Genomic DNA, 72,089 nt, shown 5'->3' on the forward strand with positions numbered 1-72,089 from the left:
TACAAATCAGGGACTTGCTGTAAATATTCACACTTAAAATGTTGTCCTTAAGCCCCACATATAGTACATCAGCAAATCTTGTTGACTCAGTCTTAAAATTTTTTTTTTCAATGTTTATTTATTTTTGGGACAGAGAGAGACAGAGCATGAACGGGCAAGGGGCAGAGAGAGAGGGAGACACAGAATCGGAAACAGGCTCCAGGCTCCGAGCCATAAGCCCAGAGCCCGACACGGGGCTCGAACTCCCGGACCGCGAGATCGTGACCTGGCTGAAGTCGGACGCTTAACCGACTGCACCACCCAGGCGCCCCATCAGTCTTTAAAATGTATTCAGAATGTATCCACCACATTTGACCACTTTTCCTCTTATCAGCAGTGGTGATAATGAACCATTATGTCTTGATTTTTTATTACAACAACCTTGTAACTAATTTCTCTGTTTTCATCTTCTCAGACTATTTACATCAAAGCAACCAGAATGGTTTTGTTTAAACTGGAGCCCGACCACATTATTCTCCTGTTTATAACCCTCCAATGGCTCCCATTTCACTCGGAATAATAGCCAAAGTCCTAGAAATGGCCAGCAAGGCTCTACAAAGATCCATCTTCCTAGGCCCTTGACTCACTGGCCTTGTCTCTACTGTCTGCATCAATCACTGCTGCCACATAGTCCTCGTCCTTTTCCCTCAACCTTTGCAGATAAGTTACAGCCTTATGAAATGTTTACTTTTTGGTGCTCTTCCCTGCCTGGAAAGCAGTTCAACTACCCATTCACAAGTCCTTCTTTTTCTCTTAGGGCGCCATTGTGTTCATAAGTCATCTCTGACCTTTTAAATTGTCACTCCTTCCCAACATGTTATTTTCCCTTCTTTGCTTTCTTCTTCTTCAAAACACTTATAATTTTTATAATGTGAAAATATTCTGTATTTACACAACAAAACATATTGTTATGTTAATTGCATTTTGTTATATTATGATTTCCTTTTTCTCCTATGAGAATGAAAAGGCCATAGCACACAGCTTTTCCTCAACCTATATTTGATGAATACATGAATAAAAGAATGAAAAAATGGGTCCTTATGGGTGATTTCTCACATGATGTTATGAGCTCTGATAATTCTGATTGCCTATTGTGAAGGTGCTCTAAGATGTATCTTATAAAATAGTGCAATCCATGTGGGATTCTCCAGCTGTGGTCAGAGATATCACACAATATGCTGAAAAAATCAACTACCAAATCTTGTTATTCATTTATGCAGCCTAAGATTGTATCTAGGTGATTTTTTTTTGATACTATACATTTTTAGATCACAGTGAGGTTGCTGTTGACTCCCAAAGTTATTTGTTTGTGCATATAGTATTTTTTAATTAAATATTTATAGGTGGAGGAGTGAAATGAAAGGCTGAGGTAATTTATTCTGTAGAGGAAAGCTGGACTGACTAGGGATGGTTAAAGCATAAGTGTACTTAGGTGACTCTCTGAGTCAGGCTGTACAGTTGTACTGGAAAATTTGCTAGGATTCTAGCATTAGTTCTCTGTAAAATCTCTAGAAACTAAAACAATCACTTCAGATTTCCTTTGATTTGTGCGATACACAATCACATGCATGCCTGTGTGTGAGTGCACATGTATACTTGCAAAATAAGATAACATAAGCACTAAACACTTTTGGAATATTCAGGTAAGGATTCACTCTGTTTCCAAAGGAAACTGTGCTAATACTAACCAAACAAATATGTTGCAATTGTTACTATTTCACTAGGTTAGCAGAAACTAGCACAGAATGGAGGGGTAATACTTTATCAGAAGTAATATAGTATAAGAAGCCGAGAAGGAAACTGGCCAGGAATAGCAGGAGTTCCAAAGGGAAACCATGACAGACACCAATTTAACTTGATACCTAAGAGGTATAGACATCAAGGGAACTGTTCCATGATCATAAAGGCATGAGCTACATTTATCTTCTCAATAAGGGGCTCACTAATCATATATGTGCCTTAAAGTTAAATTAGTCCCTAGATTTAAAAGAAAGTGACAAGATGTAGGAACTTCTACCTTATTTAGAACAGATGAAGATACCTTCAATAAAATGAAATACTTAGAAAATATTTTGCAAATGCAATTATACATTCAGGACACCTTTTGGTTGCCATAGGAGAGAAAAAAAGCAGAAGAAATATACACTACTGAAACCAAATAATGTACACATTTTAAGAAATGGTAAATTCAGCTCTTTGAGAAATAATACCTCAAGTCAAAAGAACAACACAGAAAATTCACAGATTCTGAACTGTGGGGAAAAAAATGCTAATCTGACCAGGTAGACAGGATTGTCTCTGCTTATTGTCTCTGCTAAGAATAAGAAGGCAGGGATATCTGGAAGGCATGCTATGTTTCTGGAGGGATATATCAAGTCATGATTAAGAATCTAAAGATATAAACATCCCAATGACTACTGTATATTACTGATCCATGATGGAATGAAGAATTCTACTTCATGAAACCTGTAATATAATCTCATTCTTTTTGATTTCCTGATTACATAACTGAGGACACTTAAGAAGTTACATACATATATATACATGTATATATATTTCCTAATTGAAGTTTTTATTTAAAAGGCAAAGTCACACTGAGCAAATTAAAAGTTAACTGTATGGGAGCTGTTTAAAAGTGGTTTGATTTTCTGGACCTATATTATAAAACCAGAATTAGATTCTGAGAGATATGCTGGGGAAAAGATTGCACATATGACTGGCATCTGCCCAAATCTGTCTGAGGATAAAAACAATGGTGTCATATTAACAGTAGCAATAATTCTTTCTCTATCTTGTAACCAGTAGATAATTTTTTTCAGAAAACTTTTAGCTAGTTATTTCCGGGAGATTCTAGAGACCATCTCATACATACAGGCTACTTAGATACAATGTGATATCTATTGTTTTCTTTCTGTTTCATTCCATCTCTTTGCTTTTTATGTCTAATTCAGAAGCTTCAGATACGTATAAAGTCAGATATGTGCCATGTTATGCAATTGTCTATAATTTTGTCACCTGCTGATGCTACCAAAAGTTCATTGTGTTGACCTTCCAGGAATGCTACTACTTTGTGGGCAGCCTTCTGAACTCTGCCACTAAAACCACTCATGCAGCTATTAAGTTGACATCCTACCTAGGTCATACTATATTTTTTTGCATACAAGTGCAGATGTATTTTTCTCTTACTTCTGTTTATATCTTTGACTTTCAAGGATATTTGAGAGTCGTACAGAATTGTTGGTGAACTAGTTCTTTCTAATTTATTTACAGTTCCCAGGACTCAAATAAGAGGTGACTAGGGATGAGTCTGAAGTCAGTGTGAATTGTGCCATCATGCACTCAAAACGGTCCCTGCCTTAGTTGGGGCATTGTTATGACATCAACCTCCTGATCTTTTCTCCTTCTTCTCTTAGCATAATGTTTACCCAAGTAGCAGCTTAGTTTATGATACAAATAGTTTCCAAATAGACACGCACAACCAGTCCTTCAGACATACCCAGGAATGTTGGGGTCCTGGGAAAAGCTCTGGTTAAGCTTACACTTGAACTCTACATTGTAAGTTTCAGTATCTGGTTGTAATCTGTCCAAGAAGAATTTCATCAGACAGTGCTAAATAGGGATGAAAAACTTTATTAAAGACCATTGTAAAAGGGGAGAGAGATTCAACTCAAGTCTGCAGAAACAAAAGGTAGGGTGACATAGTGTAAAAGGAGTGGAGATTATTAGAAGGGAGGTTGTTGAATATGATTAAGTCATACCTGTTTTCTAATTGTTCCTTATTGGTTAGGTTTCTACATTCCCTCAGATCCTGGAAGATATGGATAGTATCTTTCTTGATAATTACATTTTAAAGAGATGGCTCCTGGGTCCTTGAGAAAGACATTCCTGAGCTATAAAACTTATAAGATGCTGAGAAAAGAATTTACTTCTCAAAGGGGAAGAAAAAGAATTTATAATTGCAAATTTCTAAAGCAAAAACTCTAAGAAAAGGTAGTTTGAGACCCCAAATCAGAAGGAAATGTGTTTAAAGTTTAGTCATGCTGAAGGGAACATTAAGGCTGTCTCCATCATAGGTAGGATAGTAAATGTCCAAATTCCATCATGCCATAGCAACCCAAGGAAAGGTCCTGAAGAAATAGTAAAAGAAAAATGATAGGGTGCCTAGGTGATTCAGTAGATTAAGCATCTGACTCTTGATTTTGGCTCAGGTCATGATCTTGCTGTTCATGAGTCTGAAAGCCCTGTGTTGGGTTCTGCACTGACAGTGTAGAGCCTGCTTGGGATTCTCTCTCTCCTTCTCTCTCTGCCCCTCCTGAGTGCTCTCTCTCTCTCTCTCTCTCTCTCTCAATAAATAAACTTTAAAAGAATGATGATGATGGTGATGATGATGATGATAGAAAAGCTGCTTTATTGATTTATTTCTATGTATCAAGTACTGTGTTAAGCTTTTTACATGGATACTTTATTTAAAATAAACTACTGAGGTAGTGACTTTAATTTCCATTTTTCAATAAAGATACTGAGTTTTAAAAAGTTACCCAAGTTCACACAAACAGTAGCTAGTAGAGTCAAAATTCAAACCCAGGTATTTTGGTAGATGAACTAAAGGAACATGTATTACTAGCTGAATGCTGGCCATCCATACTTAGTCCTGGTAAACTAGGCTGGGTCAAATGGAACTGCAAGGATTAAATTAGAGTTTACTTAATCTAAGTCATTGTGTCCTAACTTCATAATTTTTGTCAACTTTGTAGTTTATAGTGTATTTTTTGCACTTTATACTATATTATTATTAACTTATTTTTCTCTCTCCTTCTTCTCTTCCTCCCTTCTCTATTGTAACCTCACCCTAAGCAGTAATACAAAAAAAAAATCATCTCTAATATGATATAAAAGCATGCCAAGGGTAGGGGGGTAGTTCTGATTTATTTCCTGTTTATACTATTAATATAATTGGCATACAAATAAGACTATGATTAATACAAATTTAATGGAAGAATAAAGCAATCAGTGACCCACCAGTGGGAAATGTATGAGACTTGGAGAAACAGGGTCTAAGATATGTCTGTAGGAATGAAAGTGGATCTAATAGCTTCTTTTGTCAATATTCCCAAACTCACATCCTAATATTATATCTCTAGATCTCAATACTTTGATGCTGAGAAAATTTGAAAATACAGAAGAATACATGAGTGAAAAAAAAGTGTAGTCTGTAGGAATGAACAGCAACAGTTTTATTAGACCATTAGCTAAATATAAGTGATTTACTATCAGAAAGCTACTGTTTTCTTAGGTTGTATAAAATGTGTTTAGAATAAATAAAATAAATGCAGATTTGAGAGATGGGAATGAGAGGCAGGGCACAACTCTCTATTTTTAAATATTTGAATATTTCTCATGTGAAAAGCAAGTACATTTATGCTATGGGACTAAAATATCAGAAGCAAGATTAATTAAATATATAAGATAAAGAATATCTGATTCCCACTAGAAACAAAGACTTCAAAAATAGCTTCATGGCTTGAAATAGAAATCATTGCCTTTGGAGTCAAAAATTTCTCCATTATTGGAAATGTTCATGAGAGATTTTGACTAGAGTATTATAGGATAGAATGAAAAACAGAATGATGAGGGATATACATATGTGGTTTTAGATTTGTGATTTGTTGTTTCTGTGATTCTGTATGGTCTCACTTTAGTATGCAAGATACCTCTGCTGTATTTTGTTCTCTCCTAGAAGATATGAACCAACTGAACAATTCCATAGTGCTGCAACCAGAGTAACACTAGGCCTAGGAATTGGGGAAAAGTAAAAACTATCGTAGGTACTAGAAGCAATTATATTGAGTTAGAAGGGATTAGAGCATGAAATCCATTATCAGAGCAAAAAAGAGGCTGCTCCTGGAAAGGGAATAAGACCTAATTAAACATACAGAATAACTAAAAGGGAGTTTTAAATTCAACTTTTAAAAGGAAGTTTTATAATAAGTTCTGCTTTGTTTTTTTACCTTTTAAAAAATGAGATTACATGTGGAATGCCAAATTACTCATCCTTGAAAGATTTTAAAGAAAGGATGAGCTAGAACCTTTCAAAATTTTGTGACAGAATTCTGTGATTTGGAAGAATACTGAATGGCATAACTTCTAAGTTTTTGCTCTAATATTAGGATTTGGATTTTGTGGTCTTTTACATTATAGAAATAGATATGTTTCAGACATTCTTTTTACAGATAAGAGACTTCCCATGTGTAATGCTTTTTCAAAACACCATCTGCCTTTAGGTTCTATTACTGTGTATTCAATGATATATTGATGTGGAAATTAGTATGCCACCTGGCTTATACAGTTTTGAATGAACTCTCCAGTACTTTGTTACGAGGCAAATACAATGGACCCATTGTGCTAGACAGCCCCAGTTCTTTATGTTAGTAACTATCATATGGCTCTTACCTCCTGCTTTTATTTAACAGAAGAAAACAAAATAAAAGTGATTCTGATTAGTTCACTGGATCAATAAAGTGAAAAGACCACTTGTAGACTCCAGTACTATTATCCTAATATTTGTTTTCTCCTTTCGAGTTTTAAATCATACAAGGTATTATGTGAAATGGATCTAATGTTCCTTTCAGGTCTGTCCAGTTTGATAAGTTAATAATTATAATTTAATGTCCTACTATTAAGTTTACTAATCATAATTTATCGAAATATTCTGTCCATATTATCAAAACAAAATTTTAAATTGTTTTAAGTAGTTTAAATTTGTAATATGAGTAGGATGGTAGTAATGTACTGTATAACAATAAATTGTAATAAGAAATCATATTATAATGCTAATAGAGAATTTATATACATATATATTTATATGTCTATGCATATTCTTCACTTTTCTTGGGATTACACAGTCATATGTCATTTCATGATGACAGAAAAAATGTAAGTAAACATATTGTAAATGTGAATGCACTTTGGCTTGAAATGTTATATTTTAATGAAAATGCAATATTTGTCACATTTTCAACTTATGCTTTTGACACTTTGTCACTATGGAGCAGATGTGGAAATATAAAAAACTTGAGAACATTTTAAGTAGGGTGCTAACAGTGACAAAATTGCCCTTTTTGAGAAGATAAACTATTTGAAAGTTACAATCACCATAATAGGTATATGGATTTTATCTCTACCAGCATTACAATAGGAATGGAGTAGTCACAAGAATCATAGCTAGTTTTTATTGAGTGGTTATTATGTGACAGTCCGTATACACAGCACGTTACATATATTATTACGTTATCAGAGCAAATTCAGAAATAAAAATTTCCTCCATCTCATACTTCTTCCTTTGTCCCCAATTTATGGATAAGAATATTAAGCTTAAGTCGAGTAAACAGAAGACTTTGGATATTAGGCATGCAGTAAACTTGATTGTGAATAACTGCAGCATAAAGTGAAAGGGGTTTCTATATGGAAGGATGGCAATTAACATAAAATAAACAAGATGGAGAGAGGTAGGACAGGATAATGAGGGGCTTATATACTATGGTAAAAATTTCAGACATCACTTTGTACATGATTAAGAGCTACTTTAGTACTGTGAAAATGGAAATGCAAGATTAGATTTTAATAAGCAAGACAGACCAGTCCTGATATTCCAAAGTGATAAGTGCTATAAAGAAAATAAAGCAGATAATAGGACAGAGAGTGACAAATGGTGACGACATTGTGGGTTAAGAAGGTTACATTTGAACAGAGATCTTGATAATGAGAGACATTTGAACTGAGATCCAAATGTTGAGAACAAATAAGTCATCTGAAAATCTTGTGGAGTAATAGTCAGGGGAAGATCAAATATCCTAAGATGGGGAAAAGTTTGGCATATCTTCTTTTTTTTTTTTTTTTTTTTTTTTTACGTCTGATCTTATTTATTTGTTCCTCTTACAACAATCTCATTTTTGACTGGACTCAGACTTTGAAGTAGAAGCTCTCAGAGAAGACAGCCTCCGTCTCTTGGCAATCTGTTCCTGGCGCTTTTCTTTGGCCTCCTTCATTCTCTTGGCCAAAAGCTTAGCGTATTCTGCAGGCTCTTCCTTGTTTTTCTTAGTGCGCTGCTTCTTCAAAGCAATGCGCCGACGTTTGTGTTGGAGGACAGGTGGAGTAACAAGAAGCTGTATCTTGGGTGCTTTGGTTCCAGGTTTCTTACCTTCTTTATTTAGGGGCTTTCTCACAACATACTGGCGGACATCATCTTCCTTTGAGAGATTGAAAAGCTTGCGGATTCTGCTAGCTCTCTTGGGCCCCAGGCGACGAGGCACAGTAGTATCAGTGAGTCCAGGAATATCCTTCTCCCCTTTTTTCACAATGACCAAGTTGAGAACACTGAGATTGGCATCCACAATGCAACCCCGAACAGATTTGCGCTTTTTTTCTCCAGTCCTCCGTGGTCGGTAGCAGGAATGCCCCTTACTCAGCAGTAGGCGGACACGGCCATGGGTCAAGACACCCTGCTTCATGGGGAAGCCTTGTTTGTCATTGCCACCACTGATTCGTACCACATAACCCTTCCATTCTTCCCCTAAAGCATCAGCAGCAACTTCTGTGGCCATTCGCTTCTCAAAAAAGGTATGAAGTTTGCGTTCATCGTCCACTTCAATGAGTTTCTGGCAGCCAGTAGCTGGGAAAGAGATGTTCAGCTTCCTGGTGAGGCTGCCTACCGCCTCTGAGGCGCCGGCATATCTTCTTAAGGATAAGCAGATTCCCATGTACATAAAACACAGTAAAAGAGGGGGAATGTGATAGGAGATCATGTCTGAGATGAAGGGTCAAGTCATGTGTGTGTCTTTGTGACACCATAGTAAGTCATTTGAATTTTATTCTAATAGCAATGAGAGTGGACAACCGTTGGGATGATGTTTACCCAATGACTCCCCTAACCTGAGCCATTAAGTACATAACAGACTCATTAATCAGAAAAAGTAACACAGGAAGCATAGCAGGTATGAACATAAGTAAGAAAGTAACAGAGAAAATGAGTTTAACTCTGAATATATTTAGTTTTAAGTACACTGGAGCAATTAACTGGAGATCTCCTAAGGAAAAATCATGCACTCTGTGGGCCTGTAACACAAGGAATGAAGGGTGAAACCTTGGAAGCAGATGAGGCCAAATCAGCCAACTAATACAAATGGAATGAGAAGAAAGATGAAACTCTCAAGGATTCAATTTTAAGAAGTGTCAGGAGAAATGGAGAGTTAGTAGTAAAAAAGACGGGAAGGGAAATTGGAGTGTATAGGGTGGAGGAAGGCAGTGGAGAAGTAGATTTCAAGGAGAGAACATAAATAGTATCAAAACTAAAGAAATTTCAAATCAGATAAAATCTAACATTTTTGATCATTTTTGGCAATGGAGGGACAGGATGAGCTTTGGCATCTTAAGAGAGTACTGGAATTAATAATGCTTATAAAATATGATTTATTCAGAAAAATTTTAGAACAGTTTAAAGCTTATAGGAGGATGCAGAGAATTTCTGACTCTTATCTGGGGCAGTGGTATGGAACAGGAATACCCAGAGTTGCTCTCTAGCCTTGGAAATGTTGCAAGCCTGCTCAAGTATTGTGCCATAGAGATTATAAAACTAAACAGATGTCAGTTTATGTTTTCAGTGTCCTTAATCACTCTTCTACCTCTGCCTTTTTGCTTAAACGACTAATCTCAATGTCTCTCCCCACTTCTTTCCCTCTTCCCTTCTCTCTTTTGTTTCTGTAATTCTCTAGTCTCATATTTTGTTGTCAGTATAATTACTTGCTGTGGGCCGAATCGTGTTCCCTCAAAATTCATATGTTGAAGCCTTCACCCCATATCTCAGAATGTGATTGTATGGAAAGAGGGCCTATAAAGAGATAATTAAGTTAATATGATTGCCATGAGGGTGAGTCCTAATCCAAAATTACTGCTATTCCTCCAAGAAGAAGAGACTTGGACACACCAGAGATGCACAAACATGAAGGAAAGAGTATGTGAAGAGGCAGCAACAGGGTGGCCATCTGCAAGCTGAGGAGAAAGGCTTTACAGGGAATGAACCCTGCTGGCACCTTGATCTTGAAATTGCAGCCTCCAAACTGTGAGAAAATAAATTTCCGTTCTTTAAGCCACCCAGCCTGTAGTCTTTGTTATGCAGCCCTAGCAAATAATACAGTGCCCTTCCTTACTCTTGTGGTTCTTCACTACCATCATAGGCCTCAGCCCATACTTTTCTCCACTTGCCTCCATCTTTTAAGTTTTCTATTCTGCATGTGCTCTTACTTCTGATAGTCCTAAACAATGCATTCATATTTTAAACAATGTACATAGATTTTAAGTCTCCAATGTAATCCTAGAGTAATCATCCATAAATATTTTAGACATTGATTTGGATGAAACTAATAATGCTGTGATGATAAAATCTGCCAATTGATGTAATTAGATGCAGTAGTATGGTGAATATGGTGCATGACTGAAGGAGTATCCAAGAAAAGGTCTAAAAAGAAGCCAAATCCAATGAAGCGAAACTACAGATCAACGTAAATCTTGAATATGTCTAAAAACTAAATTTATAAATATAGAGATTATATAGTCAAAAAAAAACAACAAAAAAATCTTAGCTATATTAATTGATTGTTACGGATATATTTATCAGTGCAGTTAAGTTTGTAATAAATGCCGATGTAAACTTAGATGTAAGGGAGCAACTCTGTCAATTTTTTCCAGGCTGTTCATACTGTACTTATGCAATTCCAGCTGCCATGATTTAAGAGGGGGTATTAACCAACCTGATTAGGGCCAGAAGAGAGGATATTGAGTAGACTTAGTACCGTTGACTAAAAGGAGAGACCTGGGAGGATTTTATAGTAAAGAATTAAAAAAAAAGTTTTCATAATAGGTATCCTAAAATATTTAAGGGCTGTTATGTGAAGAAGAAATTCATTTTTTCCAAAGTGATCACAAAACAAATACAACCAATGAGAAAAGTTATAGAATGGCACATTTAAGAATCTATAAAAATTATTTTGCTTAAAAAGTAAAATGGTCTAATAAGTTAAGAAATTCTGCCATTGACAGGGCTCAGATTTTGGGTGAGCAAACATATGTTGCTAGTGTTTTATGGAATAGTAAAGCATTTACTGGGGATTTCAAAATTAGGCTCCATGACACTTGGGTGATTTTCTGAAGTTGCTTAATGAATCACATATCATAGCAGGGGCAGAAAGAAAGGGGCTAAGTAGTTGATATTCTTCAACTCTGTCTTATTTCAAGTGTAAGAGGCTTGTTTTATAGCATTGTATACTGCCCTTCTCAATGACTATTTCAGACCTTCTTTTCCTCAGACTTCATCACTGTGGCAACTGTCAGGATTCAGGTAATAAAACAGAAGCTACCACTCTATATACTTAAAGCATCAAGAGATATTGTAGAGGAGGACACCTGGGTGGCTCAGTCAGTTGGGCGTCTGGCTTCGGCTCAGGTCATAATCTCCTGGTTTGTGGGTTCAAGCCCCTATAGGGCTCTCTGTTGACAGCTCAGAGCCTGGAGCCTGCTTTGGATTCTGTGTCTTCCTCTCTCTCTGCCCCTTCTCCGCTCATGCTCTATCTCTCTCTGTCTCTCAAAAATAAACGTTAAAAAAAAAAATAGAGATTGTAGAGGGAAATAGGCTGCAAAATTGTTGGAAGGACTGAAATGTTTAAAAAGGGAAGGCTGCGTTACCTGGAAGTCAATAACTTTAGGAAATGACTATCCCCCTGAAGAAACAGGCACTACTCTGGCCCAGTAGCTACAGAAACCCAACCTTATATTTTGCCCTTTCAAAAACCCTGTTGCTTCCTGCTCTTCTTACCAGCACTGGGGGCTTCCCATTGATAACACATCCCCAAACTTTGATGGTGAGGATGTCTGGGAAATGTGATTTCTGGTGTTATAGCACTTCTGATATGGGAAATAGCATTACAGGGAGGAAGATTGTGCTGAAATGCTAGAAAATATCAACTGATGATGCAACCTCATCTATTATGAGGAAAACAGAAGTAATCAGACAAGAGCTACTTCATATGCCTCCCAGAAATGCATCAATCTGTGAAAATCCTTATTCATATCTTTATCTTCTTTCCTTTTACAATGGAAGAACTGTCCTAACTATAGTTTTAGGCCATCTCCTCCTCTGCTGCTATAGAGACAAGTCTCCCTCTTCAGAATGTCTCTTGCTCAATTGTCTCCATTATCAATATTTTGATATCTCGCTGAATTATTCATATAGGAATACAACGTACTTTAGAATTTTCTATATTAACAATATCCCTTGACTCAATATCCTCTACCTATCATCTTACCCTTTTGTTCCCTTGTATTAAAAAAAAGTTCTTGAAAAATTTGACCAAAGAAACTATGACCTCATTTCACCTCACCTTCTATCCTCCATCTACCCTAATCTGTCTTCTATCCCCTCAGCTCTATCAAAATCAAAGAGTTCTATTTTTCCAAATTCAAACCTCAATTCTGTTTCTATTCTTTCTCTATCATATGCATCAAAAACAGTGATTCTTTTCTTTTTAAGTCATTATTCTTTTGATTTCCTTTACATAAAATTCATCATTTTGTCTGCCATCCCACTTGCACTCCTACCCCATCTTTTGTGCCGGATCCTCTCTCTTGACTCAAATGTTGTATTTTCCATTCTGGGTCTCCTGTTTTCTATCTTACCATAATTTTGAGCTTAGCCTATCTAGTTTCACATGTTCCAATACAACACCAATCTCTTTGAAACTGTGGATAAATATCAGATTAATTATGCAACTTCTCCATTAGGACATAAAATAGTCTAACTTGGCATTTTTAAAAGGGAACACTTGATTTCTTTCCACACTTATATCTTCTCCAGTTTTTAATAATGTGCTAAATGGGGTTATATATCTATATCTACTAAATGGCTCATTCAAAACCAAGAGAGTTATTATTTGTTCATTTATATTTTTCATCCCTACTTCATTCCATCACCAAATGCCATTACCTCTATTACTTAAAAAAATCTAGACAGTTCAATTTTATCCATCTCTCCTACCATCCACCTAAATCCACACCACTTCAACACTGACCTTGGAAATTGCAAGAGCTTTCTAACTTGTCTCCTTATTTCTAGTCTTTTGCTTACAATCCATACTTCACCTATCCCCCTACAACTCTGCATAGCAGCCAGTGACTACTTCAAACTAAATCAGACCACTTTACTTACTTTGAATAATTCAGGGGCTTTCTGTTTTTAACTGAAGTAAAATTCAGTCTGCTCTCCCGATTTACAAAGTGTTACATGAACTGACTTTTATCTATCTGACTAAACTATTCTAAAGCTACTCTCTTGTTTGTCTGATAATTCCAGGGAACAGAATTTGCTTCCTATTTCTTGAATATGTCAAGCTTGTTTTAGCTTTAGGGTCTTGTCTTTAGTTAGTCCCTCTGTCTGGAATGGGCTCTAGCCTACTGGGATCTCTTTTTTATGCTGAGGAAGCCTCTCTGAAACCCATCTAAAGTAACTAATGCCTCTTCTCACCAATTTTTTACTTCCTATGTAGTATTTAATACTAATTATTTATTGTACTTGCCGAATTTTCCTTTCTACTAAAACGTAAGCTTGTTAAGTATATAGATCTCCACCATTTTTTGACTACTAAATATTCAGTATCTAGAAAATAGCCTGATACCTTGATTGGGCTTAAAAGATATTTATTGAATAAATGAGTTGCAAGTTTGTCTGAAGAATTAATTATACATCTAAAAGTTTTTATTCTGAATCTAATCTGTTACTCTGTAAGTATTCTGTTATAATTAAGATTAGGTATCAGCAAATATATTTCCAAATAGCAAATATTTTTGGTTTTGAGGGCCATATGATTTTTGTTGCAACTTTTAAACTCCAGCATAGTAGGACAAAAGCAGCCATAGACAATTGCAAATAGATGGCCATAAATGTGTTTCAATAAAATTTTATTTACAAATATAGTTGACAGTTCATTTTGTCCCATGAGCTTCAGTTTGCCAATCCCCAAATGAGACTTAAGACTTATAATTAAATAATATGCAAAATTATGTCAGATGGACTAATTCTGGGGGAGAGCTCATGATATTCTGCCTTTTTATCTTATTTATATTTTCAAATATGTTTTCCATTCTTTTCATCTTATTTATCCCTTACAGCTACTATTCCAGTTTTTACATCATCATTTCTTTCTTCCTTTGAGTATTTTCACTTTCATCCATTCTGACATACTTATTTGTATTTCTCACCCTACCAAGGTACATAATACCACTTGTTTTTTTTGAAAGGAGGTTTCTTACTTTTGTTAGAGAGATACTTCCTTTCTCATGTGAAAAAGCAACATTTTTATTCTTTCTTGGCAAAGCTCTAACCATAGATAGATTCAGCCATTCACTTTTGCAATCTATGGTCCAAGAAACTGAATAAAATTGGAAAAAAATAATCCCTTCTCTGAATATTTGGGTCCATAATATAAATGGTGATTAATATTTATTGGGCCTTCATTATTTCCAATCAATTTTAATCTGTTTCTCTTGCCAGCATCTTCTTCCATTCTCCTGAGTAACAATACCCAAAATTTTCAACCTTCTTTTATGTCTCATCTCCCTTATTTCCACTCACTCTTGTCAGATGATTTTTTTTTTTGTTTTTTCATCATAGACAAAATAGAAGTCATCAAATTGGGATTTCTAAGCCTTCTTGAACCAACTTTAAAGTAATTTCCATTTGCAATCATCCTTCTATTCTGACAGAATAAAGTTTAGATGGTTTATCTGCTGTTTTGATTCTATTCCTTCCCACCTCCTAAACTTTGTAACGTTGATTATTGTCTCTATCTTCAACATTTTCCTCTCCACTGGAGCTTTTCATTTCCACATGTTCTAGTTAGTAGTATCAATCAATAAATAATAAATTAATAATGTATTGATGATAATAAATGAAAACATTATAATATATGATAAATAATTACATAAAATATAAGTCACTCATTTGTACACATTCTATATACAAACACAGCTCTAACTATTCCTTTCTCACATTTAATTTAGAGTTAACTTTCTCAAAAGAGTTTTCCAAACTCCTAATAAAACTTTCTCTTGGGGCGCCTGGGTGGCGCAGTCGGTTAAGCGTCCGACTTCAGCCAGGTCACGATCTCGCGGTCTGTGAGTTCGAGCCCCGCGTCAGGCTCTGGGCTGATGGCTCAGAGCCTGGAGCCTGTTTCCGATTCTGTGTCTCCCTCTCTCTCTGACCCTCCCCCATTCATGCTCTGTCTCTCTCTGTCCCAAAAATAAATAAACGTTGAAAAAAAACAAAACAAAACAAAAAAAACCTTTCTCTTATTACTTTATTTCCCCATATATTCCATCTGGCTGTTTCTGTTAAAGTTACCAATGACATCTAAGTGATATACTGAACTAATATACTCAGATGAAAAACTATTTCCCTGAAACCACTTGAGTCTTCCTATTCTTATAACATTTTTCCAGGCCCCATTTACCCCAGTTGGAAAATTCCACACCACCCCATATTAAAGTAGTAACTAGAAATAACAACCTGTATAGTTCTCCAGGAACCTGCAGGGATCCTTCTGTTCTTACCCACCCCAATCGGTGTCTTACTTTGCTGAAAGCTTGTATGTCAAAATGCTTAAAGACTTGCAGTTTATTTTTCCAGAATCACTCCTACTTGTCCTTAGCATGGCTTCATCTGCAAAAGCTTTATAAATCCCCTTTTCTGTTTAATCTCTTTAAAGCAGTTTCTTTGGAGGCTGTCATTCCTGCTGTGCATCAGCTTATAAAATGAAAACTTTGTTCTTTCAGATCTCTTTGTTTATTTTATTGAAATCTTAATTATTTATTTTATCAAAGCCTTAATTATTTATTTTATTTGTTCAGTCTCTTCACATCATTAGATACTACTAGACATTCTTTCCTTAAAGCATTTCCTTATGGAAGAAACACTATCTGACTTTTCTGGTTTCCATCTTGCTTCTAGCTGCTCTTTTCGTTTCTACCTCTAGTTTTTATCACTTTTATCTAATTTCTATATTTTGAGTTCCTTCCAGTTTGGCTTTAATTTCATTATCATTAATCATTCTTCCTAATATACCCTATCCTATTTTCCTAACTTCAAGTATAAAATATATCTCTGTGAATCAAAAAGTATATCCTGACATAGTCATTGACAATGACTACCAGAATCACGTATCTGTTTTTCTCTCTGCCCCCTCTGTCAGTTTCACTTCTGTCCATTTATTTTCACTGCCACTTCTCTAGCCCCCGCCACCACCACGTCTATGGAAAAAATGCTTTTACCTGGCCTCCTCATAGTCTCTCTGGTTCTTCTCCCACCAATCTACATAGATCATCCTCTCTTAAAATCCTAATGGTGTTTCCACGTCTGCCTTGCTTATGCTGAATTACCCACATTGAAAGCAGGACTTGGTATATAGTAGGCACTCAATGAATTGTTAAAATAATTATTAAAATAATTAATGAATGACTGAATGGATTTATGAATTCTTGACAGTGTAGAGAAAATTTTAACATCTGGATGATAATGAGAGATGCAACCATTCAACCAGTGGGTAAAGTTCCTAGTGATCAAAATCTGCACTCTTTATAAGAAACACTTCTGTGTTCATTTAGGAAAGAAAATCTCTGAGAGTAGAAAACTGTATCTATGATTTAAAAAAAAAACAACACACTTCTGTTATAGATGTCATCCATTACCTGCATGAATACAGTATTCCAAAAACCACTGAAAATCATAATAAAACTTGTTAAAGACTTTAGATTCCATCCCTAAATGTTCTACTTAACTAGAAGCAAAACACAAAAGAAGATGAATTCTTATGTGTTCACATTTAATATCAATTATTTATATGTAAAAAAATTCTAACAGTTCTGCCATCTTTACTCCATCGAATTTCAAGATTTATGTGCAGGATAATAGTGCATTATATGCTCATGCCATTAGATTCATATTTAAAACTTTTGCAAACCATTAAGTAAAAACAAAGGAAGAGGTTTTTTTGTTTGTTTGTTTTGTTATTTGGGTTTTTTTTTGCATATATAGCTGATTAAGTGCATTGTGGTTGCATGTTCAAGCCATCTGTTTCTCACTGAATTAAACCCCCTTTTCTTTGGCCAAGAAAGGTATTGCAGACTCATGATAAGTGAGTAGCAGAAGTAGTAGTGCCCTGAATTTAATGCTGATCAAAATATATTTGCCATTTTCAAAACTATACATTTCTTCAGCAGCTCCTGTTAAAAGCCAAACTGTCTCTAAGCAGACAAGGGGCTCAAAACTCTTTTAATTCAGATCAGACTGAATAAAACCTTATCCCGCCACAAGGGAGCGCTTTGCTTTTCTATGGATGACATTGTATCACTTATTCTCTGCATTATCCATTAATGAATTCCCTGTACTATAAGTGAGATTATGCATTATTTGAATACCAAGTTGTTGTCATGCATAAAACTAGGATACGGGGAGGAGGGAAAACAGTTTTTACTGTGAATGTACTGAGCTACTTAAGTGGCTGTCAAGTGTCCCTCAGTTCAACAAGATCTTTTCTCAGTGTCCCCTGGGAAGTTCAGAACATTCCTTTGGAAATGAAAATGTTTTCTTCCCACTCCTACTGCATTTCTTTGAAGCCCACATACAAGCCATTATTCAAAGAATGAATAATCCTGAAAATTCTCCCGGGAGTATCATCCTGATGCATACTGAATATAATGCGAGACAGAAGACAGAATGAGGTATCTTTTTGTAAATAGCTGGTGTAGTTAAAAAAAAAAGTTAAATAAAAAAAGTTTTGCCTCAAATTATGTGTGTGTGTTTATTTCACCATAAGACTGCCAATTTCTTAAAGACATCTGAGGCTGCTAGATTAATCTTTAACTATCTTTTATAAACATCATAATCTGTACCATATTTCATCTTCACATTTTCACTATCCTATGCCATTAAGCTGTTTTATGAGGCTTCATAAAGTATATAGAATATACTTGAAATTGACTGGACGGGAAGGGACTGGGACTGTTCAGAGGAAGGAAAAGAATGTTGTCAAACCAAATCTAAACTATGCAATATTAAAAAAAAAAAACTGACTCTTAACAATCCAAACTCATTTGAATTATAAAAAAACAGGGGAGATATACCAACACTCAATCATTAACTTGACTAATATAGATTTTACTAAATTTAACTGTGCTTTTTACAGTAAAAGATGAGAAAAATTTCTCTAACATATTTGGAAATAAATAAAGGTTGCATTCCACAGTAGTGATAACAACTAACATTGAATTTATTTTTTTTATTAAAAAAATTGAAAATCTCACAAAGTTCTTTCACAAATAACTCTTCCAGGTTTTTGCTTATGTCATTTAAAACTGGCCTTACACCCCATTCCCAGGCCCTTTGTATCCCCCTTTCCTGCTTTATTTTTTATCACAACAATTATCTTAATGTGACATACTATATTTCCTTTAGATTTTTTGATTATCTTTTGGCTATATCTTTAGGCACTTAAAGAATGTCCAGGTTTTGATCCATTGAAAGATAATGGAATAATTACAAGGAATATGTTGATGTGTTGGGACTTAAATGGGGCTTCCAAGGCAGGTTAGGCTTTGGAAACACAATGAATTAATTTATAGTGAGTTTTTGATGTCTCTTTTTATGGCAATTGTATGATTTACTTGGTAGCCTTTTGTAGTTCCAACACAACATTTACAGAATTGTGAGGCAGTGTGGCTAATGGAAATGTCTAGGATTTTAGACACACATAGGATATTAATTACTTTTACTAGTTTAGGCAAACTATTCTATTACCATATCTCTAGAATAAAGGATTTCAACTGGTAATCTTTAATATATCCCTAGCTTTCTTTGATTCTGGACTTCTATTTATTTGTTTATCCATTTTCTTCTTCAGCAAACATTTCGAAAAAGCATGCTATTTGTCAAGGACCTAGGAATAGAGTAGTGAATAAGACAGACAAAATTCTGATCTATATTCAAGTAGAAGAATAGTTAACAATGTAAATAAATACATAAGATAGGGATAAAGAAAATAAAGCAGAATAGGAGGATAGGGTGTGTGGAGATTACCTTAGTGTGGATGATATCAAAAGACATGTGGAAGGATGTAATGTTCGATCTGAAACTGGAATGATGAGGAACCAGTCATGTGAAGATTTTAGGCAAAAACATTTCAGGGTGAAAAAAAAATTAACAAATCCTAAATCCCTGGGATAGAAATAAGCTTAGAATATTCAAAGAACAGAAAGAAAGTCTACATGGTTGATGCAGAGCATGGCAGTGATAATATAAAATATCACAGCCCTAGGCTATGTTGGACTTTGTAGCCTAGAATAAAGAGTTTGAGATTTATTTTAAATGTAAAGGGAAGCCATTGGACATGTTTATTTGGATGGAGGAATGCATTTGATATCTGGGAAGAATGGATTGTGAGTGAGGCAAGAGTAGAAGCAGAGAGGTTAGTTAGGAGATTGTTTAATAGAGTTTGAATTAGGGAGGTAACAGTAAAGATGGTGAGAAGCGATACAATTTAGAATAAATTTGATAGAATTTATGGAGTTATCTACTGGATTATATGTCAAGTATAAGGGAAGGAGAGGATTCAAGAACACCTGAGGGTGACTTTCAGGACAGAGGTTTTAGTTCTCAGATTTGGAAAGAAACAAGCTGGATAGAGAGGTTGTGAGGGCACTTGCCAGTCACTGACATCATCTAAGAAGATGTTTTATTGCCAGCTAAAGAGTGGAGGTGAAGTACTTGAATAAGTCTGAATGGCAACTCCTATTATACTTTCATCATTATGGGAGAGTTAAATATGACATTTCCTGTAATAGTTTATTATTTGGCCTCTCCTTTGCTTTTGTTTCCTTTCTTTTCCTTCCCTTTTCTTTGCTTTGTTTGTTTTCTTTGGTGGTAGTTGTTACAAAAAAAAAAAAAAAAAGATATTGGTGATTTTAAAAGTCTGAAATATTGGCCCTGCCCTGACAGTTCTCCTGATAAACACCTCTCATCTGGAGGACTAGCTAGGAGGTCCAAAGCAAGTGGCTTCTCTGGGAAACTACTTGAGCCTGCTATTGTATGAAAGAAATAAAAAATAAAATTTGAAGGTAAATGGTTCTTTTGGGGAGAAACTATGCTAAGCTTATGGGTTCTAGATGAAAATCTTTTTTATGACCCAACAGCAGCAACCAAAGCCACAAGACATGTCTTAGTGCTGATAAGCACACATTCTCAAGGTTACTTTGATATACATTCTTGCCAAGAATCACAGTTGATATATTTTTGAGTTCAAGCCTAATTTTTCTTCTTTTTAAAAAAGCAGTGAGCCTGGTTTTTAGGAAACCAGGAAACCTAGGGACTTGCCAAGGAGATATTTTGCATAAAATTCAGATTTTACACATCATTAAGAATTTACATTAGTTTAATTCCTATACATGTGAGAATTGTTGCCTGTTTATTTTTGGAGTGGAGGGAAGTCATGGAGAGGGGGACAGAAGCAGAAACATCTGCCTTAAAGGAGGGAGGGGTTCATGTTCTATTAATACCCACTATGACGACAAACATTGTTAACAATGATGAAACCTAATTTTGACTTAATAACATCATTTGAAGTATGATCAACAGGCAGGCCTCTCCTAGAATAACAGCTCACACTTACATAGCACTTAATACTTCTCAGGGATTTTGATATGAGTTCTGCATACACTGATTCATTTAATCCTCCCAATAACCATATGGAGTAGGCATTTTGATTATTCTAATTTTAGAGAAGAAAAACTGAAGCATAAAGAGGTTAAATAAGCTGTGCAGTACATGGTGTTAAGTATTAGAATTGTGATTAAAACCCAGCCTGACTCTTAACCAGTATGAGATTTAGAAACAATGAATAATAGCTGGTACAAGTTTGGAGACAACACTCTTCCAGAAACTTTAGAATTCTTTTGTAGTAAAATCATCCTTTCTAACATACATATGCATAATTGCATGACTTTTTTTTTAAGTTTATTTATTTATTTTGAGAAAGACAGAGACAGTGGAGGAGGGACAGGGAGAGAGGGAGAGACAGAATCCCAAGCAAGCTCCGCACTGTTAGCACAGAGCATGATGTGGGGCTTGGACCCACAAAACTGAGTAGTATGATTAACCAACTGAGACACCCAGGCGTTCCCATGACTTTGTTTTTAACAATAATTTTTTTTTCATTTTATTTATTCAGTTAACAAATGTCTACTGAGATCTTTGTTGCAGATTTTTGGGATTCATGAGTGAACAAAGATTCTTACCCTCACTGAGTTTACTAAGAGAGCGAGTTGTTGAGAAGCAAGGTTTATTTTCATATTTTTCTTAAGAGATAGGGAATAACCATCAATTAACCTTACAGTGAGTGCCAGGTAGTTCTAAGCCTATAGGGAGAGATTTGACCAAATACATCTCAGAACACTAAGGCATAATCCATTTCAGAGGCTCTGGCATGTCAGCCCCATACAGACAGGTAATGGTTGTTCTTTAGTACCTGCAGAAGTGAACTGAAATTTTAACCCACTGGAAATCTGTGAGAACTGCATGGAGGAGGCCATTCTCTGATTAAACATCAATATTGTTTTATGGGAAAGGATTTTTGTTACTTTTTTTTTTTTTTTTTTTTTACTTTCACTATACTTTGTGGTGTCTACAGAACATTAAATCAAGTTAAGAATTTCTACAGCTTTTGGTTGGTTATGCTTCAGAAGAAAAAAATCATTAATGACAATAATCTTCTGAGACTTATTTGGAGTGAAGAAATCTACATTTCAGCATTTCTCTGAATTCCTTCCATTTTGGGCTAAGCAGTACAAATGGGCTGCTGAATGGTGTTATTGCATCTTTAGCCACTGAAAAAACGATATTCTGTGCTGCTCACTTAGATAGGATACTGGGATATCAAATAATCAGACAACCTTTGTGTCTGGAATGTCTTCCTTCAGGTTTTACACAATGAACGATTTATCGTGCAGATTAGATAGTGGGTTCACGTAGTGTTTTGCTGTTGTTTTGAAGCGATAACTTTTTAATGTGCTGGTTATTTGTCTTGTTTGGATGAGGATGCTTATTTATGAATGCTTTGCAAAGACTAGATAGAGGAGGTTGTGTGGTTAAGACAAATCAATAAAAATACACATGCATAAATAAATGAAGCACATCTGTAAAACTCTTTTTCTATGACCTAGTTAAGGCTTTTGTTTTATTACCTTTAAAATGTTTTCAAAACATTTACAATCATTAGTATTTGATATCTGAAGCTTGCAGGTTTTTATGCTGCTGCTTGTTTGAGAAGGATAGTGTGAGTTCTTAGTAGCACAGACTCAGACATCTCAGAGAGCCATTTTTAGATCTCTTTTCTTCTCTATTTTTATTAGTAACCTTGTAGCTCAGTATGAGCTCTCCTCTGTGTAAATTGACAATGTGCCAATGCCATAGTGTGAAATTGCACTATGCAACTTTGCCCCAAGGAATTTAGCAGCCTGGAGTTGAACTTTGATAAAAATGAATGGATTATTTCTCCCCATTTGGAAAAGCTGAATGGCCTGGCGTGCAAGACATTAGATGGTGAGTCAGAAGGCACAGCCTTGTCACTTACTTGCTGTGTGACCTTGGGCAAATCAATTAACTTCTCTGTGCCTCAGGTTCTCCATCTGTATAATGAGAACCATGATACCCACCTTAAAAGGAAGGTGGAAGGATTAATGAGGCAATGTCCATAAAACACATTAAGCTCCATGGAAGAGAGATGCTTTATAATTACAAACCATTATTACTGAATTTAAAAGACAGTAAAATGGAAACATTATTTTATCTTCACCTGTAGGAGTTATTTCACCTGTAATAGTATTAGAGAAAATCTTAAAGCTAAATGGCTTATTTAATTTTTTTTTTTCAATGTTTATTTATTTTTGGGACAGAGAGAGACAGAGCATGAACGGGGGAGGGGCAGAGAGAGAGGGAGACACAGAATCGGAAACAGGCTCCAGGCTCTGAGCCATCAGCCCAGAGCCTGACACGGGGCTCGAACTCACGGACCGCGATATCGTGACCTGGCTGAAGTCGGACGCTTAACTGACTGCGCCACCCAGGCGCCCCCTAAATGGCTTATTTAAAATGCTTGAATTTTTTAAAGATTTCTCATAATTATACAAAATATCAAAACTTCAATATAATGGAGCTAAGAATTAAAACAACTCTGTATATTGGCAGAATACAAATTAGTAAATATTGAGCTTCAGATGGTTTCATATTTATTCCACTGTGTAGATAACACTGAGTTTAATTCATCTCAGGGAGATCATTATCTATTTGATCTTTGGAACTTTAAAAGAGAGTGTTTCTAAGATCTCTCCTACTAACCTGTTCTAGTTTTTAGCAAAACAGGCTTTTAAATTTAACTGAAGAGTTCTTGCTCAATTTAACTGTAATTTTTAAATTCTCAATGGAAAAGAGAATCATCATTTCATACATGACATTAAACTTTTGTATGCTTAAGGAGAATTGCTAAGTTGCATTTTTGTCTCAGTGCTAAATAACTATACTTTATCATTCTTCAGAGGTCCTTTTTTTGTTTTTGCAATATTGCTATCTGTTTCAACTCTGTATCTCCTTCAGTTTTTCACCGTACTTCACTATTGCAAGGTCCACACTATGAAGAGATATAGCTTCTACTAGTTTTGCCACCAATAAGTTTTTGAGCTCTTCGTAAGTTACTGAATCTTCCAGTTGGTTAGGTTACTTATTGGCAACCCAAAAAGGGATAGAACGATCATAAGGGTTCTTCCAGCATTCACACCCAACATTGCTATATATTTTTATTTTCCCATTGGCCTATTGAGTATCAATCAGGTGTTCCAGTCCTTTCATATGATTTGACATATTTAATTATTTCAACAAACCTGTTAACTATATCACCTCTTCTTTATTGATAAGGGAACTGAACTCAACAGGAAGCCCCAGGTTGCTGGTAGTTAAGCCCCTGGCCATTGAAGTCAGGCAGACTTGGTACTGAATCTAATTAACTCAGTTCCCTAGGTTTCAATTTGTCTATGTGGTCTAATAATACTTATTTCAAAGGTTTAATGAGTACTAAATAATATAGTATGTAAGTACAGTAAAACCTTGGTTTGCGAGCATAATTTGCTCTGGAAATCTGCCTTGTAATCCAAAGCACTTGTATATCAAAATGAATTTTAAGAACCATTGGCTCAGTTGTGCTCATATGATATTCAGAATTCCACACTACTCTTATTGGAAGACATCACTCATTTATAAAAGTTAAAATTTATTAGAAATGTTTGCTCGTCTTGAGGAAAAATCACAGACCAAGTTACTCACAATCCAAGGTTTTACTCTATTCAACATAATGCCTGATATGTTAAACACTTGATGATTGGTAGCATCCTGGTTTAATTGTGATTGGGGTTATGGGTAATGTTACTGATTCATCATCCTCAATAACACATCTAGAAGGTAGAGCGATAATTTTGAGGTAAGTTTGTCCAAAGCCCATATCCAGTCACTATCCAAAAGTATTTAGCTAGGTTTTAAGGTGTCAACAATGAAAGTCTTATTAGAAATAATAGGTCATTTCTCAGTTTCTTCTTGCCTTCCTTCAAAGTAACTGAGACTACATGAACCAGTTATTGGGCTAAGTTCCTGTTGAGAAATTTGTTTTATTCATTATACATACATATATATATACACATCTATCTATGTGTGTGTGTATATATATATGTATATATATATGTGTGTGTATACATATATATATAGATATAAAACTCAAAAATATTTATGTGTATGTTTAAGTTATTTTTTAAAGTTTGATCTTTAATTGACAACCAGTTAATAAGATGTATAATAGTAAGTAAGCTAAATAACCAATCATTTCATTTCTTTGTTCATCTGCAGAGTAGTATTTCCATGATGTGTTATCACCAACACTGTGCTGGGAGTACGAAGATTACAAAGGCATCTCTTTCTTACCAGACTGTGAGGAATTTCATAGCGGAGATGCCACCTATTTTTTTTTTTTTTTTTTTTTTGGTGAATCTCCAATGACTGATATGAATCTTGACCCTTAAAAGATGTTCATGAATTTTTAACAAAACTGAATTTTCTTGAGGAGCATGTAGCCAAGTAGGAGGATAAGGCATATACCAATCTGACTCTGATACAAAATAAAAGTGTTACGGTTACCATCAAGGAATTTTGCTCATTTTTTTCCTCTATGCCAAGCATTGTTCTTTTTCACATTTCTAAATTCTTCTACTTCAATGAAGTAAACATCATTTTACAATGAAGGGAAAATGGGATTCAGAGAGGATAAGATACTTGACTAGAAATGATAAAACTGGATGTGTTATGGGTTAGTTTGACTGCCTACACTTGTCCTGCAGGTCTAGAAGGACTACGGGTTGGGTGGGAAGGCAATGAGAATATGAGAAAAGTTCAATTTGACTGGATAAAGTTGTTCTGGGTCTCTTTAAACTTTTTTTTTTAATTTTTTTAGTGTTTATTTATTTTTGAGAGAGCACAAGACAGAGTGAGATGGAGGAAAGGGCAGAGAGAGAGGGAGGCACAGAATCTGAAGCAGGCTCCAAGCTCTGATCTGTCAGCACAGAGCCTGACACCAGGCTCGAACTTGTGAACCGCGAGATCATGACATGACCCGAAGTCTGATGCTTAACCCACTGAGACACCCAAGCGCCCCTGGGTCTCTTTAATCTTATCCCCATTCACAAAGGGCCAGAGTAAAACTGACTTTGCCTTTAGATAATATAAAGCCAGATTGCTTTGCCTTGCATTTTATGAATCACTCTGTGACCATGAGTCTCTTGCTATTTCTCCTTGTTTTATTTTCTATTTGTAAAAAATTTGGTACTCATATTTGGTTATAAAGTCAGAGATATTCTGGCTCAATTTTTTTTCTGGATCAATTTTTTATCAGGATTAGAGATGTGTGGCCCTGGGCAATTTTTAAAGCTTTCTGAATTCTAGTTTCTATATCCATGTAGTTGTGATAGTTTTATTTACCTTTTGTTATTTAATGAAGATTAGAAATAATACATAAAATTTAATAAACATTTTGTCAAGCAGGGATAACAATTATCCTTAGGAAAATTTGGGGGATTAAAAAAATAAGGTATATAATGAGAGTGTTTTGTAACATGAGCATTTGTATCTGAGAAAAAAGAATCACTACCACAAAAGTAAAAATAATATATGTGTTGATTATATATATAGAAAGCCACTCTACACTGCCTAGTGCACAGTAGCTGCTTGGTAAATATTAACCAGTAGGCCATACAGCTCTATATAAATGCTAAAAATAAAACTATTTTATCACTTTTTATATGCTATTTTAAATATAATATACATATAAAGTCAATTCATGATTTTTCATAGATTTTCAGAAAAAAGAATGAAACTCCATAATTCTATCATACAGAGACATAGTAGTATAGCTGATGCACATAGACACATATGTGCTGAAACATATGTGTAACAGTTGTCATACCTGATTTAAATGAATTATTTATGTACCATTTGACAGTGTTTACATCTCTTGACATCAAATTGTTATGTGTAACATATCACCAAAATTTATTTTTTAACGTTTGATTTATTAAAAAAAAACTTTTTTCTATTGGATCTGTGCATAAATCTTTGACTTTCCCCCTCATTGTTTACTATAGAAAAATTGCCATCTCCAAAAGTGAAATTGCTGCACTAACAGATATGTAGATTTCTCAAGTTTTTTCACACATCATTTCAACCTGCCTTCCAGGAATGTTGTCCTATGGCATTCTTCACTTTTTCTTTTATAAAAAAAAATTATCTAAATTCCAGTTAGTTAATATACAGTGTAATATTTGTTTCAGGTGCACAATATAGTGACTCAACACCTCCATACAATACCCGGGGCTCATCACAACAAACGCCCTCCTTAATCCCCATCACCCATTTAACCTATCCTCCCACCTACCTCCTCCCTGGTAACCATTAGTTTGTTCTCTATAGTTCACCTTTTCTGTACTACTTGGAAAAGGCCTTCAGTTTTCTTCCTTTTCTTCTTTTTTCATACTGGCAGCTACTCTGGAATCTCATGTAAATTACTGTGCTGAATGTCAAAGCTTTGAAGATCATTCACACAATTTTCTATTTAAGAGCCTTGTCATTTATTGGATCAGGAAAAATGGTCTTACTTTTATTTACTTATATCTTATTCCTTATTTTTATGATAGTATGCATTTAAAAGTATGAGGAAAGTTTCTCTGGAATTTCAAGATTTAAATCTATCTTCCTAAATCCAAAAGTGGTTTAATATGCCAAATTTAGCAAAGTATACACATTTATTTATATCCATTTTTATTGAGCTTAGGTTGAAAATATTTCTGCCACTAAAATGCCTATCAATATTAGTGCCAAAAGCCTAAAATTACTATAAGAAGAGTATTTTGGAAGTTGGGACTCCTGAAACCTTTAAATCACTTTTAGTATTAACTTAAAGTTAGTCCTTTGGGATACAATTATTTTGTGTGCTTGTGTCACTCTTCTAAAACCAGCTCCTTTTATCTATAGCTCTCCAAAATTATCTTTGCATTAGGAGCTAAGAAAAAATAATATGAATAACACATTTACCAGTTAAATGAAAATAAAATTATAACAAGTGACATCATCAGTATGTATTAATACTATTCAAAAAATGGATTTGTATTTATTATTTTGGTAACTAACTGCTTATGACTTATATGTGCTAAAATAATGAAGGATAGCATGAAGATATGTAATGATGCTATTGACTGAATGTTTATGTCCCCTCAAAATTCATAAGTTGAAACCTAATCCCCATTGCGAAGGTATTTGGAAGTGATGCTCTTAGGAGGCAGAGCCCTCATGAAGGAATTGTTGTCCATATAAAACAGACCCCAGAGAGCTCCCTGGCCCTTTCTGCCATGTGGGGAGGGGACATGGAGAGAACACCACCTTCTGTGAACCAGGAAGTAGGCTCTCATCAGATACCAAATCTGCTGGTAACTTGACCTTGGACTTCTCATCTTCTGGGACTGTGAGAAATAAATTTTTGTTGTTTATAAGCCACCCAGTCTATGGTATTTTGTTATGGTAGACCAAATGGACTAAAAAATTGACAATTTCATATTGTAGGGGCAAAACTAACATTTAAAAAACTCAGTATGTTCAGGAAAGTAGAATTAGGCATTTCTAGTTTGTAGTAATGATGTTGAGTCAATATTTCTGTTTTATTCACAAATATATCAGTGTTAACTAATTGGGGGACTTTTTTCATTTTGGTTTCAATGAAATTCAGTCACATCACACTTTCTTGTAAGTCTTTTTGGCTTCATTATTAACTTCTCCTTTCTGCCTGAAAAGCCCATCATTCCTAAAGTAATAATTCTTCCTGAGAAGAAGACTGTCTCTTAAAAATAGAATAACTTTATGGGATATATAGGAATGAAAAGTTAGGACAATATGTAGGTTCATGGAAGAGAGGGTTTATCAATAGAGCCTGAATCAAACTACTTGAGAATAATGTAAAATTGTGCAAGGGTTATTTTCCCCTTCAATACGAAACTGTTTGTGGCTCAAAAGAATTAAATATGATGTTAGGGGAAGAGCTAAATAGAGCCCAGCAAAGGACAGAGATTAGAGCAAAATGAGAAAGGGAAAGACTCCAATGTTTTCAATGCAAATCTGATAAGTGGGCAGTATTTAATATAAAGGAACCTCCTATTTAAGTAAAAGTCAGCCAAACACTGTCAGTGTTATTTTAAAGGGAAAGATTTATAGAAGAACCCTGTTGGGGGGAAAGGGGTTGTGAAACTGTGTAGAAGGAAAATAACATATGCAAAATGGTAGACATAAAAGCTGAAATTGATAATTCAGGAACATCATGAACGTGGAAACAGGTGTTAAGGGTAAATGTCAGTCCTCCAAAAATTCCCATACTCATTTGGAAGGACAGTAAATTTCCTTTGAATGCATTGGATGAGGTTGTAATAATTGTACTTAAATCTTAAAAGACAAGGTGATCTCAAACATATTGAAGGAGTTAGGGCTGATATTTGAATTTTGTCATAAAATAATACTTTATACCAAATCCAGTCTTACAGAAAACCATCATATCTGTTTCTTGCATATATGATTTTCTGCTTAGAATGTTAAAAGATGTTATTTTTTTATAAAATATTAGTATATGCTAGTTTACTGTTTTGATAATATGAGAATATAATTTGGCTTTTGTTAATTGATGTACTTGCTTAACTTCTTATTTATTAAAAATAGACAATAAGAACATACTTTATATTAAATTATTAAACTGGTCATTCAACAAATATTAAGGACTGATCACAAAATATTGAGGAAAATAGGCATGATCTCAGGTCTCAGAGAGATCACATTCTGCTTGGAGAGACAATAGTCAAATAAGAAAATTAAATTAAAGATGCAACCATGCCAAGCGTTACGACGAAAATACATATGTATCATAAGAGCATTAGATTCAGATCAGGGAAATTTTCCTTAAATAAATTTTGCCTTAGCTGAAATCTTACTGTTGCATAGGAGATAACTGATGAAGAAGAAAGGGGGAACACTACCAGAGGAGGAAAGTAGAAGCAGAAAATTGGTGCTGCAGAAGGAAGAAGTTAGAACATTCCAGAACTATAAGAAGTTCTGTATTGCTAGAGCACATGGTGAAAGTTGGCATAAGGTATGATATAAGCCTGTAGTTATATGGAGGGTACCATTTCATGCTGGGATATTCAGTCCTCTTTTAATAGTTCTGGCTTTATTTTATTATAAACCATTAGAGAATTTAAGTGTACCTAAAAGAAGCCAAAGTTGATATGATTAGAATTTTATATTAAAGAAAATCCCTATTTTTGGTTTTAGAATATAGATTGAGGGGCACCTGGGAGGCTCAGTCAGTTAAGCGTCTGACTTCAGCTCAGGTCATGATCTCACAGTGTGTGGGTTCGAGCCCCGCGTTGGGCTCTGTGCTGACAGCTCGGAGCCTGGAGCCTGCTTCAGATTCTGTCTGCCCCTCTCTCTGTCCCTCCCCCACTCATGCTCTCTCTCTCTCTCTCTCTCTCTCTCTCTCTCTCTCTCAAAAATAAACATAAAAAAATAAAAAAAAAATAATATAGATTGAAAGTGTGAAGAAGTAAAATAATCTAGGAGTCTATTATGGAAATCCACATGAGTGATAATAGTAACTTGGGTTATTATGATTACTACGCAAATGGCTAGAGTGAATAGATTTGAGGTAAATAGTTAAACTTCAGATCATAAATGTACATTGGATATTTGGAGGAATGGACAAAAGAATGGAAATAGTTAAGAATGACATTGTGTTTCTTACAGTACTCAACAGGGGGTAGAGTCATTCAATAATACAGGCATCTCTGAAGAAGGGAAGATATAGGAAGAAAAGATCATGAATTTATTTAGAATGGGTTGAACAACTGGTGGCTTTGAGCTCTTTAAGAGGAGATATTAATGGGAGTTGGACATAATAATATGAAATAAAAGAAAAAGTCTAGGCTAGCTGCAATGACTTCTGACACCAATTGCTAAGATTTAAGCCATACCTCACAGGTTAAGGGCACAGTCCTCCACAAGACTACATTCCCTTCAGACACCAGCTGTAAGTTCAGGGGTCCCCAGACCACTCTCACTTCTGACCAGCTAACTTCTAATTTGAGAGATCCCATTATCCTCTCAGATTCAAGAATTCATTAAAACAGCTTACATAACTCAAGAAAATGCTAACTTATGACTATGGTTTTATTATAACAAATTGATTAAGGTTAGAACCAGCCAACGGGAGAGATGCACAGTGCAAGATCTGGAAAGTTTCCAAACGTGAAGCTTCTCTTGTCCTCTCCTCATGGTGTCAGGACAGGTTAACCTCCTGGCACACTGATGTGTGACAGTACACAGAGTACTGCCAACCAGGTTTTACCTAACCTTCTGTATCCAGAGTTTTTATTGATGTTTCATTATGTAGGCATGATTGATCAGATCATTGATCACATGACTCAAACTCAAAATTGGCCTTCCTCCCTTCCTCAGAGGTCAGATTGATATCACTTGGCTCAAGATCCCAACCCTCTAGTCCCATGGTTGGACTTTCTGGCAAGTCCAGCCCCGTCATGAATCATGTCATTAGCATAAACCCACCCAAAGGCACCTTGTTAGCTTATACCTCTAGTTGTGGTATAAGGAGGCCAGATGAATGACAAAGACACTTCTATCACTCAAGAAATTCCAAGGATATGCACATTATCAAGGAACCAGGGACAAAGGTCAGACATTTTATTTACACATTAACAGAACTGTGAGGAATCTACATCTAGGCAGTTGTCACACCTGGAGGTAAAGATACCTTATCCAAGTATTTGCTGTTGAATTTGGGAATGGTTTTAAGACTACATTGAGGTTTTAGAATCTCCAACACTGAATGCTAACTCACCTTGGTGCCTTCCCTAAGGGAAGGGAGTATCAGGCTGGTGAGGGCTTCCCTGGCCAGGTACTCAGAATGGAATTCCTCCTGCTTGTAAGGGATGGAGAACACTTTCAGGTTGGGCTATTTGTCCTGTTTTTTTCCCAGGCTTCCTCCTGCATATCCTATGTCTCCTGGTGAGAGGTTGGAGGGAAGAATCAGCGATTAATGAGGCTTCCCAGACTAGAGTGCTTGTTGTTATCTCTCTTGGCAGTGCTATCTCTCTTGGTATTATCCCACCAGGAGGGGATTTTCAGGCTTTGTGGAGAAGGAGGTGGCCTTCCCTGGTCACTTACTATTAAAAGATCTCTTGATGATCTACAGGCTCACCTGGAGTCTTTGGCAGGGGTACCATTTGCTCTGTGGAAGAATGGACCTACTCAGGATGTCTTCTGCTGCTAGGTTGAGAGTAGGGGAAATGCTGGGTCAAGGTTTCTTTCTGGTGAATGGAGGCCATAATACCACTAGCCACTGTGCTCTTCTTCCAATCTGGGGATCCCAAACTACTTAGCCTCCTTCTTAGCAGCTTTGAATCCTTTCCTTTGCTTACCCCTGGCATTATTCCAAGGCTTTATAATTGAAATTAATGAGGGGAAAACAGAAAATGGGGCTGTTTCATCTTGTCTGGACTGAAAGTCCCAATGAGTTTAGTTAATAGTTCTTGCTTATACTATGAGTCATCTTAATAAAAATTTTACTCACACTATGCATTTATGGACTATGTGGTAGTTTCTTAATCTATAAAACTACAATGAAAAAATATAAGCAAGTTTATCTTTGGATATATATATGAAAATTAATGACAATATCACCATGGTACTTTTAATATTTGAAATAGAATTATTTAAATCGTAGTTCAAACCATGTATATACAGAAGTTATTTAAATGCATACATGACCTAAGGAGTCTGAATCTGTTACATAATGTTATTAAGTTAATTGAGTTAATTAATTAATTAGAGAACAAATTGAGGGCCTAACATTTGCTGCTCTCTATTCTATATCTAGTGGATAACAATGATTAAACAGATAAAGCCCTTTGCCTCGCTAAGCAAACATTCTTGAGAAAGGAATGTTTTTAATATGTTTTCAAAATAATAAAGTTACTATATTTAAGGTTATTTTAATTTAGAAGAGCAAACTCATCAAGTTTATACTAAAAAATAATTTATTAAAATTCTGAATTCTTAAGATTCACTACCTATTTTGCAGTTATGTTTTTATCTTACTTTTATTCTTATCTTTAATCTTGAATGAAATAATCTTAAATTTCCAGGTTGGATTACTTTAACAAAGGCATTTCAGGGCAATTTCTAATCTCTAAGCTCAATATCATGAGCTAATCAGGTAAGGTATAATTTCTGGCACATTTATGTCTTAATAAATGCTTGGAAAAACAACCCTGCAGAGTTATTTTTTCAGATATTTTAAATTCTTATGTGTTTCATTTTCAAATAAAATTACATTTCTCACCGGTGATGCAAGTCAGCCTTATAAATGATATCATTTATAGAGGATGGGTATGCAATTACTATTAGATGAGTAATAAGGGCAAACTTAATTTCACCTTAAAGAAGTAAAACCTTATTAGCAAAAATTCAAATCTGACACTTTAAAGCCAAAAAAAAAAAAAAAAAAGAAAGAAAGTTCAGAGAACTTGATTTTGTATTAGCACATCTACTTTTTGCCTCCTGGGTTATACTAGGCTTTAACTACTGCCTTCAACACCATAATTTAACACTAGGAACTCACTCTTTCCTAATGACACAATCCTTTGAGCAATACACTAATAGATCATGGGCTGATGATGTACATTAATGATGAATCACACTAATATATCATTTTCTCTGTCACACAGGTGTTTTATCAGATTAATTTCATCGGTGCAATGACCTGTGATGATGATGCATTGCTGAAGGATGGTGCAATTCAGAAAGAAATGAAATTTGGAATTAAACCTGTATTCAACATCTTTAAGGCTCTATTGAAAATTTTGTAGAAACAATAGATATGAACGGGATATGCATTTAAATATTAGGTATATATTCTAGTATTTAATGGACAGAGTAAAGCAGCTTATATTTCTATTTACAAGTTATTTTTTAAAAACACAATAAAATCCTAACATAGCATCTGACCTCTTGACAAGTAGTTTCTACCTGAGTATGAAAGAATCACACTTATATCAAATGGTTTTCTGTAAAATTAAAATGTTGTGGTTTTCTCTTTTTCTATACTTAAGTAATATTATTAAAGTCAGCAGTTTGATTTTTAATTGTTTTTCTTACTTGGTCATTTAGCAAAGTATACATTTAGTGCCATACATATTAAGTAAATAAAATATTTTACATAGTGGATTTAGGTCAATTTAAAGAGATTTTTGAAAGTGTACTATACATATCTAGTCAAAAAGAATATATTAAGATGATATTTTCTCTTGATATATATGAAATAACTTTTTAAAAATCATTAAGAGGATTTCAATTAGACTTCTAATAGTGATAATGAAAAAAAGTGCTACCTATATTCTTACTACATTTTCATTTTTAATTATAAAGTTGAATAACAATTACTATTCTACTAAACTACTTTTAAATAATTATCACCTATATACTACTGAAAATAGTATTAAGAATATATTTAATCATGTATTTCAGAATGTTTTTTTTTATGAAACAACTGTTTTGCTTTTCTTCAAATCAAAACCCAGTATTTCAGAGTATCATGTAAATATTAACATTTACATTATAATTCTTACTATCATTTTTAATCCTTCATCAATTGCCATAATGTTCCAAACTGATCTATATCTATGCCTGACATGCATGGTTTTTCTGTCACTTTACAATAAGTGCTATGTTTGTCATATTAATATTTAACATAAAATATCTCTGCTTATTTAGACCATTGAGTCAATTTATTGACTTAGGACATATCACAGTGTTGATTGAAACAGAAATGATGTTGTACTTTCCTACTAGGCATTTGATCTCACCCAGAAGGGATCTAGTTGAATACCAAATCCAACATTCTATAAAATGATGTTGTCTCTTCTATTTCTTATACTTAGATCTTTATTTTCAGACAAGTATAACTATCTCATATTTTATAATTCCATCACATTGGTTACCTGGCTTATAGAATAAGAGTTATAACAGTAGGAAGGGAAAGTGGAAGACTGCAACTTTCCCACACTTGGTCAAGATAGTAATCTGAAGAAATATTTCATCTTGCAGGGAAAGGAAGAAGTTAGTGCCTCAATCAAAGATTGAAAATATGCAAAGACAATGTGTCTATCATATTCCCATTTAATATTTTAAAAGTTTTTATTTAAATCCCAGTTGGTTAACATACAGTATATTAGTTTCAGGTGTACAATACAGTGATTCAACACTTCCATAAGCACCGGGGACTCATCATAACAAGTGCACGCCTTAATCCCCATCAACTATTTAACCCATCTCCCTGCCCACCTCTTTTCTGGTAACCATTAGTTTGTTCTCTGTAATTAAGAGTCTGTTGCTCGGTTTGCCTCGCTCTTTTTTCCCCCCTTTCTTCATTTGCTTTGCTGTTGTTTTTTAATTCCACATAGGAGTGAAATCATATGATATTTGTCCTTCTCTGACTGACTTGTTTCACTTAGCATAATACTCTCTAGCTTCATCCATGTCGTCGCAAATGGCAAGATTTCATTCTTCTCATGGCTGAGTAATGTCGTATTATATATATACACGACATCGTCTCTATACATTCATCAGTTGATGAACAGTTGGGCTCTTTCCATAATTTGGCTATGTTGATAATGCTACTATAAACACTAGGGTGCATGTATCTCTTTGAATTAGTATTTTTGTATACTTTGGGTAAATATGTAGTAGTAGAATTGCTGGATCGTAGGTTAGTTATATTTTTAACTTTTTGCGGAATCTCAAAATCTTTGGAATACTGTTTTCCAGAGCGGCTGCACCCGTTTGCATTCCCACCAACAGTGCAAGAGGGTTCCCCTTTCTCCACATTCTTGCCAATACCTGTTGTTTCCTGTGTTGTTAATTTTAGCCATCCTAACAGGTGTGAGATCATGTCTCACTGAAGTTTTATTTGTATTTCCCTGATGACGAGTGACGTTGAGCTACTTTTCATGTGTCTGTTGTCCATCTGTATGTCTTCTTTGGAAAAATGTCTATTCATGTTTCTGCCTATTTTTTAATCGAATTATTCATTTTTGGGGTGTTGAGTTTTACAGGTTCTTTATAGATTTTGGATACTAAACCTTTATCAGGTATTTCATTTGCAAATGTCTTCTCCCATTTCATAGGTTGCCTTTTAGTTTTGTTCATTGTTTCCTTCACTGTGCAGAAGGTTTTTATTTTGATGAGGTCCCAATAATTTATTTTTTCTTTTGTTTCTCTTGCGTCAGGAGACATATCTAGAAAGAAGTTGCTATGCCAATGTCAAACAGGTTACTGCCTGTGTTCCTCAAGATTTTGTTTCACATTTGGTTCTGTAATCCCTTTTGAACTTACTTTTGTGTATGGTGTAAGAAAGTGATCTTGTTTCATTCTTTTGCATGTTGCTGTCCAGTTTTCCCAACACCATTTATTGAAGAGTATCTTTTTCCCATTGGATATTCCTCCCTGCTTTGTCTAAAATTAATTCATCATATAATTGTGGGTTTATTTCTGGATTTTCTATTCTGTTCCACTGATCTATGCATCAATTTTACACCACTATTATATTGTTTTGATTACTATAGCTTTGTAATACAACTTGAGGTCTGGAATTGTGATGCCACCAGATTTTCTTTTTTCTTTCTTTTTTACAAATTGATTTGGCTATTTGGGGTCTTTTGTGGTTCTGTACAAATTTTAGCACTGTTAGTTCTGTTCTGTGAAAAATGCTGGTGGTATTTTGATAGGGATTACATGAAATGTGTACATTGTTTTGAGTAGTACAGACATTTTAACAATATTTTTTTCTTCCAATCCATGAGCATCGAATGGCTTTCCATTTTTTTGTGTGTCATCTTCAATTTCTTTCATCAGTTTTTTATAGTTTTCAGAGTATAGGCCTTAGGTTTGTCTTTAAATATCTTATTGTTCTGGTGTGATTGTAAATGAGATTGACTTCTTAATTTCTCTTTCTTCTGTTACATTATTGGTGTGTTGAAATGTCACATATTTCTGTATGTTAATTTTCTATCCTGTGACTTTACTGAATTTGTGTATCAGTTCTAGCAGTTTTTTTGGTGGAGTCTTTCAGGTTTTCTATATATAGTATCATGTCATCTCCAAATAGTGAAAGTTTGACTTCTTCCTTGACATTTGGATGCTTTTTATTTATTTGTGTCATCTGATTGCTGTGGCTAGAACCTCCAGTACTATGTTCAATAACAGTGGTGATAGTGGACATCCCTGTCTTATTCCTGACTATAGAAGAAAAGCTCTCAGTTTTTCTCAATTAAGGATGATATTAGCTGTGGGTTTTTCACATACAGCCCTTATTATGTTGAAGTATGTTCCTTCTAAACCTATTTTGTTGAAGGTATTTATCAAGAATGGATGTTGTACTTTGTCAAATGTTTTTTTCTTGCATCTATTGAAATGATCAAATGGTTTTTATCATTTCTTTAATTAATGTAGTGTATAACGTTGATTGACTTGCCAATATTGAACCACACTTATAACCCAGGAATAAATCCCACTTGACCATAATGAATTATTTTTTTAATGTATTGTTGGATTAACTTTGCTAGTATTAATTGTGAATTTTTGCATCTGTGTTAATCAGAGGTGAACAAGTAGTTTTCATTTTTAGTGTTGTCTTTATCTGCTTTTGATATCAGGGTAATGCAGGCATCACAGACTGAATTTGAGAGTTTTTCTTCATTTTGTAATTTTTGAAATAGCTTGAGAAGAACAGGTATTGACTCTTCTTTAAATGTTTGGTAGAACTCACCTGCGAAGCCATCTGGCCCTGGACTTTTGTTTGTTGGGAGCTTTTTGATTACCAATTCAATTTTTTTGCTTGTTATCAGTCTGTTCAAGTTTTCTATTTCTTCTTGTTTCAGTTTTGGTAGTTTACATGTTTCTAGGAATATATCCATTTTGTCCAGGTTGTCCAATTTGTTTGCATATACTTTTTCATATTCTCTTATAATTGTTTTTATTTCTGTGGTCTTGGCTATTATTTCTCCTCTCCCATTTGTGATTATATTTGCTTGGATCTTTTTCTTTTTGATAAATCTAGTTAAAAGTTCATTGATTTTATTTTATTTCCAAAGAACCAGCTCTTGGTTTAATTGATCTTTTTAATTTTTATTGTTATTTTTATTTATTTATTTTTTGTTTCTATGTCATTTCTACTCTAATCTTTATTATTTCCTTCCTTCTTCTGGCTCTGTTTGTTTTTCTTTTTCTAGCTCGTTTTGGTGTAAGGCCAGGTTGTTTATTTGAGACTTTTCTTGCTTCTTGAAGAGAGGCCTGTATTGCTATATTCCTTCCCTCTTAGGACTGCTTTTGTTACATCCCAAAATGTTTGAACAATCATTTTTTCATTTTAATTTGTGTCCATGTTTTTTAAAATTTTTCTTTGATTTTTTAGTTGACACATTTGGTGTTTAGTACCATGCTGTTAAACTTCCATGTATTTGTGGACTTTCCAAATCTTTTCTTGATGTTGACTTCTAGTTTCATAGCATTGTGGTCAGTAAAGGTGCATGGTATGAGTTCAATCTTTTTGTATTTGTTTATGCCTCATTTGTGGCCTAATTTGTGATATATTCTGTGTTGTAGACTCTGGGTCTGGAGCTCTTTCTTGTCCAGCAAGAGAGTGGGATGCAGGATTAAAATTTGAGAGAGGCTAATGTCTGGGAGGAGACAAGAGCCCTGAGTAAGGGTCCTTACTCCGTGTTTATCAGGATTAGAAGGCTTAGAAGCTGATGGGTGTGCACAAAGAGACGATGAAACCATGAACATTAATTCATGGTAGTGGGGAAAAGGGGGGTTTGGAGATATGCGGTGTTAGGGGTTCGGGTCAATACAAAACAAAATTCTGGTGCTGGGTATAAGGTTGTTTATAGCAAACATGAGGAACCACCTCTGTTTATCTGAACTGGTCTAGGGGATACGAAAGACAGAGCATGCTACCTTATGGTCAACAAGGCACCTTTCTTCTGCTAATTAGCTCTGTTCTGGACAACTTCATGCTGCTGCAGTCTAAAGTCCTGTTTTCCTGTTGACTTATTTTGGTCTTTCCTTTCTGTGAAAGCAGCTTTCTGCTATTGTACTAAGTTGGGGGGTATTTCCGCCCTGAATACCTAATCTTGTTTACCTCATCTTGGATGTTTTCATCCTGAGATTCCCTATTCCTATATCTTTGTCCTATACTGGGGGCCTTTGCCCCATTTACCTAATCTTATTTACCTAATCTTGCTTACCCAAAATTGGGTGTATACATCCTATGGCTTTCTAATTCTTTATGCCTTGTTAACCTATCAATGCAAGCTCAGGGAATTCTTAGCTTATTCTCCACAATTCTGAATAATGTCCCATGTACACTTTGAAAGAATGTGTATTCTGCTGTTTTAGGATGGAATGTTTTGAATATACCTTTTAATTCCATCTTGTCCAGTGTGTCATTCAAAGCCATTGTTTCCTTGTTTATTTTCTGTTTGGACTATCTCTCCATTGATGTAAGTGGGTGGTAAAGTCCCCTATTATTGTATTGTCATTTAGTTCCATTATATTGGTTATACACACACACACACACACACACACACACACACACCACTATCTGCAATATGGGCATTATAATTATTATTATATATTATTATATATTTTAACTTCAACCTGTTACAGTCTTTGTTTTAAAGTCTAGTTTTTCCAATGTAAGTATTGCTACTCTGTCTTCTTTTCATATCCATTTATGTGATAAATGTTTGTCCATTCCTTTGCTTTCAATCTGCAGGTGTTTTTAGGTCTAAAATGAGACTCTTGTAGGCAGCATTTAAATGGGTCTTGTTTTTTCTATCCATTCTGACATCTTATGTGTTTTGATTAGAGTGTTTAGTACATTTACATTCAAAGTCATTATTGATAGGTATGTATTTAGTGCCATTTTATTACTTGTTTTATCATTGTGGAGATTTTCTCTGATCCTTTCCTGTCTTTGTCACTTTTGGTCTCTCCTTTGCAATCAAAGATTCCCCTTTAATATTTCCTGAAGGGCTGGTTTAGTGGTCACAATCTTCTTTAGTTTTTGTTTGTCTGGGAAACTCTTGATCTCTCCTTCTATTCTGAATGATAGCCTTGCTGGAAAGAATATTCTTGGCTGCAGATTTTTCCCATTCAGTACTCTGAATATATCATACCATTCCCTTCTATCTTGAGAAGTCTCCAGCCAGACTTATGGTCTTCCTTTGTAAGTTATGGACTTCTTATGTCTTGCTGCCTTTGTGATTTTTTTTTCTTTACCACTATGTTTTACAAATTTAAATTACAATATGTCTTTGTGTTGGCCTGCTTTTGGTGAATTTTATGGGAGTTCCCTGCCTCCTGGATATCGATGTCTGTTTCTTTCCCCAGATTAGGAAAGTTTAGCTATTATTTCTTGAAATAAATTTTTGGCCCCTTTCTCTCTCTTGCTGGCATTCCTATAATATGAATGTTATTATGCTTGATGGAGTCACTGAGGTCCCTAAGTCTATTCTCCTGTTGCACAATTCTTCTTTCTCTCTTTTTTTCAGCTTCATTATTTTCCATTATTTTGTCTTCTAGGTCATTAATTCATTCCTCTGCTTTTTTTCCAGCCTGATGTTCATTGCATCAAATCAGTTTCCAATCTCATTTACTTCATTTTCATCTACGATTCTTTTTTAATTCCTTTATCTCCATGGCAAGAGTCTCACTGATGTCTTCTATTTAATTTTTCTGAAGCCCAGTGAGTACCCTTATGATTGTTGCTTTAAATTTTCCATCAGGCATGTTACTTATATCTGTTTCACTTAGATCTCTGGCTAAAGCCTTATCTTGTTCTTTCATTTGGGATAATTCCTCAGTCTTGGCATTTTGTCTAAGTCTCTGCCTTCTTGCGTGTGTTAGAAAAGCCAGTTATTTTTCCTGCTCCTGAAAGTAATGGCCTTATGAAGAAGAGGTCATGTAGTTCCCAGGGCCTGGTGCTTCAGTGAGTGGCCCCAGTGTGTGCTGCTTGCACTCTGCTATTGTATTTTGGCTGTTCTATCCTTCAGGCCATTCTTCTGGCTCTCTTTGCCCACTGTGAGCAGTATTTGGTCCCTGGCATGATTGTGTGGTGAATTTCAACTAGATGTGCTCTGGTCCACTTATGAAATAAAATCTGACACCACTTCCATCAGAATTGAATCCCTGCAGAACTCTCTGGTTGGAAGATGTGGTGTGGGCAGGGGTTTATGCTGATCTTCTGGAGGAGGGCCCTCTACTCTGGGAATGAGGTAAGCTTGACTGAGAAGGGAAGTCCTACCAGAGCACAGGGGTGTGGGGCTTGGTGTAAGCAAGTTAGGGAGCCATTCTGCATTGTGCTCCTTCCTGCAGGTGGCTCTGTTGCTGAGGGACAGGGGAGGAAAATAGCACTGGGCAGCAACTTTGTTCCTGGAGAGGTATCTCAATGAACACTCCCTCTCAAGGATATTCTCTAAGAAGAGTGAATAATCTCCTCTACTTTGTGCCCAAGGTATTCTTCAGATCACAGTTTCCATGGTGTCTGTCCCCTGGGTTATTTGCCTTGCTTTTCTCCAGGATCAGTGCAGTGTCTCCTGGGCTGTAGTCAAGCCAAGTCTTTAAAACTCAAGGCTTTAAGCCCCACTGGTGGTAAGAACTCATGAAATTCAGCCCCTCTCATTTTCCAAGTCAATGGATTTGGGGAAACATTCTCCTTGTGCATTTTTCTGTGTGCTCCTCTCTCTCTTGCCTTTCTTCACAACCACCGCTCCCTCCCCTCCACAGCATCTGCAATCCATTTCTCCCCTACACTACATTTCTACACTTCCTACCTTCTTTGATGTGGTCTCTCTCCTTTTAGTTGTGGAGTTTTTCCTATCAGTCTTCAGGTCAATTTGGGGGGTATTTAGGATGATTTGATAGTTATATAATTGTGTTCATGGGGGGAGACCAGCTTAGAGTCTTCCTACGCTACCTCCGTCTTCCTCTTTTTTCAGGAAGTTGCAGAACTTGGCCCTTATGAGTGTCCAGGCCACCTTCAGGAGCTGTATCACAGATTGCCAACTCTTCCAACCCTCCTGAAGTTAGGCACCCCATTTAATTATTTTTCTTGGATTTAGAAAAACCAGTTGGATTGTGGCAGATGATGACGAACTACCACAAAATTTACCAAATGGCAGTCTCAATCACAGTTGCTATATTAGAAGTAGTATGTTTTCTGGAGCAGAACGACATAGCCTTAACAGTTGCTACATAGCTACTTACCTGGAGAATTCATTCATCTCAAGCTTCAACAGTAATGAGAATCAAAAGAATAGATATATTGCTGCCACAATAAAATCTCACTCAGGAGTGTCTCTAAAGGACTATAGAGGAAGAATATCCTCCTAGATGGGATGGTTGAAACATATACCCTTACTTGTTCTCTTTGTATGGAGAAAGATGTAGAGAAGCTTGAGGTTTTGATATACATGACTCCTGCATAGTGACAATTGGCTTGGTACATTTTCAGTGACAGAAGGAAGAAAATTAGAAAACGGAATGAGAAGAAGTCTGAGGAAGAGACATCTGGATGGTAAAAGACAGAAGACAAAGTGGGCTTATTTTTTTTTTCTTTTTCTCTACAAGTCAATGACCTCTAGAAGAGGAAATCTGAATCTAAGGGGCCAGCATTACTCATTCTTTAGAAGTCAGCCAGCTTCATTTTCAGCCACCTCAGTGCTGGCACAATGGGCATATAAATGGGTTGGCTATGGTGGCAGAGGTTATGGCCAGGTATGGCCTTAATAACATGGATTCCCTCTTATCAAGGCTATTCTAAATACTGACACCACAGAATTTATTGCACATTGCCAGTAACTGAGACTGATGCCATGTACTTAGTAGGTACTATCTTTTGATGACTTAAGTCTGTCACTTAGTGGTAGATTACCTTGGAGACATATTTTTCACCCTCAAGTGTCAGTGATTTGTCCTTAATATAGAACTGGTTTTATCTCCAGATGTAAGTTTACCTTTCCTGACCCTTATGTGTCTCCCAACCAAACACTTACAAATGTCTAATTAATTGGCATGGTCATTCGTATAACATTGACTCAGACAAGAGATTTATTTTACAAGGGCTATGTGACTATGAGTATATGATCATGATTTCCACTGGTTTTACAATGGATCCCATATATCTGAAGGGACTGGCCTAATAGAAGAGTGAAATAACTGTTAGAGACTCAGTTGAGACACTAGCTTGGATTATCAATCTATGGATATATGGTGTGTTGCCAATTCCTGATAAATAGTGACATTTAACATTTTAACAGCTACAATACAAGAATCTGGGAACTGGGATATGAACATCACATTGGTTCCTCTTAACAATAACTTAAAAAAATTAACTTGGAGAATTTGTGCTTTCTGCACCCCCTCCCCCTGCCCTGCCATTATTTTACAATCTATTGGATTAGAGGTCCTTGTTCCTACTGGCAAAATACGTCCTCAACAGAACATGGTAAGGGGTCCATAGAAATTGAAATTATGACTACTACTCAGCCACTTGGGACTCCTCCTTCCAGTCAACCATTAAACAAACAAACAAACAAAAAGAGTTACTATATTGAGGGGGATAATGGCCAATTACCATAAGGAGCCATAAGCTACATGGTGGAGGAAGATAAGAATACATCTGAAACTGGGGAATTTACTGGGATTTCTTTTGGTTCTTTCCTACCATGTAATAATTGCAAATGAGCAATTGAAACAGTCACAGGACAATGGTAAAGCAAATATGGGCTAATAACTTTTGGGAAAAAAGATCTGGGTCTATCCACACTGGTAAATAATCTTGACCAACCCAAATAAAGCCCAAAAGTGAGGGGAATTCAGTATGGGTGGTGGAAAAAAAAAGATGACAAATATTAATCATTACCTGGGGGACATCTGCTGTTGTTGAAGAAGACACTATTTGGTTTCTTTTTCTATTAATTGACTTGTATTATTTCTTTTAAGGGATTGGGTTACCACCTTGAATAGGCTTTGTGGCTGATTGGCCTTAATAGAGTTGAGTGGTATGAATAATTAACTTCATTGGTCACCTTTTGGCACAATGTAAACCTAAGGGCTTTTTCTGGCTCCTAGCACTGCTGAAGCAACTATTTTGAAGTAGCCTTCTGGGAAGCTTCACAGATAAAATGCACAGTGTCTCAGCCTGAGCTTTTTCCTGCCTATTACTTTCATCCCCTGAAATTCTCACCTCTTTTATCTATCTATGTGGAATGCCTGTGGGAATCCACTAAACACCAACACATATAGTCTTGAGTATTAGGGGCTTCAATGTGTAATACTGTCCTTAACCACTAGGGAATAAAGGCAAAAGGTAAATATTTCCCCCTATGTCCTTAAGTGGGATTATTCTAAAATGCATTTTAAAGATCTCAGGTAGATCAAGCCCCAATCATCCTTAGGAGGGGTCAGTCAAAAGATATTTTTTGATTAGTTGTCTGTCTGTCCCTCTTCCAGTCTCCCAAATGTTTATTGAAGCCAAATTAATTACTAAAATGCTATGCTCCTATACTTCAGTTTTCTTCTATCTTGCATACAAAAGAAATTTCACATATTGCCTGCCTTCTAAGTGTCTGTGACTTATACTTTGAGCTACTGTACAAATTTTTATATCATTTATATAGCCTGTAAGAATCATACATAAGGGAATAATTGTTAACTGTCAGATCACAGTGTATTTCTAATCATATTCCATCAGTAACACATGTTTTACATTGTTAAGACATCCTGTCTGAAAAACAAAACTCTGGAATGGAATGTAAAAAGCCCATTCTTTTAGATGGTTTGAATTATTCATGAACACAGCACCTTGTCAGCACTTAGAATGTAATCAAAATATAAATGATGCATGTGCATGTCATGTCCAAATTCCATACTGGATATTCTAAGTTATACACAAGTATCACTATCTTTTAAACAGCAAAGCAAACTTTCAACTATGTAATATAGTTTTGTTAAACCTAATTAATTAAAATGTTTTTATGTTTAAATTTACCTATCACAGTCTTAAATATAAACTATTAACAATGACTCCATTAAAAACTCAAGTATGCTATCTAGTAGGACATAATGAACTACTTTAAACCCTTTCAGAAAAAATTTGACATACTATTTCTGTATTTTTCTGATAGGCTCTCATGAGGTTTCTTGAAATTTCACTTTATATTACTAGATCACCCTAAATAATATGTTATTCATTTTACTATGTCTAGGAAATTTAAACAGAAAAATTCACTACTTGGATTGTGATGCATGAGGACATAATTTAACATTAATTTATTCTGTAACTAGTAAGTAGTGTATATTATAAATGTATACAATGTTGCACAACTAGTAAGTAGATTTTATGAATATATGAACCTAAACTCCACTACCTGAATCTGATATTAATTTTGGAACTAGATAGGGATGTAAAATAGGAAATGAGATGTGTACATATTCCAGTATATGTATATACACATATATACATACACATATGAATGTATCTGTGTATAGACAGATAGTTAATGAGTTCAATATTATATGGGGTAGAGAATTATTTGACAAAATACTTGCCTTTAAGCAGCATAGGGACAAATAAGGAGAACTGATTATCATCTGGAAAAAAAAAGAAAAAAAACAGTGATAAAGGAAGTGATAATTGGTGCTAACTGGAATGGAAATTCATGATTTATGTATTTAGATATTAATTCAATTACATTTATTAGCATTTCTTATATGTGAGGTATATGCATGCACAGAGTATATGATGAATGATGAAGACAGATAATACTTCTGACCTTATAAAGAAGCTTCAAGAATAAGATTGTTGGGATGGATCAGATTATAAAAAATTTACTCATAAGAGACACACCTTAAATGTAAATATCCAGAAATATCAAAATTGAAAAGATGGAAAAAGATATTCTCTGCAAACAGTAACCAAAAGAAATCTGAGAGACCTATATTAATTATAGTAAAAGTAGACTCCACAGAAGCATTATTAGAATGCTTCATAATGATAAAAAGGTATATCTCCAGGAAAATAAATAAATCAAATTTGCATGCAGTTAAATTCACGCTTTTAAAATATATCAGGCAAAAATTGCCATTTCTAAAAGTATGAATAGATAATTCCACAACCATTGTGAGTTATTTTCAGTACTTCTCTGAGAACTTGACAGAGTAAGTAGACCTAAAATTATTATAGACAGAAGATTTGACCAACATGATTTAAACTCTTAACCCTAATTAACACATATAGAATAATGTATCCAACAGCTGGAGAACACATTATTTTCAAGTGCACCTAAAAGTTACCAAAATTGATCACATAATAAATCACAGAATAACATTTCAACAAAGTACTAAGGACTTATACACAGTAATACCAGTGAAACTAAAAAAATAATTTCAAAATATACCTAGAAATATTTGAAAATTAAGCAATGTGTTTCCAATCTACCCATGTTATGATAGCTAATTTCATGTATCAGCTTGACTGGATCATGAGACGTCAAGATATTTGATCTAACATTATTTCTGGGTGTGTTTGTATGGATGTTTCTGGATGAGATTAGAATCTTAATTGGCATATTGAGTACAATAGATTGTTCTCTTCAATGTGGGTAGGTATCATCTCATGGAGGGCCTGCAGAGCTAAAATGTGGAGAAAGAGTAAATTTGCTCTCACTCTGATTATGTGAGCTGAGCCATTTATCTTCTCCTGCCTTTGGACACTGGGACTTACACGATTGGCACTGCAGTTCTCAGAACTATACCATAAGCTTTCCTGTGTCTCCAGCCTGCCTGCAGACAGCATTTTATATACATAATCTAAAGATACATTATATTATTTTGTTAATATATTATATATTATCATCACGTATGTATAATATTACATATTATATTATATATGTAAATATATTATTGGTTCTCTTTTCCAGATAACTCTAATACACAGGGAACAGATGCCATTGGAAATTATTTTAAGTTTGGCGATAATAAAAATACAACCTAGAGGGGAGCCTGGGTGGCTCAGTGCATTGAGCACCCCACTTTGTCTCAGTGAAGTCACAATCTCCGGGTTGGTGAGTTTGAGCCCCGCATCTGGCTTGCTTCCGTCAGTGCAGAGCCCACTTTGGATCCACTGTCCCCCTCTTTTTCTGCCCCTCCTCTTCTCTCTCTCTCTCTCTCTCTCTTTCTCTCTCTCAAAAATAAACATTTATAAAAAAATAGTCATTTGTTCTGGGATTAACCACTTTTATTCTTTTTTCTCTCATTCCACAACTAATTGTCCAGTTATGCACAGCTTGCCTCCATGAAGTCTCATCTGCTCCATTATTTCTAAGGCCACTACCAACAAATCATCTCAGGTCCTAATTTTCTCCAGCTTACTGAAAACTACTGAAACGTAATTCCTGTTATGTTCATTCATCCTAGACATAGTTGCCAATATAATCTTCCTGATGTAGTATTTAGCTTCCTTATATGTATATATAAGCAAACTTAAATTCGTCTTTAAGGATATACAATAAATGTCTCAAATCTATATTGTGCAAGTGTCATGTGATATTTCCTTTATATAACTGGACTCATCCAACACCCACTGTCACCATGCTTTCCTTTCTGACATCCCTTCTGGATTAATGCCTCCTTTTCTGTCTGTTAACATCTTATCTGTACTTCAAGTTTTATTTCACTTGTTACCTTCTCAAGAAACCCTGATGAGTTATTTCCAAACATCTCTGATCTTCCAATTCTTTGATTCCTTGAAGAAGTAAGTTCATTTTAAACTTCTCTGACAGTGATTGTATGCTACCACAAAATGATTTGGTTAGTACTCTCATAACCTACTTTACTGTGACTTTAAGTTGATTAAATTATGTTTTACTTTTCTTTGTATCATCAGTAGGGTATAATACATGAAGAAGTAGATGGAAACATCTAAAGATAAAACAACATGTTGAGATTTATTTTGTCTTGTTTTGACATATTGAAGGCCATTTAAATTTTTTTATTGAAGGTAAGCTTCAATTCAAGCTGAATTGAATCCTTATGAACACATATATAAAGAAGAAAATATTTGGAATGAATACATTTGTATCACTTGGAAATACTATGAATTAAGTTTTAGTTTTGACTCATTGCACATAAAACAGTTACATTATTTTATATAAACATTTATTTCTTTTTACCATATCATGGTTTTGGAATTAATTTTCTCAGGGCAAACCAAATCAAACCAGAAAATTCCTTGCATAATGTATAAATTAGTACAAGCTTCTATAGGAAAATTCTAAATATATTTTAGGATACTGGGAGGTTCTCTTCTCCCTAGCCTCTAGTAATTCAGTGCATTTGATAAAATGCCCCATATAATATCTCTAGTGTCTTGCTTTACTTCCCTGAGAACTTATATAGTGTAGGTGAATATGAGAAGTTTGAAATAGGTTAGAAATTGTATAGTTCAATGATTCCAAATCCACCTAAATGCCGTACATGAATTATAATTTCATTATAGAGCAATAAATTTCAAGTATTGAACACTTCTCCAGTTTATACTTAACGAAGTGGCTATAAATTTTAGTCTTTAATTCTAAGGCTCTCCAAATGTCTTTTATGTGGAATATATTTACAAGAAAAATACTATTTAATTCTAATAAAGCATTGACACATATTCATTAGCTACTACAAAAAAAAACTATTAGGAATATTTTCCTATTAACTTTTGAAATATCAATCTGGAACTATTATTTTAAAAAACCTGAACCATAGATATATAAAATACATGCTTTCTAATGATTAAAATTATAGAATAATATTGTGATGGAATTAAAGGGGATCAGTCAAAAGGATCTAAATTAACTTGTTTAACCTTTGTGTTTAAGAAACTAAAAATAATTCTTACTATCATTCTAAAAATACTCAAAATGTATTATTTTTTAAGTTTATTTATTTTGAGAAAGACAGAGATAGCACTAGTGGGGGAGGGACAGATAAAGGGAGAGAGAGAGAATTCCAAGCAGACTTCACACTGCTAGTGCAGAGCCCAATGTGGGGTGTTAAACCATGAAACCGCGAGATCATGACCTGGGCCCAAACCTAGAGTTGGATGCCTGTCTGTCTGACTGAGCCACCAAGACACCCCTCAAAATACATTCTTAAGTAAAATTCTGTCAACCAGGTATTATTTGTAAGTGAAGAATCACTAAACACTACTCCTGAAATCAATATTACATTATATGTTTGCTAACTAGAATTTAAATAAAAACTTGAAACAACAAAAATAATGAGTCATAAAAATTTTTTGATAGAGTGACTGCTTTGTTTTACTCTGAATAATTTATTTTCAATTAATTGTATTTATTCCATTTTGAGAAACAGGAATTCTCCATGGAAAAATGAAATTTTATTTATAAAGCAAAATGATTAATATTGATGTGGGAAACAAAGGCAGAAGGAAATGTAGATAAAATTAAGTTTTCTTACACCTTCAGTCCATTGACAAATACTTGAGGCAGGCAGAGTACACATTCCTCCAGGAACCCCCACTGTCTTAATGTTAATGCTTTGCTAGAGAGAAAACAACTTTAGCTTGCCACAGGATCAGGTAGGCCTCCAAGATCCTGTGAATCTTCTTTAGCATATGAAAACCCTTTTGGTAACTTCCTTTTGTCTTTACCTCCCCCAACTCCCAAATATATAATCAGTCGCCCCTCACACTTGTAATGCAGCTCTTTCTGCCCATGGGTCCTGTCCCAGTGCTTTAATAAAACCACCTTTTTGCACTGAAGACGACATGTCAAGAATTCTTTCTTGGCCATTGGCTCCAAACCCCAACACTTCAAACCTCATCAAATATCAGGTACTTGAAATATTTAATTGTGGTGATTCATCAAAACTATCTTCAAATAAAGTTAAAAAAAATAAACCAAATATTAAACACCTCATTTTTAAATGTCAGCAAAAGCAGCTTAGATTTAACTTTTCTAAGAGCTTTAATTCTATCACAAAATGTTTTGAGAGTTATCTCCTAGGAATAAATTTCAATTAAGCTCCAAAAAGTTCCCTATTTCTTAAACCAATAATACATTATCATGAGAAGTAAGACAAGAGTAAAAGAAAAGAAAAAATAAATAAAGCATAAAATTAATGCCTTCCAATTTAGACAAGTGAGGACTGTTTTCCTGGGGAAAAAAATGGGTCATGGAAGCTGTAATATAGTTGTGATGAATTTGGAGAAATGTTTTTTCAAAATCTTTCTACTTTGTTTTCTCTATCAGACTTCATTACAGTTCCATAGACTTAATCAAATGATAACAATGCTCCATGACCAAAAGCAACAACGTATAAATCTGAATATGGATGGTAGAAAACATGATCTGTCATCTCTCAGGTGCTCTTTAGAAGTGTGGTACAAACATTAAAAAAACAAGTTAAAGATAACATGAAAAAATATTAATTTGCTAACCAAATATACAGCCAGAAGTCTGCTAGTAGTTCGTTAATTTATCTAAGTGATCTGCACACCTCTAACCATAGAACAAGTTTAAACTTGAGTGATATGCCTCAAGGGGAGAGCATACTTCTCAAGACTCTAACTGGAAAATGTTTACTGATGCAGAAAGTACCCAGAGATAAAGTATGTGGTCAAGCTCCCTTGTTCTTGTTCAGAGAACTGAAGACCTGAACTTATGAAATAGAGAATTTAAATGTTTTTAAATAATCAGGAAGAGGTGCAGGTGCACCGAGATTATCATTTGATCATCAGCACTTAAGGTAATAGGAAAACTACCACATGAATCAGCAATATAAATAAACTGCTAAAAGGAAGAGAGAATATATAATTCCAAATTGGATAAAATATCAATAATCATGAAAAGTTTGTAATCCAAATAAACTTAAAGTACTTGTTCTGAATTTTATTAAGTAAAACATGAAAAATTAATAAGAAAATTAAGTTAAAAGAAAATAAAGCTGACAGAAATAAGATTGATAATGAAACTTCAAATCTTTAAAATGCAAATGGAAGAAATGATGAATAAAGATTCTAGGGAAAGAAATGTTTTGGAATATAGATTTAAAAACATTACTGTCTAAAGTCAGTAAATACACTACTATAGATAAATGTATCTATGTAAAGATATAATTACTTTATACAGAAATTATGACTCATTTGGTGGTCAGAGATTTGGTAAAAGCAAGACCGAAAGATTGTAATGAGGATAGCTAAACAAAATCATGTGAATGGGCTTATCGGAATAAATACCAAGTGTGATAGTATGTATTACTACGAGTGCTACCACAGTATACCCACTAGAAAGGCTTTTGATAATTTGGTGGACATTGTGACCACCTGGTAGACTATAATCAACCTCTTTCCTCAGCCACACACATGCTTACTCAATAGGTTGATGAACCAAGTGGCTGATGAGCCATGGGACTGGGACAATGCATAGTTGCAACAGCAGAAATTTCTCATAGCAAGGTTATGGCCCAAACTTGAATACCCAACTGGTTAGTAGCAGTAAACTATTTTTTGTCTCTGGTAGGTACTATTCTACAGAGGTAAATGTGCCACAAATCACAGATTGAAGGCAATGGTTTTTCCTCAGTATCAGAGATACAAATTCTAGAACATTTTTCTTCTCAATAAGCCATGTTCATTCACATAATTTTTTGACTAACTTTATACTGCATTCATCTTCTTGGTATACCATATAATACAGTTTCTAATTCTGCAGCAAAGTGATGCAGTATGTACCAACACATACTGGATTTACTGATTTTATCATATTCCATATTACTCACACACAATTTGATTTACTGATTGTGCATAGCTTTTTGAAGATTCTGTTAATTGCCATTAAAACATAAAAACCTTACAAGTTTTAGGTTACAGAGTATGATATTATTCTTTGAATCAGAAACCCATATATACTTCTGTTTTTTCCCATTGCCAAAATGTCTTGTGAAGAGAATCAAAGAAAAATTGAGAATGCATCTGGCTCAGTTACAAAATTTTCTCTCAGTCATCTTAACCCAGGAATCTGCTGGGTTTCAGGACTTAGAACCTAAGGAAGAAATGCCTTCACTCAGGGACCTAATTACAAAATATAATTTTATGGAATTAAAAATTGAGGCAGCCACCACCCTTTGGGTAGAATTCCTCATTCCACTGGACAAACAGTAACTTGTTGGTCATTGTGATTGAGACTTAATATGAATAGATATCAGAATTTCTATCATATAAGGTCTCAGGGAGGTTATGTGCAGTATCCAGGAAATTCTTTGGAGTCACTTCTAGTACTGTCACATTAATTGGACATTGTAAAAGGAAGATCACAAAAACCCCATATGGGCAAGTCTACCAAGATTTTAGACACTTTGGAAATAGAAAGAAAAGACTCCAGCATCTTAAGTCCTCTTCAGGGTAAAAGGACCCAAGTAAATAGTTGGGAAAGGTAGCTATAAGTAACACATCACCCTTGTGACCAGCTAATGAAATAAAGATTGAAGTAGCTTTTCATATTTTTTTCTATTTATTTCCAAATTATGTTTGCATATATTAATTTTATATATTATTTTATTTTCCCCACTTACACCAATATTTATGTTGTTGGTGATTATCACTATAATTTAGCTCACAGCTTATATTACATGAAATTCAAAATGTGATTATATTTAAGAAAAGAACATCACTAAAAACTGAGCAGAGTTTGGTCTCCTTATTTACAGAAGGAACGAATATATATATATTTTTTTATTTATTTATTTTTCAACGTTTATTTATTTTTGGGACAGAGAGAGACAGAGCATGAACGGGGGAGGGGCAGAGAGAGAGGGAGACACAGAATCGGAAACAGGCTCCAGGCTCTGAGCCATCAGCCCAGAGCCCGACGCGGGGCTCGAACTCACGGACCGCGAGATCGTGACCTGGCCGAAGTCGGACGCTTAACCGACTGCGCCACCCAGGCGCCCTGGAACGAATATATTTTAATATGTGTAGCATTGAGGTTTTTTTTGTTATACCTGTGTCACAAACAATAAGAAAAGGTATTCTACATACCTTTGAGTTTTCAATATTTGAAATATTTGTCCGATAGCATTATTTACCTTAGGAAGAAAATTATCTGCTTATTTCATTAAAACTAGAGAAAGCATTCTACCTTCCAAAAAAAAAAAAAAAAAAAAGAGAAACCAAAAGTTGAAATGAGAAAATATGAAAATAATTCAGATATGAGAAAAAGAAACACTGGTGAACATTTTGAAATTATATCCTCGATATCCTTGATATTTATGATTTAGCTCTTAGAAAATTATTTTTTAGCTTCAAGTTGGTAATTTGTACTATTACCATTTTTTGTATATTTCTATAAAATTTCTCTTTTCAGCTTTTAAATTTATTTTATAAATCAATGTACAACACTTAATGGATAAAATGATCTATTCATTTTCCCAAACATTTAGAGGAAGATAAACATTAAATAAGAATTTATAAATCAGTAATATAGTATATGTCTACATTTAGGTTTTAAAAAATGTGGATGATTCTGAAACAAGTGGTTGATTATGTGTTAAAACTAGTGTGTACTTGCAATTCTAACTAATTTTAAAATGAAAGTTAATTTTTTTCTAGATTTTTTTGTGGAAAGCGTGCTCTATCTATCATCTCTATTCATAGATGTATCCACTTATTAATTGATATTCTAATATTAACTAATGTGTTAAATAAAATTCTTACAAATTTGATCATAGTTTATGGAATTTTTCTCCAGATTATATGTGACCTAATGTTTTTATGATATACCTATAAAGGTGAAACAAATATCAATTTATTTATTTATTTCACATTCCCCTAAGTTTATTTTAACAATATTTAAACATACTTTATATTTTGAACATGGGATTTTAAATATAAAGAGAATATCTGCATATATACATCACTTTAGGATGTAAACCTTAATTTTTTTAATTATTTGAGTGACATGAATATAGACCTCACTGCAATATAAATAAAACCATAATAATATAAACTAAATTTATAATTTTATAGGTAATAGGTATAATTGATAGGTAAGTTCTGGGAACTTCTCCAAAAGTTATTTGAATATTTTAAGACAAAAGAGAATTCATGAAATCAAGCATTTATTTTAGAATTCTCTGTAGACATTCACCATAAACCATATCTAAAATTTAAACATGGTTAATCAAATTTTGACTTCATTTTAATGATGTGAGCACAGTCTGTTTTAGGTATACAATGTAGCCAGGAATAATACTAGAGTGGGAAATTCTATCTCAGATATAAATTGGGCATACTTCAGGTAGGGAAGTGTTTAGGATTCCCTCCAGACCCCCTCTAGGTACTCTTCTTTTCTTCTTCTTTTTTTTTTAATTAAAGTTTATTTATTTTGAGAGAGACAAAGCACATGAGTGGGGGAGGGGCAAAGAGAGCCACTCCCAAACAGGCTCCCCACTTCCAGCATAGAGCCCCATGCAGGGCTCTAACCCACAAACTATGATCATGACCTGAGGTCAAGAACCAGATGTTTAACCAACTGAGTCACCCAGGCACCCCAACACTCCTTCTTTTAAAAATTCTCAACCCTTTCCCAACTCCCCTCTTCCTATTGGAGGTGGGGGTGTCCCAAAGTTCCTAGTCCTAATCCATTCATCCCTGGGAGCTTGAGTTGTGTGTGGGGGGGGGGGGGGAATTTGCTCCATCTCAGATACCCCCTCCAGAAACTATGGCCCTCTCCCAGGTACTCCTTTACAACTGAATTATTGCTCCATACAATACCTCAAAGCCAATAATCTAAAAACAAAAGAAAGACAACCACATTAATATTCTCTCCTTTTGTGAATTCCATTTTCTTTATTTCCATTTTATTTTCTCTTATTTTTCTTTGAACATACCTTAGGCATGCTATAGTGGTCTTTAAATTAAAAGAGAACATGCTTATACGTACATAAAATTTTAGTGTGATAATTTAAAATGTGTGATATTTATTTATATCTCATCACATATATTATACATATTATATATTTATATCTCATTACAAATGAGAATTTATGCATAACTATAATGGCTGTTGGCCTTTTGTATAAATGTTACATGTGTCTGTTACTCTTAACTTGAATAAACTAATACAAGTAATATAAGTAATATCTGTGTGTCAGTAAAAGAGAAAACAGGGGCACCTGGGTGGCTCAGTTGGTTAAGCATCTGACTTTGGCTCAGGTCACGATCTCATGATTCATGAGTTTGAGCCTGCTTTGAGTTCTGTGTCTCCCTCTCTCTCTCTGCCCCTCCCCCACTCACACTCTTTTTCTCTCTCTCTCTCTCAAAAATAAATAAACATTAAAAAAAAGAGAGAGAGAGAGAAAGCATTTTGTTTTTGGCCTTGGAATCACCAAGGGCAACATCTGACTTTTTTTTTAATATTTATTAATGTTGAGTGACCTATGTTTTTTTCTATATAAAGTACTCTGTGTGGAAATACATTAACTTTTTTAATGTAAATATTCCTCTATATCATGATGGTACTACCTGCAGGCTTATATATCTTTGTCTAGTACAATCTAATCAATATTTTACACCCAATTTTCAGAAATTCTGATTACATGTTCAACATTGATATATGAGATCACAAAAGACCTGAATCTTTTATTCACATATGATACTTATTGTACTCTTTAAAATACTTGAAGGAAATCCTATTCTTTATAGTCTCTTGCTTCTCATAGTCAACTGGTTTACCTTTCTAAATATAATTGTAATTTCTGAAGAATTTCCAAAAAAAAACCAAAACACAAACCACTAATCTTAGCTCTGAAAGGAAGAGTATGGATAATACAAAGCATTTTTCTTACATAATTTCTATTATAAATATATATATTGAAACCACCCCCAAATACATATTCACATACAAAAATAATTAAAACCACCACCCAGCTACTTGATTTTTAAAACAATATATGCCATAGTATTTTTATTAAGTCCTTGTGGAAGGTTGCTAGATATGTCTGAGTATTATTTAGCTTAGTTACCATGTCTACTTGAGAGATATTTAACTGCCATCATTGTGAGAATTTAGAGAGATTCAGAAAGGTCTAGTGAATGTGTTAGTCACAGAGCTAGTAAATACTAATACTGGCTGCATGTAAACTTAGTGTGTACTATAGTTTCTTCTAGAAAAAGCTTCATGGAGGAGAAGGGGTATAATTGGATACCATTTGAAGATAAGAAAGGAGAAGGGCGCTATGCCTAGCTAAGTGAACAGCCTTAGCAAATTCATGAACTGATATGAAATTTGAATGAGAACAGTACAATCTAGGAAAATAAAATCGTTTTCCAAATATGCATTTCTTCTAATTTCCCTAGGAAAACAATATATTTTGTTTTTGTTTTTGAGGTTTGCAGCAGTAACAAGAAGCAATTTTTATATTCAAATGAGATGGTAAGTCCAATCTAAGTATCTGTGGCAAAGAGGAAATACCTACACAAATCCTTATTAAAATTTACACTACCATAGAAAGTAGAAATATGTCAACTCAAAAATAAATCCAATTTGAATGTGGAATGTTCTTTCAAATAGAATAAAATGCAATTATACGAAAAATTTCTCCACCCTTGACCCTGTAACAAAGATCAGCCCAAATCATTTGTGAAGTGTCCCAGAAGTGTAAATGAAGCCACAGTTTCAGTGTTACAATCAGAGCAGAGACTATCATCTATAATTAAATTATGGATTATGATAACTTTATTACCCATCAACTTGGCATTAAACAGCATGAATCACAGCATGGGGTCTCTGTCGGCTAATGCTCCTGGGATGAGGATCCAGATGAGACCATTAGAGCTGAAAATAAAAGCTAGCTTCTAGATCTTTGGCAAGGAGATAATGTCCTTTGGCAATGTTTATAGGAAAGAGGGAGGCCCATAACGTAGGCAATAATTCTCCCCTAGGACATGTATGTATTTAAAATCATTCCTCAACTTTCTTAGAAACTAAAAAGAAAAATGGTTTAGTTGCTAAGTGTCTTTTACAAGATATATTTAATATAAGATGTGCCCTCAAAGAGGAGGGTCACTAAATGATGAACAAGAAGAGAGCTATCCTCATGTCTTACCTCTGAAACATATAATGAGAACTAATATAAATAACATAAACAAAACATACGTTTATTCCTAAACAAGCCAACCACTAGATTTTTTTTTCTATTACACATTATAGAATTCTATAATGTGTAGAGTTCTAGTGAAATTCATTAGTATATGTAAAAAAATTAAAATATCAAATGCTAAATGATTTATTGATACTGCTACTAAAGCATGGTTTTATTATTAATGAGTTTTTAATACTTTAAAGAATAATTTCTTTATTGTCAAAAAAGACTTTTTGAGACACTTATTTTTCCTTTTGTGGGTTAAATGATTACATAGCTATATGTCTTATGATTTACTTCTTGGTTGTAATTGAAGTAAGTGATCATTGCCATTTTGCAGATAAAAAGATGAAAAGAGGAAATTTAGACCATAAATACACAAGTGACATAAAATAGTAGATGTAGAAAATGGAGCTCAAACCAAAGTCTGCATGCTACTATGTGTATATTATTGCTTCCCAGATGCTGTTCATTTGTTCATGGATCACTCAGTTTTGCTTGACTTGTCAGACTCCTGAATGAAACAATGATGCAAAGACTACAGAAGAGTAGTGTTAATTTGTGCTGTTGTTGCTCTTTGTTTTTCAGAGTAAAATGTTCTTTGTGTATTTATTTTAAACATCTGGATATGTAAGAGAGATAAATGTTTGAGAAAAGAAAATATATCATTTTTACAGATATTTTGTATTTTACTTAGAATAATCATTTTATATTAAAAAATAAAAATAAGTGCTAAGAGAATAATCTCTTTTATCTTAATCATCAAAGTAAGCTTTGTATCATGATGGCTTATTCAGGATTAATATATATTGTGGAGGGTCTCATAACTGCTTATATAACACTAGGTAATGTCAAGAAGAAAAAATCCAGTTTTGAGAGATACGTTATTTGACATAGCAATAAGACATACAGAAATAGCATAAGACAGTACATATTTACTTATTTCACTGCATTAAAAATGCAGTTTTGCTCAAACATATTTAACTTATTCCCTAATTTTATATACTTATTTCTTTTTTTTTTGACTAAGTAATGAAAACTGCAAAGTTACTTGCATTGCTAAACAATAAATTATAAACTGGTTAAACTATTTATAGATGCGAAACATACCTATTTATAAATCTGGCTACAAAATACATTTCAGTTAGTTACTTGACTCAGTCTTTCTGAGTGTTTTATACTCAATACACGCTTTTTCCAATTGTCCTTCAGGAGTCAAACATCCGGTTCTAGTTGATTTTGATGAAGGTGAGTTACTCTACATCATCTGGAAGGAAGCTTGTGCTATTCTTAGTTGCTATAACCAGCTGCATTACTGAAAGCAAGCTCTGTCCTTACACATTATAAATGGATAGCTTCAGATAAGAAAAAGCTATCTTGGTGAATGGTGGCCAGAATTTTGATGTTTCTGTCTAGTAAGTGATAGGGTTATCACTCACATCTCTAGGTGATTTGGGAAGATGGCTGTCTGGAGCAATAGATAAAGACTCATTGGACTGTTGCCGAGGAAAAGAAATCGGAGAGAGGCAAGTGAATTCATTACAAAGAAACATACCATAGTTTTCAAGCTATGAAAAAAAAGGGGGAAAAAACTGTGAAAAATCAACTGCATTTTCTCTTTGATAGGCATGTTCTATGTTATTGTATTGTATGTAAGAAATTAGTATAGAAAGGGTATACAAAGCTTCTTGTTTATTTCTTTTAATCAAGCAACATGGTGGTACATTTGGAATAAAGTTGTAAAGTAGCTCAATTCAAATGACAAGATTAACTATAAATGATGTAATAAACACAATATGTTCTATAATAGAATGGAGGAGGTCACAAGTGCTAGAATCAATATTCTGTCCAGAGAATTCTTTCCTATTTCTATTTATTTAGTTTTATTTAGTAGAATTATTTTAAAGGAACTAATTATCTATTGGCTTCTGGGGATGTTTAAATTGCATAAATAATAGAGATAAGTGTTAAGTGTTATTTATTGACTAAATATTTTCTAAAGTATACAGAGAGGAGTTCATTGGATGAGAATAGAAAATCCAATCTATGTTGGGAACTGCAACAACAACAAAGTTTCTATGAAAGTAATGGGATAAAAATATTACTAAGTTTGAATTTGAACAATTGTGGACTTGCCTCAGGCTTCTTATTAGGAGTGTATCTTAGAAGATATCCTTAATCACTCTGACCCTGTAAATTCAACTTCAAAAGGGGAAGACTACAGAAAGGATTACAGATTACAGAAAGGATTATGGTGAATGAAAACCATTCATTACAATTTTATGCCTGCAATAGCAGGTATCCAATGACTACTAGTTATATTTTTTTGTCTTTCTGGAGATTTTGTAATAATTTCTTCTGTCATGCTTGCTAATTATAGAAGGGGAGATATTCCTAAAGTCTGCTGTGGAAACAGACTGGATTTTGACTCCAGTTGTTATTATTTCAAGAATCATGAAAATAAGTAACTGTAAACTCTGTGTTTTCTGGAAATACAACTTCTAAAAATCCTGATCAAGTTTTTTAAGGTTGTGAATTAGCTAATCTGATCTTAAAGTTAATTAGTCTTCATAAATGTTAATAACTGAGCCTTAGATATGAGAGTTGTCACATAAATGTTGAAGTAGCTTGTATTGCTATTGAGAAGCTCTTTGTCCTTTAAAAATATTTTAGTAATTTTTATGTGTGTTCAATGTGATTGAAGTAAAAACTCCTAAACCTATAAAAACTGCAGCTCCACACATTGAAAATTAGGTGGCATATTTCCTCTTTTTGAGATATTTGCTTTATCCACTCTCTTGCTGTTAGGTTTCTTTATGGAAGATGATATTTTTTTGTATAATTCAATTAGATGAACCCTTCTCATTCACTTATACAAAATATACTCTGAGAAAATGTGATTTTTTTTCCAAAATCAATTAATTATGAATAATAGGTAATTATTAGTGAGTTATCATTTAAAGGATGGCATCCAACTGAGCAATGTAGTGAAATAATAAAAGTACATTTCCAAATGGCCTAAAAGTAATATACTTTCCAGATATTCTCTAGAAACTGTTAATACCCTAGAATAAAACTGTAATCTGTTTTATCTATTTGTAGGTCACTTGTAGAAAAATTGTTGTTTTTTTTAATAGTTCTGAAATGTGGCTTAATGTCAGTTCTTCAGCGTTCTAAGCTGTTAAACATTTGGGGTGATTCTGAATTATGTAACTTGGAAAAAGAGTATATATATTCTTTATGCTATTCTCTATTTCCTCTATAGCTTAAAATTAATTTTATCTCTGTGAAAATTCTGAACAAGTCACCCTAATTCTTTAGTGAATCTTGTGGAGATTTTAAATAGAGCTATAATTTTTACTATGTGTTTTTAATCAAATCAATGCATATTCAATATATAAAACATAAAATACAGAATTGGAAAAGAAATATAGTCATTCATATTTTTACTATAAAGATATTTCTATGATAGAGTGCCATTTTAATGTATATATTTGCGATCATTCTGAATTTACTATTTATATAGTTAATATTACAACATAAATGCTTCTCCAAGCCAATTATTACTTTTTAACATCATTTTTAAAAGGTGCACAATATTTAGGGTAATCATATGTGTTGATTTGCCTAGTTCAGTCCTGGTTCACACCTGTTGCTGGCCCTCTGCCAAATCATTCCTTATAGAATGTGTCCAACTGAACGAAATTTTATGTAGTTAATTCAGTAATATTCTTCTGAGTTAATGTCTAAAACTCTTCATGTTTATCCATTTACATAGTTTCCCATATTTGGTATTGCAAAAAAACAATACTCTGGTAACACTTTTAAGCATACACGTTATTTTTCTTATGTAGAATTTATCTTTGGTACAATTTCCAAGGTAGAATTGACTGAAAATAGTACTTTCAAACATTTGTTTCATATTGCTGAATATCTTTGCTATTTATTTTCTCATTATGGAGTCGAGAGTCTTTCCAACTTGTTTTCCACTACATGTCCTTTATGCTGTCCCCATATAATACTGTCAGTGAACACAAACTCAGCACAAATATTGAACTGTGGCAAAATTTACAGAGTATGGAAACTGCTTTATGTTTCATAGATGACAAGAGCAATGTGGTTCTCATTTAATTAATGCTTTGCTGCTCGAACACTAATTAGAGATGTTCTTTTTCAAAAAATGTTGACCAAATTACACTTTAGTAAATGTGAATATAAAATGTATATACATGGCCCTTTGTAGCAATGTGGACGGAACTGGAGAATGTGATGCTAAGTGAAATAAGCCATACAGAGAAAGACAGATACCATATGGTTTCACTCTTATGTGGATCCTGAGAAACTTAACAGAAACCCATGGGGGAGGGGAAGGAAAAAAAAAAAAAGAGGTTAGAGTGGGAGAGAGCCAAAGCATAAGAGACTCTTAAAAACTGAGAACAAACTAAGGGTTGATGGGGGGTGGGAGGGAGGGGAGAGTAGGTGATGGGTATTGAAGAGGGCATCTTTTGGGATGAGCACTGGGTGTTGTATGGAAACCAATTTGACAATAAATTTCATATATTAAAAAAAATAAAATGTATATACACACATATATAGAATAGAATAGAAATTTATATATACATATATACACACTATATATATGTATATATACACACACACATTATATGAATTTTAATCTTTTCAAAGTGGTACAAATAAATTTTCTGTTATTGTATTAAAACACTAGATTTACACTTTTAACAGCTTATAAAGTATATAATACTGTATTGTTATATATGGGAATGATGTACATCATCTCTCTAGAACTTATTTATCTTGCATAACTAAAATACTGAAACGTTGATTAGCAACTCCCCATTTCCTCTCCTATCAGCCCCACCAGTCATCATTCTATTCTTTGTTTCTATGAGTTTGACTATTTTAGATACCTCTTATAAATGAAATCATGCAACATTTGTTCTTCAGTGACTAGCTAATTTCATTTAACATAATGTTTTCAAGTTTCATCCATGTTGCCTATTGCAGGATTTCCTTCTTTTTAAAGACTAAACAATATTTCATTGTATGTATATACCACATTTCCTTTAACTATTCCAAAATATCAAAGAGGACGGAGCACTTCCAAGCTCATTTTACCAGGCCAATATTGCCCTGATACCAAAGCCAGAAAAAGACACCAAAGAAAACTATAGACTAATATTGCTGATGAACATGAATGCAAAAATCCTCAATAAAATTCTAGCAAACCAAATTCAACAAGGGACATTGAACCTTGGATGCAAGGATGGTTCGAAATATGAAAATCAGGGACTCTTGGGTCCCTCAGTCAGTTAAGTGACTTGGGCTTAGGTCATGATCTCACAGTTGGTGAGTTCCAGCCCTGTGTCAGGCTCTGTGCTGTCAGCTTTGAACCTGGGAGTCTGTTTCAGATTCTGTATCTCCTTCTCCCTCTGCCCTCCCCCACTTGTGCGCACAAGCTCTCTCTGTCTCTCTCAAAAATAAATAAGAAACATTAAAAAAAATAAAAAAATGAAAATCAATCAGTATGACAGACCACGTTAACAGAATGAAAGACAAAAGTCACGTGATCATCTCAATAGATACATAAGAAGCATTTGACAAAATTGGTACTGTCATGATAAAGCTCTCAATAAAGAATAGAAAAAAGTTAACTCAACAAAATAAAGGCCACATACAAGTAACTTTTGAACAGAGGTTATATGGTATCCAATATCAGATGGCTGACAAAAATGTTAGAATTTAATTGTACAACTTTTCAAGAGCTCTGAGAAGATACAGACAATAAACATAAATATCCCCATCTTTCCAACTAAATAATGTGTATAGTTGTTTCATCTTTTGATCACTAAATTATTATAAAGCATTCAGAATGTTCTTGAGACTTTCTTCAGTGCTAAAAAAATCTTGCTTTTCTTTGTTAAAATAACAAACTGGTTAAATAGTGAAGAAATATCTTATTTTTCATGCTAAATTCTATCAATGTCTAAGGGCCAACATAAGTCATCTCTTTCTTGATTAAAACTTTAATGGTATTTCAGGTAGAGGTATTACTTACATTCAAGTGTCTGACTACCTGGAGTTTGTTTCTTTTCTTTTTTTTTTTATTTTTAAAAATGTTTTTATTTATTTTTGAGACAGAGAGAGACAGAGCATGAGCAGGGGAGGGGCAGAGAGAGAGGGAGACACAGAATCCGAAGCAGGCTCCAGGCTCTGAGCTGTCAGCACAGAGCCGAAACGGGGCTTGAACCCACAGACCATGAGATCATGACCCGAGCTGAAGTCGTACTCTCAACCGACTGAGCCACCCAGGCACCCCTGGGGTTTGCTTCGTATTCTACAATTACTATCCACATAAATTTGGATGAATACTAAATATCTTTTGGTTTCAGTATCCTCATGTTTAAATTATCAGAAGGATACAGATATTTCTAAGGTAACTGTCTGCCCAAAGGAAAAAAAAATCTGTAATTTTACGGGCGCCTGGGTGGCTCAGCTGGTTAAAGCCAATGACTTTGGCTCAGGTCATGATCTCACAGTTCATGAGTTCAGGCCCTGCATCAGGCTGTGTGCTGATGGCTCGGAGCCTGCAGCCTGCTTCACATTCTGTGTCTCCCTCTCTCTCTCTGCCTCTCCCCTGCTCATGCATGTGAGCTCTCTCTGTCTCTCTCTCTCAAAAATAAAATAAACATTTAAAAAATCTGTAATTTTGGGGATGCCTGGGTGGCTCGGTCGGTTAAGCGTCTGACTTTGGCTCAGGTCATGATCTCACGGTCCGTGAGTTCGAGCCCTGCGTCGGTCTCTGTGCTGACAGCTCAGAGCCTGGAGCCTGTTTCAGATTCTGTGTCTCCCTCTCTCTCTGCCCCTCCCCTGTTCATGCTCTGTCTCTCTCTGTCTCAAAAATAAATAAATGTTTAAAAAAATCCGTAATTTTATATCTGGACACATTTTGTCAGGAACATGTTAATGTAGCTGTAATTTGAAGCAAAAAGTACCCTAATGCCCTAATTTTAAATGCATAAGTTTCAGAGGTTTGTCTTAATTTATTCAATATAATGATTTTATGACATAAATTGTCTGTTAGATAAAGAGAATTCTGTGAAGTGTTTCTTATTTGAATTGAGTCTTACAGTATTTTTACTTTTTAGTTATATTATGAAATGTAACAACAATAATCTTTGATAGAATTATCTTTAGTTTATTCAGTATTTTGAAGTAGGTAAGTCAGAATGAGTTATTGCACTTTGGAAAAACTCTGAAAGGGAGAAGAATATATCCTTTCTCTGAGTATTAAAGAAGTCTGTGAATACTGAAAAGTTAAAGGAGTTGAAATCAGTGATGATGGGTCAGATTTATCTTTTTAATAAAAATATATGATTGCTACAAGAGTGACCAGAAGAGGAAGGCCATTCAACCATGAGTTGGTTTACTAAGTATCCTTCAATGTCAACAATATGAAATCCATGGCAAACTCATTCTTTCAGAGAATGTTATGCTTGTTCTGGGTTTATAACTGAGGTCACAGACCAAACCATGACATTAAGCCAAAGTTATTAATTTTTTTAGAAAACTACATAAACATATTATTTAAAAATATTTATATCAAGCCTGTTAAATATTTATGAAAAATTATATGCATTATGCAAATTTTCTAGTTCAACACTGATCTTGTGAATCCTTCTATTAAATTGAATGTGGAAATTAATCTGCAAAAATATTGGTAAGTTCTGTGTCTCTTGGTTGAACATGCTTACAAACGTATCTTTTCTTATAACCATCACTATACTGGGGTTATAATGATCTATTTTTAAAATTTAAAATCCTAGTGTCTGTATCTAAATATCTGTATCTATGTTATTTTGATGCCACAATATTTTCAATCAATTTTACAATGCTCGTTCCACCTGTTCACACTGGAAAATTTGACTTTTGTGTAGTGAATAATCTAGGAAATCTACCTATATAGTCTCACAACCTCATCACAGGTTTTACATTAAAACATTCCAAAAGTTTGCATTTCACTGAAGTAGATTTTATAAGATACTTTATTTCTTTTTTGTTTAATAGGTATTTTTTTTTAAGTTTATGTATTTATTTTGAGAGGGGGAAAAAAGAGAGAGAGACACAGAGAGAGGGAAAGAATCTCAAGCAGGCTCCATGCCAAGCATGGGATCCAGATGTGGGGCTCAATCTCACAATCATGAGATCATGACCTGAGTTGAAACCAAGAGTTGGGTGCCTAACTGACTAAGCCACCCAGGTGCCCCAGGAGACTTTATTTCTATTGTGTTTTCCCTTACTCTGGAAATCTTGTCAAAGGTTGTTATGGTTATGTTTTGTGACTTTACAAATTATGTGGATGTATAACTGTATTTGTAATAGTTTAAAACAGGGAAAAATAATTTGCTGCAACAAAGCTTCATTTTATCTTTTGCGCATGGTTAAATATGTGCACATCTAAGCACATGGCTAATTAGTGGCTTTGGGGGGCTGAAAAGATGATCACAACTTGTTATAGTATTATAATTTCCTGAAAATTATAATTGCCACTTTTAATGACACAGTCTACAAAGGCTAATCATACACTGGATAGTATAAGAATGCCAATTAAAGGGTAATGGTCATTCCAAAGGTTAATGCCTGTAACTCTTGAAAGAGAATAAATTGATAGAACACAAATCCATTTTAAGGAAAAACTTCCCTCCGATGATGAGGTGATCAACTATCCTACTGGCAATTCAGTAGACATAATCATCTCATCCATTACCACTAACATGTCTAAAAAGTTTTGGCAAATTAAAAGTATGAATCTTTAGCATTTTTTTAAAAGGACTTACTTTGAATGTGATTATTTGAATAACAGAAAAGGAGAGCTGTTTCAGGTTTTGGAGATAATAAAAATGTCATGGCTGTGTGATGATACTGAAGTGTTAAGCTAAAGTCATGGCCAAATGTCCTACTAACATGCATGCACATATTTATACAAAAACACCACTCGAAACTTAGTTTCCTTTTGAAAAGCTTGAGTTTATGGGATGATACAGAATAAAACTACTCTGTAAATAATCGGTTAGAAAAAGAAGTATCATATTTGAGCATTATGAACCTTACCTCACTCTGAAAATGAGCTAGCTAAAGTAAAATAAGAGAAATGGTCTGCTGGCTCCTAATTCATGAAGTGACAATGATGAATGAGTGGAAGTTAGCTCCAGCTGTAGCTGTATTTTAGCTCCTAGGTAGCTTTTGCTGCTAGAGGCACTGAAAAAGAACCCCACAAAATTTCTGATTAGCAATAAACAAATACCTTCCTTAAAGTGGTATCTATTTAGTGTTCAACAGGGAATCCATTCATTTTTCTGGGAGAGAACTTTTCTTTTTTAACAGCTATAAACACATCCAAAGACATGTAAGTCTTTGGGGGCCATGTTAGGTATCTTGGAAACATTGTGATCAGTAGTTTCAGCTTTCCAAAAGTTAAGCAACCTCTTTGCAGAGAGGTTGAAAACACAGTATTTGACTTAATTGTGTTCATCTCTGCACAAGATCTTCAAAAGGGGGAAAAAATGCAAAACACAAGGCTAAATTTAGGAGATAAAAATAACCTAGTAATACATACCTGTTGCCTTATTTTTGTCAGGACAGTTTAGCCCCACTTTTAAATAAAAATGTTTCCTTAACAAGTACCAAAATCTTATTTTCAAACCCAAAGTCCTTTCTTGATCTCTCTCCTCATTCATATACTAATGGTTGAAATTAAACCCTATTATTTCCACAGCCATAAAATCAGCGCGCCCATGGCCATTTCACTAGATAGCTCCATCACATCTGTGAAGCAATCATACAGGAAAATGCAGGAATTGCAGAGCGGAGGAACATTGCTTAATTTTGCTGAATTCTAATCCTGCAACTATAAAATGGGAATTAAAATACCTGCCACATAAATTTACTCTGAATATTAAATAAAAATGAGATATCTGATACATCAGAACTACCTTAATGAGTAATCTAACTATATATAATATTTTATCTCATTTACTGTCTTAACTTTTTTCCTTCTTTGGTATTAATCTTGAGTAATTATAATAATTTCATAGTGGCAAACAGAATTGTGAATATTTACTTCTTAATAACTTCTCTCTTTGTCTATGTGCCTCTCCCTCATACATATATGCTGACATATTTCAGAAAAATACTATTTCAACTAACAACAAAGTATTGCCTATTGAAGATGAAACATGTCTATATATACATTTCCAGTTTAGTATATGTGCTGCCAAAGCGAACACTACACACTTCCAGTTTAAGGAATAAAATATTTTATAAATGCAATTGAGTCAACTATACATACCACTTCATTTCCATTATTCTCTTCCCTACCTTTAATCCCGAAAGAAATAGCTTCTCATTAGTTTCAAAAAGATCATTTACATTACTTTCTTTCTTACATTTGTTGCATATACTGATGGTATATATATATATATATATATATATATATATATGTGTGTGTGTGTATACATATATATGTGTATATATATATATATATATACATATGTATGCATAATAGTCTATTACTTTAAATTTTAAATAAATAGCATCATAAATACAGTAGTCATACATTTTACAGTAGACATTTTTCTGGGGATTTCTTTTCTCAACTAATATTCAGTTAGTGAAATTCATTCATGTTGCTATATAAACATTTCTTTCTAATGGAAAAATTATCTTCTGTGTTTTAACTACACAAAAATTTATTTATCCATCATTATTTAAAGTTTATTATTTTAAACTTATTATCTCTATAAGTGTCTTAGTCTGTCTGTGTTGCTATAACAAAACACCACAGACCAGGTGGTTTTTGAACAACAGAATTTTTTCTCACAGTTATGGAGGATGAGAAATCCAAGATTATGACACCAGCAGATTAAGTGTTTAGTGAATGCCTACTTCCTAGATGATGCCTTTTGGTTATGTCCTCACTTGGTAGAAGGGTCCAGGGAGCTCTCTTTTCTATGGGGTCTTTTTTATAAGAGCACTAATTACAATCAGGTTTCCATCCTCATGACCCAATCATTTCTCAAAGGCCCCAACTTCTTAACATCATCACATTAGGTATTAGGATTCCAATGTGTGAAATTTGGGGCACACAAACATTTGGACTATAGCAATGATATACTTACCAGTATTGTTTTACACATATCCCTAGTTTTAAAATTTATTTTAAATATTATAATCAATCATGAACGCACTACTCAAAATAACTAGGTATCTACCAGTAACTTACATATCCATGTTCTCACCCTACCTTCCACTGCTTTTTTGTGTGAGTATTGTTGCATGTATATGTATGTGATGAAAAATATATTATTTAGAATTGGTTGGTTTTTTATAGAATGGATGTCAGGTTTTATTTATTCTGGGATTTTTCTTCACTCAAAATTATATATATATATATATATATATATATATATATATATATATATATACCAAAAGCAGACAAGGGCCCTACTAAAAAGAATTATAGGCCAATATCCATGATGAACATGGATGCTAAAATTCTCAAGAAGATACTAACAAATCAAGTCCAACAGTACATTAAAAGAATTATTCACCACGATCAAGTGGAATTTATTCCTGGGCTTCAAGGGTAGTTCGATATTTGCAAATCAATCAATGTGATAAGCCACATTAATAACAGAAAGGATAAGAACCATATGATCATCTCAATAGATGTAGAAAAAGCATCTGACAAAATACAGCATCCATTCTTGATAAAAACACCTAACAAAGTAGGTACAGATGGAACATACCACAACATCATAAAAGCCACATAACAAAAGACTCACCTCTAATATCATCTTCAATGGGGAAAAAGTGAAGAGATTTTCCTTTAAGATCAGGAAAAAGACAGAGATGTCCACTCTCACCATTACTATTTAACATAGTACTGGAAGTCTTAGACTCAACAATCAGACAACTAAAAGAAATAAAGGGCACACAAATCAGCAAGGAACAAATAAAATTTTTGCTATTTGCAGACAATATGGTACTATATGTAGAAAACCTGTAAGATTCCACCAAAAAAAATGCTAGAACTAATGCATGGATTCAGCAAAGTCACAGGATATAAAATCAAAGTACATAAATCTGTTGCATTTCTATATGCCAATAATGAAGCAGCAGGAAAAGGAATCAAGGTATCAATCCTATTGACAACAGAACCAAAAACAATAAGATATTTAGGAATAAACCTAACCAAAGGTGTAAAAGATCTGTGATCTGGAAATGATAGAACACTTATGAAAGAAATTGAAGAGGGCACAGAGAAATAGGAAAACTTTCCAGGCTCATTACTACCTAAATAAAGCAATCTACACAATTAATGCAATCCCTATCAAAACACTACCAGTGATTTTCACAGAGCTAGAACAAACAATCCTAAAATTTGTATGGAACCACAAAAGACTCCAAACAGCTGAATAAATCCTGAAAAAGAAAAGCAAAGTTGAAAGCATTATGATTTCAGACTTCAAACTATATTATAAAGCTGTAGTCACCAAGATAGTATGATACTAGTACAAAAACAGACACATAGATCAATGGAACAGAACAAAAAACCCAGAAATGAACTCGCAACTATATGGTTAACTCATCTTCAAAAAAGCATGAAAGAATATCCAATGGACAAAAGACAGTCTCTTCAACAAATGGTTATGGGAAAACTGGAAACCAATATGAAGAATGAAATTGCACCACTTTCTTAAACCATACACAAAACTAAATTCAAAATGGATGAAAGACCTAAGTGCAAAACAGGAAATCATCAAAATCCCAGAGAACACAGGCAGCCACTTCTGTGACTTTAGCTGTGGCAACTTCTTACTAGGCACATCTCTGGAGGCAAGAGAAACAAAAGCAAAAATGATCTATCAGGACTTTATCATGATGAAAAGCCTCTGGACAGCAAAGGAAACAATCAACAAAACTCAAAGGTATCCTATGGAATGGGAGAAGATATTTGCAACTGACATATCTGATAAAGGCTTAGTATCCAAAATCCATAAAGAACTTATCAAACTCAACACTCAAAAAACAAATAATTCAGTTAACAAATGGGCAGAAGACATGACTAGACATTTTTCCAAAGAAGACATCCAGATGACTAACAGACACATGAAAAGAGGTTCAACATCACTCATCATCAAGGAAATACAAATCAAATTACAATGAGATACCATCTCAACCTGTCAGAATGGCTAAAACTAACAAAACAGGAAACAACAAATGTTGGCGAGGATGAAGGGGAACCCTCTGACACTGTTAATGGGAATGCAAACTGGTGCAGCCACTCTGTAAAATAGTATAGGATGGATATATATATCCACTGTGTGTGTGTGTTTTATGTGTGTGTGTGTGTGTGTGTGTGTGTGTGTGTATGTATCCATTGCTGAATCTTCTTTAGTCTTATGAATTTGTCTATTTTTCCTTTTGTTCTGTCAATTTCTGCTATGTATATTTTAAAGCAATTCCCTTCGTATATTTTAAAGGGAAGTGGGTGGAGGATGGGTGAAATGGTGATGGGAGGGCACTTGTGGTGAGCACTGGGTGTTATATGTAAGTGACAAATCACTAAATTCTATTCCTGAAACCAATATTGTACCATATGTTAACTAACTAGAATTTAAATAATAACTTGGAAAAAATAAAACTGAAATGTTAAAAAAATTAATTTAAAAAATAAAAAACAGGGCGCCTGGGTGGCGCAGTCGGTTGAGCGTCCGACTTCAGCCAGGTCACGATCTCGCGGTCCGTGAGTTCGAGCCCCGCGTCAGGCTCTGGGCTGGTGGCTCAGAGCCTGGAGCCTGTTTCCGATTCTGTGTCTCCCTCTCTCTCTGCTCCTCCCCCGTTCATGCTCTGTCTCTCTCTGTCCCAAAAATAAATAAAAAACGTTGAAAAAAAATTAAAAAAAAATAAAATAAAAAACAAAAGTCCCATAAAAATTTTACATACTTTCTAATTGAGAATTGAGAGATCTTTATGTATTCTGGATACAATTCTTTTACAAGATAAGTGATTTGCAAATATACTTTTTTGGAGTCTATGGTTTGCCTTTTCATTTTCTTAACAGTATCTTTTTCAGTGCAAACATTTTCAATTTTGATCAAATCTAATTTAAGATTTTCTTCTGTATAGAGTGATCTTGGTGTCATATCTAAAATGTCATTGCCAAACTCAATGTCACATAAATTTTCTCCTAGTTTTCTTCTATAAGTCTTATAGTTTTACAATTTATATTTAAGATGTAGTACCCATTTTGAGTTTTCTTTTTTCTACCTCTTCCCATACAAGGCGGGTGATGGGAATGGGGATGAGATCATGGGTCTGACAGGGGCTTTGGTAGTGGCTACTATTTTCTCCTGAAGCCATGGGTTTCTATGAGGTTTTTTAGGGCCACAGTTCTTTTGCTCTTCACCCTACAGATTAAAGCAGTTTTTTTCTGTAGGAAGAGAGGGGAGATGGGTCTGGACATAATTTTAGCAGTGGCTGCTGTTGCCCTCCCCAAACTGAATCCTCAGAAGCAGCATTCTCAGGATACTTCACAATCTGTCTTATGAGCCTATGTTCCTGGAGAAAAAGTCTGTGAATGCATGAGAACCTTTTATGTTGTGGCCAGCAGGGGTCACACACTTTTCCTGTATCTGACACACAGCCTTTATTAATTATTAAAATTTTCTAGCTGAATCTTCTTTAGTCTTAGGAATTTGTCTATTTTTCCTTTTGTTCTATCAGTTTTTGCTTTGTATATTTTAAAGCACTTTTAGTAAGTCTCCATATATATTGTGACTATGTTGAAATCTTATAGGAGTTCCATCTTATCACTTACAATGGTGTTCAAGTCTACTCATGTATTACTTACATAGCTGCATCAGCATTCTTACATTTAGTGTTTTCATGGTACTTTTGCCCTTCCTTTTACTTTCAA

The 72,089-nt window shown here is 34.3% G+C and overlaps 1 protein-coding gene across 2 annotated transcripts; it reads right to left on the reverse strand.

Moving 5' to 3' along the window:
* Positions 1–2,981: 2,981 nt before the first annotated feature.
* On the reverse strand, positions 2,982–15,427 carry LOC125151839 (40S ribosomal protein S6-like). 2 transcript variants are annotated; one of them, XM_047834456.1, is made up of 4 exons: positions 15,423–15,427; positions 14,320–14,322; positions 7,970–8,730; positions 2,982–3,015 (listed from the first exon to the last, which is right to left on the reverse strand). In XM_047834456.1, coding segments are annotated over exons 2-3 (750 nt in total). In that variant the 5' UTR covers position 14,322; positions 15,423–15,427; the 3' UTR covers positions 2,982–3,015; positions 7,970–7,982. The 2 variants fall into 2 exon arrangements, with proteins under 2 accessions (XP_047690412.1, XP_047689674.1); XM_047833718.1 differs by lacking the exon at positions 2,982–3,015 and having other exon boundaries at positions 7,937–8,730.
* Positions 15,428–72,089: the final 56,662 nt, after the last annotated feature.

Source organism: Prionailurus viverrinus, chromosome A1 (genome assembly GCF_022837055.1).
Source record: "Prionailurus viverrinus isolate Anna chromosome A1, UM_Priviv_1.0, whole genome shotgun sequence".
NCBI lineage: Eukaryota > Metazoa > Chordata > Mammalia > Carnivora > Felidae > Prionailurus > Prionailurus viverrinus.